At 44.7% G+C, this 58890-nt stretch overlaps 4 protein-coding genes, 1 long non-coding RNA gene and 1 other non-coding gene across 8 annotated transcripts; 2 read left to right on the top strand and 4 right to left on the bottom strand.

The window, feature by feature from the left end:
* Positions 1 to 1322: 1322 nt before the first annotated feature.
* Positions 1323 to 3419, bottom strand: LOC4336406 (uncharacterized). The gene is made up of 2 exons (XM_015778728.3): positions 3146 to 3419; positions 1323 to 1955 (listed from the first exon to the last, which is right to left on the bottom strand). Exons 1-2 carry the CDS (start codon positions 3352 to 3354, stop codon positions 1625 to 1627), a joined length of 540 nt encoding a protein of 179 aa, XP_015634214.1. The 5' UTR covers positions 3355 to 3419; the 3' UTR covers positions 1323 to 1624.
* A 638-nt stretch (positions 3420 to 4057) lies between these two features.
* LOC4336405 (uncharacterized) lies at positions 4058 to 6227 on the bottom strand. The gene has a single exon (XM_015779611.3). The coding sequence runs from the start codon at positions 5911 to 5913 to the stop codon at positions 4432 to 4434; it is 1482 nt and encodes a 493-aa protein (XP_015635097.1). The 5' UTR covers positions 5914 to 6227; the 3' UTR covers positions 4058 to 4431.
* TRNAR-CCG (transfer RNA arginine (anticodon CCG)) lies at positions 6211 to 6283 on the bottom strand. The gene has a single exon. It is a non-coding gene; the product is annotated as a tRNA-Arg (tRNA).
* A 2091-nt stretch (positions 6284 to 8374) lies between these two features.
* Positions 8375 to 12251, top strand: LOC4336402 (low-specificity L-threonine aldolase 1). 2 transcript variants are annotated; one of them, XM_015778358.3, is made up of 10 exons: positions 8375 to 8478; positions 9813 to 10281; positions 10401 to 10512; positions 10834 to 10884; positions 10980 to 11051; positions 11133 to 11265; positions 11360 to 11418; positions 11512 to 11609; positions 11883 to 11949; positions 12058 to 12251. In XM_015778358.3, the coding sequence occupies exons 2-10, from the start codon at positions 9839 to 9841 to the stop codon at positions 12139 to 12141; spliced, it is 1119 nt and encodes a 372-aa protein (XP_015633844.1). In that variant the 5' UTR covers positions 8375 to 8478; positions 9813 to 9838; the 3' UTR covers positions 12142 to 12251. The 2 variants fall into 2 exon arrangements, with proteins under 2 accessions (XP_015633844.1, XP_015633843.1); XM_015778357.3 differs by having other exon boundaries at positions 9808 to 10281.
* Positions 12252 to 30368: 18117 nt separating this feature from the next.
* On the bottom strand, positions 30369 to 33680 carry LOC112938619 (uncharacterized). Its single transcript, XR_003241789.2, has 2 exons — positions 32767 to 33680; positions 30369 to 32603 (listed from the first exon to the last, which is right to left on the bottom strand). It is a non-coding gene; the product is annotated as an uncharacterized lncRNA (long non-coding RNA).
* Positions 33681 to 47438: 13758 nt separating this feature from the next.
* Positions 47439 to 49445, top strand: LOC4336401 (protein G1-like4). 2 transcript variants are annotated; one of them, NM_001419667.1, is made up of 3 exons: positions 47439 to 47700; positions 47846 to 47921; positions 48278 to 49341. In NM_001419667.1, exon 3 carries the CDS (start codon positions 48299 to 48301, stop codon positions 48905 to 48907), a length of 609 nt encoding a protein of 202 aa, NP_001406596.1. In that variant the 5' UTR covers positions 47439 to 47700; positions 47846 to 47921; positions 48278 to 48298; the 3' UTR covers positions 48908 to 49341. The 2 variants fall into 2 exon arrangements, with proteins under 2 accessions (NP_001406596.1, XP_066165265.1); XM_066309168.1 differs by having other exon boundaries at positions 47477 to 47700; positions 47846 to 47945; positions 48278 to 49445.
* The last annotated feature ends 9445 nt before the right edge of the window (positions 49446 to 58890 follow it).

The raw sequence follows: 58890 nt of genomic DNA, 5'->3' as shown, positions 1-58890 counted from the left end.
CGAGCATATCTGGCAATTATTGTTACACAGTGAAAGAGCATGTAGCCTAGTGGTTATAGTGACCTGAGTAGCATTCTAAGGTTTTAAACTAAGTTCCTAATTAAAAAAAAAAGATGCATATATCCGATTGAATATAGAGGCCGGGTAAAAAATATTGTTCTCTAAAAAAATAAAAAAAAATTGTTACACGGTGTCATCTTTTTATATTCTATATATTTACATCTAATATTTTTTTTAAAAGAAAAATTGTTGACAAATATATAGCTAATCTCACGATCTTCGTTTCGTGAAAATAACGTATTACCACGGGCTTCTTGAAAAATACATAAAAATTGTATTTTAGTTACATGTAAGCTATAATGTAATTATAATATGATTGTATAAATTGTATTTAAGTTACATGCAAGTCATAATGTAATTATAATATGATTGTACTTTATTTATATCTGATAAATTTTCTTCTAAAAATTTATTATGGATAAATGTATATAACTTGTCTTTGAGGGGTTTGTGATGGAGTAGCTGAGGGAGACGGAGAGAGATTGTGTTACATGGGCCGTGATGTTGGCACGTAGTACTACTTCCCGTCCTACTATTGCGGTGCACGTGAGCCCAACAAAACACCAGCTTGGTGGGAAGCCCAACACCACCAATGCCGCCCTGCGGCCAGGGCGCTAGGGCTTGGCCCAACCAACAAGGTTCAACGCTTCCCACACCCTGCAGGCCGCAGCCCAGTCTCCGGGCGCGCAACGAGGCGTGATCTGTTGCAGCCGCTTCCGTGGCCTAGGCCGTCGGCCGTAGCGCGCATCGCCTGGTCGACCGGGATGGCGGAAGCGGCGATTTGGTAAATCTGTGCATGTATGGATGGCGGAAGTGACGGTGGCACGCTTTGCTCTCGGACGGGATCGCCTTGGACTTTTTGTGTGCAATGCAATGTACTTCTACTGTAGTACAGTTCCCTATTTCATAATATAAGATTTTCTAGCGTTGCCCATATTTCATTTAGATGTTAATGAATATAGACATATGTATATGTTTAGATTCATTAATATTTATATGTATGTGGATAATGCTAGAAAGTTTTACATGGTAAAACAGAGGAAGTAATTACCAGTAGAGTACATTGCACTGCACGGTGTAATGTAATGCAGATGCTCTTGTTGCCGGTACAGACAGACAGAAAGTAGGTACCGTTAAAAAGGCAGTAATGCGAAGCAGAATCGGCACGTCGCTCAGGTCCACTGGTAATTAGTGCTCCAGAACTAGGATCGCTGCCACCGTCGACCTTAAGCAAAGATTTGTGCTCAGGCAGTACGTTATCGTACCAAAAGAAATGTCAGCGTAAGCGTAATATCCCAACTTGCCTTACACCGACAGGATTGAGAAGGCCCAGCAGGCCTGGCTGGACATCACTCTAACAAGCAACATACACGACGCGTTGCCTACACGGCACCAGAACACATCGAAGGAACAATCGCGTACAAGGACACGGATACAATCTACTACTACTACACACATTGCACCTTAAACACCGGTGCGGCGGTGCCAACATTTTTCTTCAGGATCGCTGGAGGTAGTCACAGAAGAGGTGACCTACTACAAACACGCTATTAGGATCCAGGATTCAGATGCAGGATTCGTTGGCCTGCTCGAACCGGTCGGCCTGCGCGGCCGCGGCGTCCTCGGACACGAGCGCCTCCAGCAGCAGCGCCTTCACCTCCCACGAGTCCAAGGGGAAGCCCTTGCGCGCGTAGGCGTTGAGCAGAGCCGCGCTGCCTTGCTTGACGAGCTTGGCGAAGGCGCTGCTGCTGCCATTGTCGTCGGTCCTCGTGGTGGCCTCCAGCACGGTGAGCCGTGGCCCGTACCTGTCGATGGACCTTGAGCCGAACACCTTCGACACCGCCGCTTCCTGAGGGATGATGTTGGGCCATTGCTCAGCTCCACTGCTCCAGAATCTGCACATCATTCAACGGAAGAGAACACCAGTTCAAGTCCCAGATATTGATATATACTCCTATCCTATATTGGTTATGAAACTACAGTTCATGAAACTGGTAAAGATAGCATTGCACATGAGCAGCAGCTGGTTTGTATAAACCATTGCTGTGATTAACTTCCCCAAAATACTGGACATGGGTTGCTGATCTGATCTGAATGCATAAGCTAGAGTGGATCGCGCTGGGTTATTATGATAACAACCCCCACAAGGCCATAACACCATTCTTCAAAACAGAACGCCCCACAAGACCACAAAATACAACAACCAGTGCTTGAGAAGGACGAAATGGCCTTAGAGGCTTAGATGCGTGCAATTAACGAAACTCATGTGGCTAGCCCTGCCCAGTGCCCGCGGGACACAGAGTACACGCCTCACAACACAGAGTTGTTATGATGGTTGCGCTGTATTTATTGTAGGAAAATACTCCTACAGCACAAGCGAACTTGTAATACAGAGATACTGCTATTCTACTGCTGGAAATACAGCAATATACGCTTCTTGAGACAAAATTTATTGTGTGCATTACAAGTGAATACGGAAAGCAGCTACACAAAGTGTACTGTGTGTACCCCAGCAGGAAATGAGGGACAAGATGACATTGATATAGATGATAAACCTCCCAAAGTAGTACTAGTAGAAGATTACGCTTGGCATACACGAAAAGGGATTTCAAATGTTTGTGGGCTCCGAAAAATACCATCTTGCAACCTTGTGGAAACAGGATACCTGACATTCGTGCTGGACTTTCTTGGCTAAAATCTGCAAGGACATTTTCAGATCTGCCCCACCACAAAAGGAGGTCGCTTTGCACATACTACAAGCCTAAAAAAATTGTACTTCTGTATTTTCTAAACTCAGGTATCCATTGCTCATTTCCTGAATATTGGACGTGTAGAAACCAGCAGTAGAGTATCAGTTTGCAAAGCCCGCCGGTTGCCATGCCGCATGCATTGGCAAATGTAAGTAGAAATCAATAACACAAAAAGGGTTTCTTCACATGGGACTACCCAAGATTCGATCTCTAAACTAAAGAACAACGCATAGCCTCTAGATGCCATAAGAATAAGCAGAAAAAAGATGACTTTTCTATCTGCTTATGCAGAGGGAAGCCAAGAAACTGATGGAGGAAAGAATGGGGATGCTTACTGGGGCGTGCATCTCCCGACGGCCCTGGTGTAGAGGTACCCGGGCCACCCACCCGCGCCGCCGCGAGCGCCGTCGGCGACCGTACTGCTATCGTCTTCCTCCTCCTCCACCACGTCGCCTCCCCCGTACATCCTCCCATTTACGGCCTCGAAGGTGAAGGACGAGCAGAGGAGGAAGAGGAAGCAAGCCAGGGAGCGGAGGAGCGCCATGGCCGATGGAGCCTCTGCTGTCTCTCTCTCTCTCCCACACACACACACTGACACACGCTCTGGCTGCTTCCGCCAAGAAAGGCTCTGGACTTAAATGGAGCCCAATTTGAAACGACGACACGCACTGTGTGCAGTGGCTGGACCGGAGTAGGAGTAGTAGTGTGCTCTCTGATCCCGTCCTTGGGATGCACGTGCACGGGGGCCCAAGCATGACTGCTTTTATCTTTAACGTGCCATCCCCTTTGGTGTGAGATTTTCATTATTTTGAGGAGGCTGTTGGGAGCACTCCAATTTCTTTTCTGCGAAGGGAGCACACCGAGGAGTAACTGCAAAGAGAGCTTGGAAATTTCTGAAATCCAACTATTCTATTCTGCCGTCTCCAACCAATTTTTCGCTGGTCGTTAATGAGCCTCAAATTGTTGATTTAACACAGTGCTTTCACTACTAGTCGTACGAGTTCTTTTTTCTACAGCAATGCAAAGGTGTGACCACTGAATGCAAGGGTGAGGACGAAATACTACTACTAGTAGTAGTGCGCAGAAAAGGTATCCAATGAGCAACGTGCGAATTTTAGCAGCCTTCTGTAACGGGAGAGTGACACAGATTCCCTCCTTGACGTACTTCCGATTTTCTTTGAAACAGCGTGTCCACAAGAATCCAACGAGGCAGCGATAGAGAGACGTGACACTGGAGGAATGGAGGGGTTTTTTTTTTTCTTTGTGTTCTCAATTTTGCGTGTTCTCAATGACACGTGAACATGCAACAAGTTCAGAAAAAAATGGAAGGAGAATAGGAGCCTGTTTGGGAGAGTTTAAAATTCTAAGAAGCAGTTGGTTGGAATCTGCAAAAGCTGGTTGGAAGAGCTTTTGAGAATCTGCAAAAACTGGTTTCCCAGCTTCTGATTTCTAGTTTATTTTTTGATTCTATAACTACAGCTTCTTAAAATCTGGATTAAAAGCTGGACTGTTTGGAGAAACTTATGATTCTGGGAGAAGATGCAGCACCTAAAAACTCCCAAAACAGGATCTAGATCAAGTGCAGAATTGTGAATCACACAACCCTGCGCAAGTACTTCCGTCACCAACGCTTGGCGCCACCATTAACGTTGATCGGCATCACCGGATCGATCTCAACGAGGTTCCATTCGTCCATGCCGCCGCCGTAGTCCTCTTCTTCTTCTTCTTGACGCTGCTCCTCCGAATCTGATCCATCAAAATACTCCTTGGTAGTCGTGTCGTCCTCTCCACCGTCAATGGTAGCGGAGTTGCTTGAATCATGTTCGTTTTCACGGTCGCCGGCAGCAGGGGAACTCGAATCTTCTTCCACCTTATGGTTAAAGGTAGCATGGTTGCTCAATTCCTCAGAATTACTAACGTATTCAGGCAGCAGTTCAACGTCTCCGGCGACGTCAGCATCCCCTGCACTGGCGTCCACCGGGGTGGACACGTCCGGCAAGCTGCCGGCCGCCTTGTTCAACAGGAAGGCAATCACGCTGCAGAGAAACGCGAATCTCAACGCGCCCAGGCGGAAGTCGAGCACGAAGCACACGACAAACACCTTGGCGATGCCCATCGCGCACACCGCCACGGCGTGGCCTCGGCGCCTGATCACGCCCGCGGAGCCGATGGCCTCGACCTGACTGGCCACTTTGAGCGTCGCGAGGTTGCAGGCGGCCAGGAACGCGAGCGCCACAGGCCGCGAGGCCCGGGAGTCCAGCGTGATGCACAGCAAGCAGGCGTCGACGAGGTAGGTGACGAGGGTGATCTCAGACCAGAGTAACCCCCAAGCGTGCGGTACCTCGGCCATGACAGCGTTCCTGCCGGCAGCGTCGCGGGAACTCCACAGGTGAACCTTGTTGGCTTGCATTAGAGCGAAGCAGCACATCGTGGCGAAGCATGCGAAGCACGCAGCGAGCGACGCCATGCCGCTGGTGACGGCGCATTGGAAGAACACTGGCGTGCTGTACGTGAAGGTCGCGGTGATCCAGACGACGAACAATGTGGCGTCAAGCTTGGAGCTCGAGGTTGTCATTGCTTCCGAGTTCGGCGTCGTCCTGATCCCGTGCGCGCCGCTGCGCCTGAGGCCCGAGGCTGCCCGGCGTTCGGACATGGTGATCAGAACGGCCACTGCCAGATTGATCGCGCCGGCGATCAGGCGGAGCCAGCGCAATGCCGCGGCTGATGCGTCCGTCATGTCGCGCCACTTCGATTCTGCGGCCCTCGTTTCCAATCTATCGACCGCGTCCGTGACGAGCGCGCGGGCGCGGCGGGCGCCCCCTTCGGCCCTGGCGTAGAGAAACGCAAGCGCCGGATGGCATCGCGCCGGGTCCCTCAGGCGCCGCGTCTCGGCCTCGACGGCGGCCCTGGCGTAGCAAGCCCCTTTCTGCAGGCAGGCGTCCACGGCGGCGAAGACGCCGTCGATGTGCTCCGGCGACAGCTCGCGCGCCACGAAGGGGAGGGAGACGGCGAACGTGGCGCAGAACGCGAGGCCCGACGACACGCACGCGGAGGCGCCGACGCAGAGGCACGACGCGACGACGACGGAGGCAGGGACGGCCATGGCGCGGTCAGGACAAAAGTGGTTGATCGCGCGCGATGCCGGCGGAAGGAAAAAAAAAAGTTGGGGTTTTGCATGGATAAAGCAGTTCGTTCGTCGAAACCAGACTCCTCTCCCCCATACAGATTAGGCTACCTACACGCATGTTTCAAATTCCAATTCGGTTTGGTTTGCATTGCAAACATGTAAAAGAACAATCAAATTCCAATTCGGTTTGGTTTGCATTGCAAACATGTAAAAGAACAATCAAATTCCAATTCGTTTTGGTTTGCAACTCGATGTATAAAAAGGTAAAAAAATCGATCACGGTGGGACTCGAACCCACAATCTCCCGCTCCGGAGGCGAGCGCCTTATCCATTAGGCCACGCGACCATACGTTCAAGTTTTTCGTACATAGCTTTAACTATAAAACCACTGTAGTCTCTGCTAATCTCCCATGGAGAACAATTGAAAGCTAGTATGGCTGCTAACGACAGCTGAGTCCATTCGATCTGTACATGACGCGAGAGAATATGGCTGGTTCGATAACACACATCACCTGTATATCCTGAGTTCCTGATTAAAGATCAGACAAATGATTTGCTTCAGCGATTTCGTCACGGAACGGATGTTGCATCCGTGCTGCACATGAATTAATTCCATGTCATGTCGCACGTTTCCACGCCATCCATCTATTGGATGCTCGATCGTATCCAACTGGAACAAAGCTACTAGTACGAGCCAGCAGCCAACAGGATCGATCGATAGTTACAGATCACCAAAGAGTAGTATATCCCAGTGTTTACGATTCCGACAGGCCCTTCCGTTTCGGGCACTGGCGGAATTCGGAATTTCGTGAAATCCGGTGGAAAATCGGTAAATTTCAAACAAATTTCATAAACCAAAATTTAAATACAAATTCCCTGAGTTTGTCGACAAGTTCTCGAAAACCGGTCGGTTTTTGGCGAAATTTCGATCGAAATCATTGAAATTTCGATCAGTAATTCAGTCCATGTAAGTGTTTTCCTTTTTTTAATTATTTATTCTTTTCTTTCCTGATGTAAGTTTCAGTAAATACACACACTACATCATTTTTTTCGAAAATTTATATCCCAATAGGTTCTATGAATATCATAGTATTTATAAGATTTTATTTTATTTTTTCTTTTTTTATCAATTCAAATTTGAATTTGGATGAAACTCCTCGAAATCTCAGACGATTTCTACTTTCGAGCCTCATCGAAACGTCGAAATTTCACGAAATCCGACCGGATTTCGTCGGAATTGTAAACCTAACTGCGAGTCCACAATTTCAGGATGCTTGCACGACCTCGCTCACCTAACCGATTTGTCCAGTCTCATCTACCGTGAGCGCCTAGCATACTGAGTTGGAATTTCGATTAACGGAGATGTGCTGATCTGCTGATCGATCCACAGCAATAGACTGACAAACCATCTGGCAGTCGTCGTGACGCATGCATGCACGTAGTGTCAATATATTGAGCTAGCTGCGAGCCCTGTGCACGTGGTACTGGAACTAACGCGAGTCCACGGCACTTATATATCCGGCGGCTATGTCCCGGCCTCACGGCCTGCTTCGTTCGATAATTCGACTGGGAAACAGCCAGCAAGCACCCGGCCGTCGAGCTTATCTCGCTGAGTCAAAAGTGCAGGCATGCTCGCACATAGGTCCGGCTCTATCCGCCAGCCGTGAAACGAGTCAGCGCAGCGACAACGCAGAACACATCGTAATCAAGCTCTAACAAAGTCACAGCTCACTGGAGAGAACAGGAGGAAATTAAATCACGTTGGCAAAAATGAAAAAGGCTTGCTGGGAATTCAATTAGTCCAGCTATAGCCGCCTTATTGCCCTTCCAAGTTCCAACTAGAAGAGCTGCACAGGCGAAATCGGACACGAACGTTGTTACTGGGAGGTCTCGTGGTGAATATTCCGCCGCTCGGTATCTTTGATGTGAACTTAACTTGTCTTACGTGGATGATTCCGTGTCGGGTTCCAAGTCCCGGCGCGGGTCTCACCTCGTCACCGGAGGTTTTTCCAGTGTACCATGACAGATTGAGAGATCCAGTCCGATGGCGATCGGGGGGCGATTCACAGTCCGATCGCTCGGTACTTGCGTTTGCATGATTGAGCAGCTGAAACCAACAGCTCGGCGAGTTCCGACGTGGAGGCGGAGGAGCGCACGCGGCACGTGACGAAACGGGTGGTCAAGAAACGGGTGTGGTGTGAGGCGGGCAGTTTGGGTGGATGTCCCGCGGCCTCGCCTCCGGAGTCCCGGACTCGGTTGATATTACAGGCGCCGGGCCCGGCCGACCCCCGCGCGCGACGGCCGCAGCACCTACTCCGTTTGCGCTTGTGACGCGCGCGTTTGGTGCTGTGGACTGTATGTCCACCGGTTCACGAATCGCTCGGCGCAGCGCGCGTCCCACCTCTATAAAGGGCAGGTCTCATGGGCCGAAGAGGCCACCACCCCACCCCCACTTTTGCTGCTGCGGACCGCGCCTCATCGCGTCCCGTCTCCACCCGCGCCTCTCCTCTCGTCCCGCGCCTCGGCCGCCGTCTGATTCCGGTGCGTAATCCCGCAAATCATCCCCCTTTCCTCTGTCGAATCGAACGAATGGGTTGTCCACCTCGTCTGCCTGCCGGGTTTTGGCCGTCTGGGAACCTCGTGAGGTGGGGTTGGTTTGTTCGGTTTTTACTCGCCGTCTCTCCCGTTCATGTCGTTGGCTGACGGACTGAGTCATCCAAATGAGGATTGATGATGAGTCGATTCATTCCCCTGCCTTGCGAAATTGCTCCGTTTTCAGTTGCACGGTTACACTACACCCCCTCCGCTGTTCTTGGAGCGGGGAGCCCTGATTACTTTCGGACGATACGCGTGACGCCAACTTTTGTGGTTGTTGGATGGATAGGGATAGAAGTTAGATGCAGTAGTACCATGCGTCCTTCTCTGTGCTCTCCCGCTGCACTCTGTATAGACATGGTCCGTGTGCGATTGTGGACGACGGCTCATGGAGTCATGGTCACGGCTCGCCCCTGCTGTCTGTGTGATTTGGCAGCGTCTGCAGCAGCGCGAAAGTATTTTTGTTGTTTTCCCTCTTCTCATCCCTTTTCCGTGAGGGTTGTGCTTGTGCGCTGCTCCCGAATGGGCGACTTGGTGGCCCTATTTTTTCCAGGTCATCTGCAGTACCGAAGAGGATATAGCTACAGTAATTTAAGTTTGCTAACGTGCTTTATAAGTACTTTAGTGAGCAACGTGCTGCTTTTTACTGCCTATGATAAATTTTAGGGAGTGATAGTAGGTGACTGAGAAATAACTAAACTCACAATCGCTTTTTTTTTACTGTTAGATCCAAAATCATGGATGATGACAATAAAAATCTTAAAGAAATCCAAGGGGCTCATGCCTCATAGCATCGATTGAGAGTTAACGAAAAAAAATCAATTGCCGTAGGAATAACTTTCCTAAAAAAAATTATTGTAACTGAAGTGCCGTAGCAATGAATTTTATCCGTTGAACTATGAACGATGAACGAGTGGTGGAGGGAATGTTATCATAAAGGATCTTGTTCCCTTTTTTGTTGGATCTAGAATCTAAGATAGACTGACAGTGAAATCTATCAACTCTGTGCCGATAGCATGATAGGTCCATTTTTGATATACAGTAAAAAGATGAAAACTTTGGAACAAAAAAACAGTAAGTTTTTTTTATGCGATAGAACATTGTTTAAGACGAAACAAAAGTTACTACTATCAGTTTGAAGCCACGTACGGCCACGAGTAAAATACCAATATCAGTGTCCATTCATGCCTTTTCGCAAACTTTGCACCTTAAATTGATAAGAAATTCATGCCATGTCGTTTTATAAATTCGTGTTGCTTCCACTGACTACTGCAGTGCAGTTGGAGGCTAGGAGGAGCTCCTCAAAATGGTGACCAACGTGGTGGACCTACGGTCGGACACGGTGACGAAGCCCTCCGACGCGATGCGCGCCGCCATGGCCGCCGCGGACGTGGACGACGACGTCCTTGGCGCCGACCCGACCGCGCACCGCTTCGAGATGGAGATGGCGAGGATCACGGGCAAGGAGGCCGCGCTGTTCGTGCCGTCCGGCACCATGGCCAACCTCATCTCCGTCCTCGTCCACTGCGACACCAGGGGCAGCGAGGTCATCCTCGGCGACAACTCCCACATCCATATCTACGAGAACGGCGGGATCTCCACCATCGGCGGCGTCCACCCCAAGACCGTCAGGAACAACCCCGATGGAACCATGGACATCGACAAGATTGTCGTCGCCATCAGGCATCCGGATGGGGCGCTGTATTATCCGACCACAAGGCTGATCTGCCTGGAGAATACCCATGCAAAGTGAGTTGCTCGAGCACCTGTTTCTGTTTTATAAAAATCAAGTTAATTGCTGGTCCTTGTGATGGGGAGGAGAGTATCATAAATTCCTGTACCTGATTGGTTTCTTGTTGTTTCTGTAGCTGTGGTGGAAAGTGTCTGTCTGCTGAATATACTGACGAGGTTGGTGAAGTTGCCAAGAGTCATGGTCTGAAGCTTCACATAGATGGAGCTCGCATTTTTAATGCTTCTGTGGTAAGTACTTGTAGTATGAGGCCAATGAGTATGGTGTGATTCTATCTATTACTACTAGTGATGAACTGGGTCCTTCAGAACTCTGAAACAAGTGTCTTTACAATCTGACAGCGACTGCTATTAGAATGAATCTGCCTTAAATTTTATTATGTGCTTAGTGTTCCATTATCAGAGGATTGCCGTCTTATAATTTAAAAGAACACATCACATGTTAAGTACTACTCCTACGTGGTATCCATGCATTTTTCCACTAAAATATTCGACGCATAAGGATGTGCATTCTGTACCAGCTTCTGAATTCATTGCGTTCTGTTGTGCCAGGCCCTTGGAGTTCCTGTTCATCGACTTGTGAAAGCTGCGGATTCAGTCTCGGTACATTCAATTTGCTTGCTACCATGCTTATTTTCAGCTCACTTTGAATGGGTCACAGCATAACAGCAATTTCCTCTCTGAATTTTGCACTGCAGGTGTGCATATCTAAAGGGTTAGGCGCTCCTGTTGGATCAGTTATTGTTGGTTCGACGGCCTTCATAGAAAAGGTCTGTTCAATTCTGTTTGTTAACTTGTTACCTTAAACTGCAGATGGGATGTAACGATGGAAATATGAACAATGCTTTCAGGCTAAAATTCTTAGGAAGACACTAGGTGGTGGAATGAGGCAAGTGGGAATTCTTTGTGCGGCTGCCTATGTTGCCGTTCGCGACACTGTAGGAAAACTTGCTGATGACCATAGAAGGGCTAAAGTTTTAGCAGGTTTCATGTGTTTTCCTCTTGAATCAAAATTCCCCTTCTGAATTCTTGTGAATCACACTTAAAGTCCTGACCTTTTTTTCTTTCATTTGCTTAGATGGTCTGAAGAAAATCAAGCATTTTAGAGTTGATACAACTTCAGTGGAGACCAATATGGTTAGTCTGCAAGATTATCTATCGAGTATTCTTGTTTTCCACTATATTACCTTTAAACATCTCACATGGAAAAATGTGCTGTGCGTTTCTAAGGTATTCTTTGATATTGTGGATTCACGCATATCACCTGACAAACTGTGTCAAGTCCTTGAACAACGCAATGTGCTTGCCATGCCAGCAGGCTCGAAGAGGTGAGGTTAAATTCTGTCTCAGTTTTTATTACAAATTACAGATGCCCAGTTCAGCCTGTTACACAGATCAATACCAGTTTCCAGTTGATTATTTCGTCTAAAAAAGTTAATCTTAGAGAGTCACTGACTTAATTTTATCCAGTTCTTCACTGTCCAGTAATTCCTAGTACAGGCATAGTGATTCTTATGTTGGCCTCTCACTGAAGATCTGGATTGTACTTCATACATCAACTATACTCTTAACAATCCATTTTGCACTCCCTTGATTTGCAGCATGAGGCTTGTCATCCACTACCAAATTTCTGATAGTGATGTTCAGTATGCACTGACATGCGTGGAGGTATACAGAGATAAATTCCTTTGCTCTTTTGACCTCTTGTAATATTGTTCATGGTTCACTTATTGTGTGCGTAAACTGCATATGACTGATATGGTCTTCTGTATGCAGAAAGCTGCTGAAGAAATACTGACAGGCAGTAAGAAGTTTGAACATCTGACAAACGGTACTACCAGGAATTCATACGGGCACTAGTAGATCACTCCTTTCGTGCCCACTGATGCATCAGTCCAGCGTCCAGCTTGCTTGTCATCTCATGACTGATGTACTCACAACTTGGCTTAATAATAACTGATGTTCACTCTGTTGGAATGAGCTGTTACTATGTGCGCGGTGGTTCACCTTCAAATAACTGCCTTTTTCTGTTCTTTTTCTGAAAGAGTGCTATATTTGAAAATGAAACAAAGGCTAACAGAAGAAAATTTAACAAAATGAAACAAAGGCTAACAGAAGAAAATTTTCCCGGCTAACAGAAGAGTGCTATATTCTTTTTCTTTTTCTGTTCCTTTTCCGGCTGCACTTGAAAATGAAACAAAGGCTAGCAGAAGAAAATTTAACAAAAAGTCAAAACCCCATTTGCAAAGACGAAAATAACTGAAAAGGGCAGCAAAAATAATACTAGCTCGTAGCATTGCAAATTCAGTCGACTGGGATTCCCAGTTTAAGGCAAACAGGGCCTTGAGTTTCGGAAAACAGTGCTGGACCTATAATGAATTAAGGGCATGTTTGATTCAGCTTAAGATTATTATAATCTGGATTATTAGGAGTAAGTTGAAACAAACAGATAGCTTATTATGATAGATTATTATAATCTATAAGCCAGATTACTATAATCTGGTAATCCACTCTAAAGATTCTTTTTTTAGATTATTGGGTGGCTAACAGCTAACAAGCAGCTAATAATCCAGAGAAACAAACAACTATATCAGCTTATTATAATCCAGCTTATAATAATATAGCTCAACAATGTAGATTACAGTAATCTTAAGCTGAAACAAATAACGCCTAAGTCATTGGACCGGCCAAGCTGAACTATTCGTTGCTGTTCTGCGTAATCTCTGTTTGTGCCCCTACCAGAGAAGTGGACTCCAATATGAACCAGAGAGGAATAAGTCTATTATCTCCCTCAACTCTTGCTCCTGTTTTAATCGCAACCCTCAAACGCAAAACCGAATATAACACCCCACCCCACCCCTATTTTTAAAAACTTGTGCAAATCACCTCCTTCAGCAGTTTTGAGAAGCGGTTTTTGCTGACGTGGCTGGTTGACCGTTGTTGACTCGCCGAGTCAGCATGTGGGACCCACATGTCATAATCAAACCGGTGCAAGTCACCTTTTTTTTGTGTTTTGTAACCACCTCCCCTTTCCAAATTAGACATCACGCACTCATTCATCGAGTGGTTCCCCTAGAGACAAAGAATATTAAGCTAGTGATTACCTGCGAAGCATAGGTGCCAGCGAGGCTTATGCACGGCGTCGACCGATGGCCAACCTCGTCCTACTTCCAAGTCTTCGGCAACCCAACTTCGCCGCGGTCTTCTCCGAAAGCAGCGGCGGCACCTCGCAAGCCATCCGGCCAGGCACCAGCAGCGGCTTTGCCGCTTTGTTGTCCATCGTCCTACTTCGTCCTACCTCGTCCTACGGTGAATGTTAGCAGGAGCGTGGCGACGACAGCGAGGCAAGGTCACCCCGTTCGTGTTTTGCATCTAGAACGCGAAGGTGGAGGCGCACCACTTCCTCAACAAGTGTATCACAAGTCGCAAGGGCCTCACCGGTGATATCTTCATGTACAACAGTACATGTCCGTCAACTATACAGCCACGCAGGGACACAGGCACGCGGCGGCGCAATAGCACAGCTCGCCAGCCCGGTGTCTCGGTGACGGTGGCATGTCGGCACAACCACGGTGCTTTCTGGCCTTCAGCCTTCTTCTTCCCCATTTCCGGCCTCTACGGAGATAGCGCCATGAGCCCCAAGCAGGCGGCACCCGCTGCCTCATCTCGATTCTCGCCTCTCGCCGACTCCCTCACCTCCCTCTTTGTTGGCCACCACCACCGCTGTAGCCTTGCCCGACCGGTGGTTTTCCTTGTAAGGATTGCGCGGCGAGAAAATGGGGCCTTATTTTTTCGCTTATGCTTATGCTTATCAACCAAAATTTGAATTTTCAACCTTAATTTTGGAGCAGATTTTGAGGTTTTTTCATCGAAGTTTATTTTTCAGCCTTTTCTTTTAGATCGTTAAGAACACGCATATAAAATTTTTATTCACAAACTACTTTTCGTTTGTAAATATGCCATTTCTTATTCCGCGAATAAGCAAAGCGATTGCTCCGCAAGCTCGCCATCCTCCCCCCGCGCGCCACCTATGCCTCTCCTCGACTACCTTCCCACACGTAATTGCCCGTCGCCTCTCTTCCTTTGCAGCTTTACCACCGCGGACCTCGCCGATGTCCCTTCTCTTGCCGGGAACTTCGCCAGCACGGAGGAGGAGAACTGCCGCCACATCGTCGAGATCCTCTCCTGCGGCTGCAACCCATGCTTGTCGTCGGGCAGTGAGAGTGAGAGAGAGAGAAAGAGAAATAGGAGGGAGAAGAAGAGAAGGAGAAGGGAGTCCGACAAATGGGCTCCACCTCTTTTTTTTTTTTTTGCCCTTGTCACTTACATGTGGGACACACTATTTTTAACTCCTCTGATGATTGGGATGCCACGTCAGCACACTTAGACCAAGTCAACCTAACCTGCTACATCAGTAAAAACCGTTTTTCAAACCACCCAAAGAGTTAATTTGCACCTTTTTTTCAAGTTAGAGGAGGTGTTATACCTGGTTTTGCTATTTAGGGATACAATTTAACTAGGAGCAAGAGTTGAGGGAGGTTCAAATAAACTTATTCCATCCAGAGATGACGAAAGCTCTGGCCTCTGGGCCTCATTTGGAACACGGGAAAAACAACCGTTCTCTCTCTGACGAAATTTCGTTCATGACATGGCCTTACATTTTTCCATTATTGGTGCGTTAGGTCTCTATAAAACGGGAAATGCTGTCCTGGACATCCTGTGATCAACAAGAAAGGTCGTACTACGACAACTACGTAGCTCGCTCCATTTCTGTAGCGTTTCTCCGTAGTCCCCACACATTACCTGTTTTTTCCTTTTCCCCTCCTCTGCGGCCCTGCCCTTCACTGGTGCAATCATCAACAAGCCCACAGATATATCCTTGTCGTTTTTGGCACAGTACGTGTTGCTGTACCCTGCATCGCGCCAGTGCAGGGCTCTATACTGTGCCAAAAGATGACACTGTCCACCACACATGTTTGCGCCACCGGCCCATTGATTGGGACACGGTGAACAGCACCCGTTAGGCCGGTAAGGACAGGGAACACGCATGGCTCGTCAGCTCGGCGCTGTGCGTGCAATGCAAGCCACAGCCAGCGTACGTGCAGCGCTACAGCTCCCAAGCCTGATCCCGCGTCTGGATACGCCGGCCGGTGGTCGTCGGTTGATCAGTGATCCGCTCCGCTCCGCGGCTCGCGATCAGGCGCGAGTGACGAGATGAGACAGGCAGTCGTGCACGGGCGGATGAGGAGGAGGAAGAAGACGCGAGCGCGCGGGAGGGAACCCCCGGTCATCAGGTGTGCTGCGCGCCTAGTCGCTAGGTTGGGTTGGGTTGGGTTGGGGGCGGGGCGGGGGCCATGGGAAAAGCGTACAGATCCCGTGACAAGAGATGCCGACGATCTCGCTGCCGCCGGCGCGGGGCGCACCCCGTACGCGCGCGTGGCCCACGGCGCGCCACCCGCCGCCGCGGGACAAGTCACCGAGATGGGCCATGTATAGTCAGGGGCCCTGACTTACCGGCCGCGTCCCGCCTCCCCTGTCCGTCTGTTTCTGTGAGCGGGGGTGAAAGGTAACTGAGGCCGGCGGTTGGGACATTTAGGCCCTGTTTAGTTCCCACGCAAAATCTTTTTACCCTGTTATATTAAATATTTGGATACATGTATGGAGTATTAAATATAAAAAAAATTAATTATACAGATTACGTGTAAATTGCGTGACAAATCTTTTAAGCCTAATTGCTCCATGATTTGACAATGTGGTGCTACAGTAAACATTTGCTAATGACCGATTAATTAGGCTTAATAAATTCATCTAGCAGTTTATAGGCGGATTTGTAATTTATTTTGTTATTAGCCTACATTTAATACTTCAAATGTGTGTCCGTATATCTGATGTGATACATCAAAACTTTTCACCCCTGAAACTAAACAGGACCTCAGACAGCTTGATCATTTCTTAAAAAAAAAGCGAAGCCAAGAGATGGCGATGGCCCCCCGCTCCCTATTTCCCTGTGGTGAATTCACCTGTTAGGAGGCGAGATTGTTAGAACTAGTTCTTTAAAAGGAATTAAATAAGAGGAGTCATCTCCCCGTCGGGTTTTATGGAGGTGGGGATTGTCCTCCATTTCTTGTTTCCATCCGCTACGGAGACCCGTAGAAGGGTCCAAGTTTAATTTTTTTTACTTATCTTATGTGATTTTTTTAATTACATGGCAAACACACACAACACCACACTCACACATCCGCGAATGCGTCACCTACACATGCTCTAAGGGACGGAAACTAGCAGCACATCCCTGATCTCACTAAAGTGTTGAAAGCCCACCTACATGTGCGTAATATTCGTGGGCACTAGGATTTGAACCATGATGGGTAAATTTATGCACCCACAACTCTAGCAGACTACCACTACACCATTATGCTTCCCTTATCTTATGTGATTATATTCCTTATAATCTTTGATAAATGATAATCTTATATTTTTATCATGTAAATTAGTACATATATGTCAATACATTAATATAAAGTGTAAATATATGTGTTGCATTGCATATATATTTGGCATGTATATACTATTTTAAGTGGGACGAAGAGTCCACGAGGATAGATTCACCATGCGGGTCAAAGATAGGAACAAAGTATCCACCGTTGTACAACGCGGGGATGGGAACATGGAAAGTTTTGTCTCGCGGGGGCGAGGATGGAGATGCATTCCCCGGCGGTGAATTTCCCGTTGCCATCTCTGGTCCTGTTTCGAGGGGCTTTTAGCAACTGCAGTTTATTTCAGGATTTTTGTCTTTCTTAAACCGTCTAAATTTTCGCATGGATTCTTTAAAAGTTGTACTTATAAAATCTAGAAAATAAACAGTATTTATGGTTCTGATTAATTGGGTACTCAAAAATTGTTTGTTAGAATCTCAAACTACTCAAAACAGAGCCTTAGACTTTCTCCGTCTGGTCCCCCACTAGTGCTAACTGCTAAGCACCTTGTCCCTCTCCTTTCAGTAGACCCATAACTGATGACTCATGACGGCCTGTTCTTTTCAGTACTTCACTTAATTATTGTTATGGTTTGTTTGTTTCACGCCTCTAATAAATACGTTTTGTAAAAAAAAAAAGAGAAACATCCATGCACCACATCGCTTGAATTCCTTGTTTAAGCTATTTGTTAAGTTTATTTTTTAATATTATTTATATCTATAATAGAATAGATAAACGAATGTGATAATTCGGTCAATAATCGAAATGAAATAAAATAATACAGTCTTCTCTCCCGTTCACCTGTACAAAATTCCTCTCGTGAATCCTTTTTTTTAATAGAAGACGGCAAGAGAACTGTCGGTTATATTAGATAGGGAATGAAACTTTTACATATCAATACAAGAGGTAGAGGCAATTAACGCTTCTTATAATGCACGCAAAGAAAAGAAACATAAATTAAGGGGGTTTGAAAACGAATTCTCTGTCTCTTATGTCTTCAGGAATGCCCGCTACTGCCCGACTCACGATTAGGGGTTGGTGGTTAAATATCTTTTCATTTCTCATTAACCAGATATGCCACCAGATTGTAATTAGCGCCCATCATAGTTTTTGCTTGAGCTTTGGACATTGAGGATCATTCTTAAATAATTTTACAGTTTTTGAGAAATTCCTCTCGTGAATCCTATTGATCATTCTTAAATAATTTACTGTTTTTGAGAAAGTATTAGAAATACTATTCTATCTCTTAGCACCACTCTCATACATCAAAATGTATTAAAATTTATGCTTTTTTTTTTGATATTTCTGATGTGAAATCCAATTAATACCTCTTAATACCTCAGATATCAAGACGCATCGAAATTTGCTCTCATCAAGTACGTTGCAATTTTTCCTCCACTCTCTCTAGTCTCTTCCTTAATCAATACCACGTGTCGAGTCACAATTCGATCTACCAAATCCAACAGTTTCTTGGCCCAACATATGTACCCCAAGACGCTCCTCTTAACCCCGCTCCATTGGTTCCTTAAGACGGTAGTGTTCTCCCTCATCCATAAGTGGTGAAGCGTACTCAATCAAGCGACGATGCACTTGCTGTAGCGACGATGATGGCGGGGAAGCGATGATGGCGGGGATAAGTAATGACAGCAACGCTCGATCGATAGCACAGTGGCAAGCTAGTGGACCAGTATTCTGAGTTTTTTATGCTCTTGATGCCGATGTAGTTAGCTATTTGCATCGGCTTGAGCATCTTCTTCTTCTTCTCTTTTTTTTTTTTTAACTTGGCATGAGGTCTCTGATGTGACGGCATATGTGTAGTTCTCCCTTCTCTTCAAACAATGAAATGAAGCAACTGACATACCTTTCTCCTTGACCAGGCGAACCATGTTGTAGAATTTATATGCTCATTCTCAAAAGGGTGCAAGCGTATAAAAATAGGTGAAATTAATCAATTTACAAGATTGTTGCATGAGCACGGAGCACCAATTTTGCATATTGTACCCTCTGTGAAGCCCAAAGACACAAGGAATCATTAACTACAAGCTGATTGAGACATATGCTCCATAGTGAATCCCCGTAGAACCGGAATGTTGTCGGGTTGGCCCTTTGCATTGTTAAGAGCAAGTATAATAGTAAGCTATAAGCCGGCTAAATGCTGAGGTGGAGAAGAAAGAGAGGAGAGAGAGAAGAAGCGGGCTGTAAATTTATAGCCGGCTTGGACAAAAAACCAAGAAACTCTGTGAGAGAGACAAGTGGGCCATATATTAATTGTAAAGAGCTAACTATTATATGTGCGGGCTGAGAGAAGGCTACAAAGAATTTTATAGCCAACAGATCGGCTGTATTATTAACCTTGCTCTAAGCACACTTTCTCTGGTCTCGAATCACAAGATCAATAACTAATGATTTGGATCAGATTTGAAGGACGCATCAAGCAGAGTAACTCTGCCGGCTCTCTGTTTAACTGGGTTCGGACTCCAACCTGAAAACCCAAGGAATTGAAATGGCTGGCTGCAGGTTGGAGTCAAGACGTACGTAGTACATACGTGTCGGATTCGTTTGGTTTTCATCCGAAGGGAACGCGAGGAGTTCATGGTCATTCTTTTTACTGATAGGAAGAGAGAAATAGCAAGAAAACAAGAAAGAGGAGATGTCAGAGTAGGCAATCCTGCCGGAGATGTCAAGGGTAGGCAATTCTGCTACCTCGTTCTTGCCAATAGGAGACTCTCCCGGCCTCCGGGCTCCGGTCCACTAGTTCACTGTGATGAAAATATGTGCACACATAAATTTAATTTATTTCATAAATAAATCATGACAGTAAGATATAAACTAGCTGAACCACATCGTCCAATCTAGATATATATAGGCAACTACATAAGGTCAAAGATTCTGAATATATTAGAGACATAATGAGGGATCTGGTTCTGCTATGGATCGGATTGATAAGGTGCGCTGGTTCTGTTGTGGATCGGATTAACGAGGAGCAACGCGCATCGCAAGAACAATCCGTGGTGCCGGGTGTTATCAACGAGAAGCAACGCGCATCGTAAGAACAACGCGCGGTGCAAGGTATTGTCTTCTGCGCGTAGCCCGATCCTCTAATGTAGAGTATGAGCCGTTGTCGACGAAGAGCAACGCGCACCGTAGGAACAACGTGTGGTGTCAGGTATTGTCATTTGTGCGCAAGGTAATAAATAGCGTATAGCGGGTTGGTAGCGGATTAGTGTCTGGGTAGCGGATTACGGATAGCGGGCGCTATTGCGGACGCTAAGTTCCAATAGCTGAATTAAGAAAAATAAAGATTATATATCAATATTTACATCAAGTTTTACTTAAAATCTAAAATTTATACTGTATGCTTAGTTACTTATACATTTCATAACATAAAAATTATAAAATAGCATATAAATATATAAGATAAAGAAGGTACACAATATTAAGTTATTCTTTCCATACGTGAAGAACATTGTTTAATTATTATAGCGATTCAACAAAGTCAATAGTGGGCTGCTATAGTGGTCGCGAAGCGCTATAGCGGCCGATAAGTTCCAATACGCTATTTGCAGTCCGCTACCTTGTAGCGGTAACGGTAGAGGTCCGCTACTGCTATAGTGGCCACTATTGTGGGCGCTACAAACGCTATTTATTATCTTCTTTGTGCGTAGCTCTCTAACATAGAGGAAATACGAGCCGTTGTGGAAGATTAGCGAGCAGTCGCACGAAGTGCTTTCCATAAATCGTATTTTTTTGTGCAAGGTGTCAAGGGCAAAGGTACCGAGACCTGCTCTCTTGATCGCTGGTGCACGTTGACGAGCGGGACGGAGTAGAGTACTCTCTCTTTTAAGAACTCCCTCTCTTAGAACAGACAAGATGATAAAAGTTCTCATACGTGCATTCTTATCAAATACTCCCTCCATTTCTGGTTGTAAAATGTTTTGACTTTGGTCAAAGTCAAACTGCTTTAAGTTTGACCAAATTTATAAAAAAAATAATAACATTTTCAACCAAAGATAAAATTATTATGAAAATATATTCAATTATTGATTTGATTACACTAATTTAGTATTATAAATATTACTATATTTGTCTATAAACTTAGTCAAATTTAAAACAATTTGACTTTGATTAAAGTCAAAACGTCTTATTATCTGAAACAGAGGGAGTAGGTTTTTGTGATTTTTTAAAGTAAATAATCATTACATAGGACTCAACATATCTATTATAATTCCTACACATTGCACCGTAGCCGGGGCCCCAGCCGGCTGGCTTCCAAAAGCTCGCAGACAGATGGTGATCAGCAGCGAGTGATTGGCGCCGTCTCTCCCGACGTCAAAGGGATCGATCTCTCTCCTAGAAAGACTTCCAGATTTCCTATCGTGTTCTAGAATCTGTGTACTCCCGAGAGCTTTTCGCTTCTGGAGACATGAGGAGCTACCTAGCTACTAGGCCGCGAACGGCGAACCGCGATCCACATGCATGCAGATGCAGGGGAGCTTAGCATGCACGCGAGCACGAACCCGCGGCGTAGGTGATGGCGGCACGCGCTTGTTTGGGAATTGCCTAGCTACGCGGCGCAGAGGGGCCTGTGACTGTTGACTGTGAGGAATGCTTTGTCAATGATGAACTGTTCATCTCGTGAAGTGACTTCATGTATGTTGAGTGAAAACTGCACAAGCATCAATGGTTGTTCCTATACATGAACGTGGTCACAGTTGTTGTACAACTGAACCTAAAACCTAGCTGGCCACTCAAGGATTGTCTAATCATACTGATTTTTGTAAAACTATATTATTGTTCTGTATATAGGCCGTGTTTAGTTCGAGTGCCAAAATATTTTTGAAGTATACGAACACACATTTGAAGTATTAAACGTAGGCTAATAACAAAACAAATTACATATTCCGCCTGTAAACTGCGAGACAAATTTATTAAGCCTAATTAATCTATCATTAGTAAATATTTACTGTAGTATCACATTGTCAAATCATGGCATAATTAGGCTCAAAAGATTCGTCTCGCAATTTACATGCAAATTGTGCAATTGGTTTTTTTCGTCCACATTTAATGCTCCATGCATGTGTCCAAACATTTGATGTGACGGAATTTTTGGAAGTTTGAAGGGAACTATAGACAAGAAGAGGTCTGCCGACCAAAGGAGCTAGGCGACCTAGCCGCGGGTCCTGGACCTTTACCACTTCGCTAGAGTTCTACACATTCGGTGGCTCTGATTTGAGTGTGCGATGCCAGTAAACCCTGGGTGGGAACCCCAGTGCTGTGCGAAAAACCCTGGGTGGGAACCTCAATGCTGTGTGACAAGCAGGATAGAGATCTCTTCATGGCGGCCGCCACCATACGGCTGGGGGACGACACAATTGCAAAGTTCTGGCACTCACACTGGCTTGAAGGTCAGACCCCCAAGAGTCTCGCCTCGGCAATCTACACTATCTCAAAAAGAAAGAACCGCTCGGTAGTGCTGTGCGAAAAACCCTGGGTGGGAACCTCAATGCTGTGTGACAAGCAGGATAGAGATCTCTTCATGGCGGCCGCCACCATACGGCTGGGGGACGACACAATTGCAAAGTTCTGGCACTCACACTGGCTTGAAGGTCAGACCCCCAAGAGTCTCGCCTCGGCAATCTACACTATCTCAAAAAGAAAGAACCGCTCGGTCCAGCAAGCTCTAGAAGGCAACACGTGGATCACTGAGATTCAGCTTGGCCATATCTCCGCCCTGACCACCTGCAACAATTCATCGACCTGTGGGAGCGCCTACAACGGATGTAGTTGCTCAGACCTCAAAGGGACACCATATCTTGAAAGCTAACGACAAATGCATAATATACTACAAAGTCAGCCTACCTCTTACAATTCTTAGGATCTACCGCTTCGGTCTGAAGCAATATGAAAATGTTGGGCCTCACCAAAGTGCAAATTCTTCTCCAGCTACTGGTCATTCAAAACCGAGTCTGGACAGCGGACAGGCTACAGGCCTCACCAAAGTGCAAATTCTTCTCTAGCTGTTAGTCATTCAAAACCAAGTTTGGACGGCGGACAAACTACAAAAGCGAGGCTGGTCAAAACAACAAATATATCCTCCATGCAGAATAACTCAGGAGACGACACTTCATTTGTTGGCCACCTATAGACTATCCCAATGGATCTGGTCAACGATCCAGACTTGGATCGGGATTGACTTGCAAATGCAGTATCGGGACGCATGCGCCTCTCTTGAGGAATGGTGGACGCGTATCCTCTTCAATCCGCAACCTGAAGAAGCAGTTGAAATCTCTCTTGATTCTAGTAGTCTGGGAACTTTGGTACGAGCAGAATGCACGAATTTTCCGAAACATAGTAGTAACCCCAACAACCTTGATCGCAAAAATCAAAGAAACGGCCGCGACGTGCACAAAGGCGTGAGTGCACGACCTCCTAGAGTTACCCGGTTTGGGAAGGATATCTCCTAGCCATCTAGTTTTGCGGGTTGTGCTTTTTCTCCACCCCCCGTAAATTTTTCCCTTGTTTTGTTTGAACCGTCTCTATCAATACATACTGAGACAAAGCTTTTGCCCTTTTAAAAATATGTGTTTAATTGTATTGGATAATTTTCCTTGTTTTTATTTTGATTTGTTGGAACAGGATTTGCATCGATCACCTTTTATACAAATGAGCCTCTTTTGAAATTCGGGAAATCATCAGGACATGCATGTGAAATTATAAATAATAATACAAACGCATAAATTTGAAAAATGTAAATAGAAAGAAGAGTGATAGAGAAATGACGTCTAATGATCAAGAGATGGGTAGAAAATAAAAAGGCAAACACGTGGTCCAAACGTACCACGCAACAATTGGGTAGAAAACGCATAACGGAAAAATAGCTCAAAAAGGTACCAGCATATTTCTTATAGAGACAGAAAAAATGTCATATTAATTAGAGAGAAAAATAAATATTTGTAGAATTAAATCTAGGTGGGTCTAAGAGCAAGTATAATAGGAGAATTAAGCCGGCTATAATATGTCCATCATGGCAAAAAAGCTGAGCTGGCGGAGGGAAACAAGAACAGAGAACTTAAGCAGGCGACTATATTAGCGCCGGCTGCACGCAGTCTTCAAGACTAGGTGAATTTACTGCAATTGGCCATACCCTTGCTTGCGCATAGTGATTGGGTAGTAGCTGTTCAGGATAAATGGCGATTGGACAACAAACGGTCTGTGCATGCAGCTTTTGGCCTGCCCAAGGAAGAAAAAGCAAGCTACATCTATATGCTATATAGCCTACTAAATGACATGGCAAATTTTATAGCCAGCAACGGGCGGTATTATTGATCCTGCTCTAAGACGGTTATCCACTCACTTAGCCTATAGCCTATAGGTGAGTTCACATGTCGACCCAGCTTAGACCGTCTAGAATATAGTTAGTGGTGTAGACTGATTGACATAATTGTGCATAAAAATATACAATTGTATTTATGAAAAAAATTTACATATGAAATTCAATCCAACCTCTAAATCTAGTTTACCATAAAAAATAAGGGAAGAATCCACTAGCTGTTCAGATCGCATTTAGTGGATACATATTTTGTATATATCCAGCAAATCATATCTTACTACAAAGTTATCCCCCACTAACTCCTTAAGCTTAACATGCAAAGATGCCACATCATCATCCACTAACAATCATCACATTTAAACATCATGCAAACATGCTATATCTTTATAGTTTTTATAATTTAAGAGCTTTTCAAATACAAACATGTTAAATTATCATCCAACATAATTCACATAATGTTTCAATGTATATCTTTATTATGTTTTATGATATCCTATATACTTGTATAGTTCATCCCCACTTAGTTAGTGCTTAAATGATTAATCTATGGTCCAAATTATCTTTCTCCTTTTTTCCTCTAATTAAGTCATATCACATCAATTATTTTTAGCCTTTAGATGATTAATCTACGGTCCAAACTATCTCCCTACTTTTCTTCTACCATAAAGTCATACCACCTTACTTTTTACGTTTAAATCACCATTCTACATACTATTAAAATTTAAATTATCATAAACCACATTAATTTACTTAATATGATGTTATCTAGCTATTTTACATGTTATTTTTTATTATTATCATGCTAAATTTCCGTAGCAATGTGTGGGGTTTCACCTAGTTAATTATAACTTCTGCATACACATTGTCCATGGGTATTTAATTACCACGTTCAAGGTCACACCTAAGCATTTGACGTTACGTGCGAAACATAAAACGAGTGAAAGTATCAATAAACAAAAGAGTTGATTGAATTAATCGTGGTGATACTCTTAATGTGGTGATTCAATTTCCTTTACTAATAAGTAGGAAAAATGAAATATCTAATATATAGAACACACATTGACAGTGTTATAAACTATAGTTCTACGAGATTGGTATGATTATCATCAAACACTCTATGAAGCCAATTAAAGGAAACAAATCCATTCTAAGCCAAATCAATAAAGCAAGAAGGATACCTTTAAGAAATAGAACAAGAGATCCCCAAAAACATATTGAAATGCATATTGGTTTGGATTAAAATAAATAAAATTTTGCGGCTGATCACTCACCTCTCTCATCCACCCAAATGTTTTTACAAACGGCCGGTAGTGACACACACACACATATATTCATTCATGGGCATTCCTTTTATGAATTAAAATAAGCCTTCGTTGTACTACGTTTATGTCTTTAATATTGGTGATGATGATTCATTCATTGGAAAAGCATGCCTATGATATTCCACAAAGAACCTATTTGATTACTCCCTCCTTCCCAAATTGATAATCATGTACTAGAATCCAAATTTTCTCAAATTGATCATCATATAACTGCATGGACATGGATTTCATCGGAATACAATTAATACAGTATGGAAAAATGTGTGCATGCTAAGGTGTAATTGCTATGGGGTTTTAATCGATGCATGCGTTGTGGGAGAATGTGTGCATGGCGTTTTGATTGATATGATTTAAAATGTTCTTGGTCTTGGCGCATAAACTTATATGATGATTAATTTGGGAATGAGGGAGTACGAAGGAGGAGTAGTACGTAGCTAGTGCCTACTCCCTCCGTACTCATAAAGAAAGTCGTTTGGGACAATGTTTAAGTCAAATTTTGGGAATATAAATCATGGATAACTCTTAAGTTGTTGAGTTTAAAAAAGTAAAAATTATATGAATAGATTTGTCTTAAAAAATACTTTCGTAAAAGTATACATATATCATTTTTCAACAGATATTTTTATAGAAACAAGAAGTCAAAGTTGTATTTTAGAGACCGTGTCGCTGTCCAAAACGACTTCCTTTACGAGTACGGAGGGAGTATATGGCTATCTACACACCGTACATTAAAAGTGAAAACTAGCTTTAGCTCAAAAGTGAGTAGAGGGTTTGTTCATTTCTGAACTTAAAAGATTGAGTGGTCCCATCAAAAGTCGAGTCGAAGATCAAGCTAGAGAGTAAACTCATACGTATGCAAAGTATGAATTTATATATAGAATCCAACTCTAATACTCTTTTACACTTTCTAGTAATTTCTTAATATAATAATTCTGACATATACAATCAATGAATAAAACATCTTGAAGTGGAGTTTTTTTATACTAATGAATCTAAGAGAAAACATTTTTTTTTAAAAAAACAAAGTTATATGCCCTGATCGGCTGCCTTAGGTAACATCGCGGCTGTGTCAAGACATGTAGTACAGCCGATCAAGTCCAGACCCAGTTTGGATTCACAATTATATATAAATATTTTAGGATCTACTAATAATTATGAAATTCTAAACTAATAACAAGCGAGTTATAACTGATGCGAACTCATAATCACCAAATATAAAGTTATACCTAGTATAGATTCTCTTATTTTATTCAACACAAATCTAAAAACAATCTACGGACATGATAATACAATCCACAAATTCAACGATCAGACCTTATAGTTAACATGGAAATAGAACTCCTCGGAGTATTATACTATATAGGTATGAAGTGATATATTTGCATATCAAAATTATAATACACATAGTTAAACATCAAGGGTGATTATCTATGCTTCAAACCATGCAAAAACTCGAGCTATTCATGGTTTTAAGTTGATCTTAAATTAAGCCAACTCATAATCTAATATTTTCATTCCACCTTGCGAATATATAAATAGTATTAGTATTATTCACGTTACGAATTTGTCTTTTTTTTTCTTTCTAAACCTGTACATCAAATTCGAATATGATTTTTTATGGGGTGATAGAAGTTACATACTTTATAATGTTAGTTTTTGTAAAAAGTACGAATTACCCCCCTCAACTATCGCGGTCGATCGAGAATTACCCACTGAACTTGAATACCAGACATTTTACCCCCTCAACTATGAAAACCGAACAAATTACCCCCCTGGCTCAATCCGGAGTGGATTCAATCCTACGTGGCAGTCCAATAAACAATTTTTTTTCAAAAATTAGTTGGCCTCACATGTCATACACTTCCCCTCACCGCTCTCTCTCCCCTTTATCCCTCTCCTCCTCAATCCCCATCCTCTCTCTCTCTTCTCCCTCCATTCACCTCCATCTCTCTCTCTAGAATCGAGCTAAGCAGGGAGGAGGCGGAAAATTCCCATAAGCTGGTGACGGTGGTGGCCTCCAAGGGACGGAGCTGCACAGTGGCGGGGCTGCATCAGCGACGAAGCTCGACGATGGCTCGCCTCAGAGAGGGTACTAGAGGCATCGGTAGCGATGGTGGACTCGAAGCTCGTGCAAAGACGGCGGCTGTGGTGGTGGAGCTGGAGCTCGCATGAAGGCGGAGACGAGCCCGCCGTCGTCACCTAGCTCGCCATCGCCTCCTCTCGCATTTCTATTCCCCTTTTCTTCCCAAATCCCGGTGTCCGCTTCCCCGTCGAACACCGTAGCCACTCCGTTGTGTCACCGCCATCGCCCCCTCCTCATTCGAATGCTGGAGTTGCCGTCCCTTCTTTTTTTTAGATCAGATCTATATTACTATTGGCCTGGCTTTGAAAGAAAGCCAAAGGAGCAGAACAGAGTCTTGTACAAAAAGAAAGGAAAACAACACACAAGCATGGAAAAACAAAAGGGCTGGGGACACCAGCTGGACAAGCTTGTAACTCATGGTGCACAAGATCACCACCAGCAGCACAAACTCACACCCTAAACCCGTACAATGTCAGATACGCTACAGGGAATTTGGTAGACAATGTTGCTTTACTTGGGCTAACTTATCCAGCAGCGCTTCACACCATTGCTCCAGAACTGCAGCCTCTTCCTCTTTTAGCAAAACGCTCCACTTCTGGGCAAAAGCGAGAGCTCGGTAAACGATATGCAAAGGAGACTTAATCAAGATATCATTAAAAACCCAGTCATTTCGAGTAAGCCACACAGCCCAACAAAGACTAGCAACCAACAGCACCCAAACCTTGCGAGTCCCCTTATCTCTCCTAAGCCCCATACATTCCCAGAAGGAAACTGGGAGTTTTTGTAAGTTTAAAGCCTCTTTCATTACACACCAAGAAAAAATAGCAACTGGACACCTAAACATAACATGATTAGGGGTTTCAATTTTAGCACAAAGTTTACAGAATTCATCACCACCCTTCCAATTCCTCTTAACTAAGTTTGCTGCACAAGGAATTCTCTCTCTCCCAACCAAAAATAAGAAATGCTTAATTTTCAGTGGGATTTTCCCCTTCCAGATCTCCCGCCTATCCACATCCCTCCTCCCCCCTCCAAAGTAAGAATGTGGTACATCGATTTAGTGCTGAAAATATTTTTCTCGGTATAAGGCCAAATCACTTCATCATTCCCATCATCCAACTTCACCTCAGCTAACATATTCCTCACTTCTACTAACTCCCCATATCTGTGGTCATCAAGCATTCTTCTAAACTCAAGTTTCCAGCCCCCATCCCAATACAGGTCACGAAGCCTTCTGATCATAGCTGATTTCAAACAGCTCAAGAAACCTTACTCTCAAAGGGACATCTCCTAACCACACATCATTCCAAATTTTGACACCCCTACCATTATGGACTCTTTGAGCAACCAACTTAGAGAGCCAAATCTTGCATTTCTGCAGGCCTTTCCAAAATTGGGAGCCACCAACCTCATAACAATAAAAAAAAACCTCTATTACTAAGATATTTCTTCCTCAAAACTTCAAAACACATATTAGTTACTCCATTTTCTAGTTTCAGAACCCATTTATTGAGAAGACAAAGGTTCATAATTCTGGTATCTAAGAAACCCAATCCTCTAAATTCCTTAGATTTGCACAAAGCCTCCCATCTAATCATGTGGTATTTTTTTCTTTTCTCCCACCCCGTTGCTGAGCCTTCTGACGCTGGCCCTTCTCCATTAGTGCTCCAGCCGTGGTGACTGTGCTCATGGCGCCATGGCTGGCGGCGACGCTGTCCAAGCCGGTTAGAGAAAAGCGATGGCGCCGCCCTCCAAGGCAGGCAGAAAAGGAGGTGGCGGCGGCCTCCACGAGCAGGCGGAGGAAGATTGCGGCGGCCTCCACGGCTCCATGTCGTCACTGCTGTTCCCTATACCAGATCTGCGTTGCGACATGTGAGGGGAGGGAGGAGAGAGAGGATGGGATTGAGGAAGAGAGGGATAAAGTAGAGTGAGAAAGGTGAGAGGGGAAAGAGAGGAGGAAGAGTATGACCTATGGGGCCCACCGATTTTTGGGAAAAAAATTTGCTGACTGGACTGCTACGTAGGATCGAAACCACTCCGGATTGAGCTAGGGGGTAATTTGTCCGGTTTGCATAGTTGAGGGTGTAAAATGTCTGATTTTCTAGTTCAGGGGGGGTAATTCGGTCAACCGCGATAGTTTAGGGGGTAATTCGTATTTTTCCCTTAATTTTTTAATAATTTTTTTAACCATTTATATTAAGAATATGAGAGAAAAAAGTTACACGAGGAATGTCCCGAGATTAGAATCCTGTCTGTTGGGATGTGCAGTTAACAGTTGGATACATGCGTCCCGATAAACTAATCTTCCTTTATTTCTTGTCACGAACATGACGAGAGATAGCAGATCGTTGATCGTTCAACGTACTCCTCGTCATCAATTTCTTCGAAAAAAAGGGTCTAGTTTTGCACATGGCTGGCCCTATAAGCTTGGCCAGGTTCTTGGCAGTTGTCACCAATAATAAAGTTTTGCATCTTGCTCATTGCTCAAATAGAGCTAGCAAACTCTTTTTCCAAGGGATTATTCCAAAAAAAAAAAACTCTTTTTCCAAGGGTAACTATTGATTGCCTGCTTGCTCGCTTGCTCAGTAGAAGTACTGGCACTTGACCGGGCCCTAGCCAAAAGATTCCCAGAACATTGTTACAGTATAATGCCTCTTCTGCGCGGGTCACTTCAGAAAACTATGCTCCGTTGAAATATGAAATGTTGCTTTCTTCGTTCCTTAAAGGATCTTATTTTTAGGCTGAATCATTTATCCCATCAAAATCTTATTTTTGGACATAGAGATCATTTGATTTATAGTTATTATTCCTCGATTAGTGGTATTGGACCCGAAATCCCTAACTTATCATGCACATGCAGCCAAAGAGAATACACATGTAGCCAAGAACAAACCGCCAGGGATATTTTCATCTTGGCTAGTTTGAAAACCGGTAGTGATGTGCCCCATCACCACCACGTGCAGACTACCGATTCAAAAACTAGCAAGGATTAGTATTTTCTAGGGTTAATTGAATCCATGCCATTGTAAATTTACCCATTCTAAAAAATGTCAACAATTCATCTATTCGTAGTTATGTCATTAAAATTTTACAAAATTAGAACCGTGCCACCGCCGTCATATTTTCCATCCATCTGATTCCTTTTTCCGTCTTCTTCCTTCTTCTCGTGTCTTCTTCCTTGCGATGAACATCAGTCGGTGGCGGCGGCGACGGCGCTGGTGGAGGCAGGACTCTGGCTCCCGGTGTTGTGGTGGGCGTAGGCGGCCACGAGACCTGTGGGGGGGGGGGGGGCTAGGCGGAGGATGAGCCGGCAGAGATGGGTCCCTCCGTATCCTGTGGCGCTGCGCCGACAACGGGAAGGAGAAATCGCGGATCCGACGCTTCATCGAGGAGGGGAAGCAGGGCGGCGTAGATCTGGAGGTAATAGAGAAAAATCTGAAAAAAAAAATCGATTTGATCCTGATCGATCAGAAAGGAAACTTAAATTGTATTCTATAAAATTAAAACAGTACTAGAAATTAAAGCATGTAGCCAAAGTGAAAAGATTAACAGGAACGCACGCGGCATGCAGCGGGAGATGACAGACTTGATATTTCTTAGCCAATCTCACAATGTAATAATCACCCCCCATAAAGCTAGCCTAACTAGTAGGTTCGCTGTTTATCTTGTGCGGCTAGCTACCTTTTCACCATATAATGTGTGGCATATAATTGTTGCTTTCAAAACCTATGGGAAGAGAGAGCTAATTTGGTGCACGCACCCTAAGCGTCTAAATATATGTATGCATTCCTTTCTAAGCTAAGGTTTTAATTTGATCCACGTTCACTTACCGAAATAGAAAACCCTAGATATAACAATGTATAGGAATAAAGATAAGCAGTTTTAACCGATTCCATCGATCAATTAGTTTGATACGACAAAGACATGACGGTCAAATGATTAACAACTTTATTTAATGAATTGACAACATATAGTTAAAGCTATATTATATTAATCAACACATTAAATTCTTAATTAGCTATTTGCAAGAGTATCGAGCTGGCAGTTAATTGAATACAAGTATATGTGAAAAATGGTTTTATTAGACCGAGTAGTCCAATAAAAAATGTTATAATGTTAGCACAATATAAGAAAGGAAAAAGTACGAATTACTCCCCCCAAAATTATCATGGTCGTCCGAATTACCCCTGAACCACAAAACCGGATATTCTTCACCCTCAACTATGCAAACCGGACGAATTACCCCCCTCGATCCAATCCGCGGTGGTTTTGATCTACGTGGCGTACGCGTGGCAGTGTAGTCAGCATTTTATTTTTTAAATGGTGGGACCCACATGTCATACCCCCTGTTTCTCTCTTCCTAATCTCTCTCTCGTCGGCGGAGGATGCACGGCGGCGCGCGGCGTGAGAAGAGGAGGGGGAACCGGACGGCAGTGTGAGGCCGCTGTGGCGGTGGTCCAGGCGGACCTCGCCCGTGGCGGCGGCTGGCGCCACGACGGCGAGCACCGCCGCCCGCCTCTCTGCCATGGCCGCGGCTTCTGCCGCGCCGACTTCCTCCGCCCCGAAGCGGCCGCGTCGGTCGCCGCCGTGCTCCACGGGCGCACCTTCGACGGGCGCCACTGCGCCGCCTTGCTCTCCTGCCCGCCCACGCTGCTCCCCGTCGGCGGCGATGACCCCCATGTCCACGCCCCGCGCGCGGATGGCGGCTACTCCTGCTGCTCGGCTTCCTGCTAGCGGCCGCTGTGGCGCCGACTTGCCGCGCTCGGGAGGCGCAGCCGCTGCCGGCGTGGCTGGATGTCGTCACTCATCCGCCGCTCCGCGCTCCGTCGAGCCATGGGAGCGAGGGGATGCCCTCGCGAAGCACGCCAAAATCGCGCCCGCGTTTCATCGCCGCCTCGACCAGGCCGTTGCTGATCTCGCAGAGGCCATGGCAAGTGGTACGAGGAGAGGATTAGAGGAAGAACCTGGCCGTGGATGCAGGACCCCGACGCATTGATCAAGACAGTCGCATCCATTGTCCCCAAACTTGCCACCACGTTAAAAGTGACTGATATAAGCGAGCCTCCGATCTCAATTCCTTTCCTGAACTTGTGATGTTTGCAAGAAACTACCTAGACAAAGATCATAGCTTGTGCTTAGAGCATATCGTGCTAACACACTTCTGATTTGGGATTTGGGGATTTTGGGTCGCTGCTACCCACAAACGACGAGCTGGCGTGGGACAGACAAGGTTCCAGACCAAAAGATCGAACTTAGAGAAGAGGAAGAGATTACCAGAGATAGCTCAAGATCCGACAAGTATCAAACTGAATCGACGGCAAATTCGACCCCCTGTAAGCCCCGTTAACCTGGCACCATCCTGAATTATCCTGGCCTAGCTAGTCCGTCGGACTGCCACCGTCGGCGAGGACGACTAGAATCCATGGAATCATCCATGATTCTCAAGAGCTCTGGGAGGAGAGACCGCGAGAGCATCGATCAGCTCTCCTTCTGAGGAAGAGGAGGTGGTGGCAGCGGCGGAAGGAGGGCGGGGTGGCGCGGGCGTGGGCGCTGCTGCCGGCAGATGAAATAGGCGCCCGCCGGTGTGGCACGAGCTGTCGCTGGACTTCTACGCCTCGCCTCCTCCGCCCCCACCACTCGCCTCGCCGCCGCGTTCGCCTCTCCGCCCCCTCGCCTCCTCCGCCGCTGTCTCGCCTCGCCGCCGCCGCCACCTCGCCACGCTCGCTACCTCTGCCGTCGCCGTCTGAAGGAAAAGAGAGATAGAAGAGAGAGAGAAACTGACAGGTGGGGCCCACCTATTTTTTAATAAATAAATTGCTGACTGGACTGCCACGTAGACCAAAACCATCGCGGATTGGGTCGAGGGGGGTAATTCGTCCGGTTTGTATAGTTGGGGTGAAGAATGTCCGGTTTTGTGGTTCAGGAGATAATTCAGACGACCGCGATAGTTCAGGAGGTAATTCGTACTTTTCCCTATAAGAAAATCTTTATGTACATATAACCGTGTTAACCGTTTGTGCAACCTAGGTCTTTATAAACCAGCTGTGCTAGGCACATGCATGAGCAATTGAGCACCGTAGCAAATGTATTAGAATGCTATATATAGCTGGACTCTAGAGGATCATTTGCCAAGCATTTAGCCATGTTTAGTTCGTGAAAAGTAAAAAATGACTCTTGCTTTGTCATAATCAGTTACTGGCACATTCTGCCTCCTGTTTTTTTATCAATCAGGATGTACTCCATTTCGGCTAATTAACGTCCATAATAAAATTTAATTTGATTTATGCATGAGTTTAATCGACGTTGCTTGGTTGCTAATCACTATATGTGCAACCGTGCAATATGCAGATCGAGTCTAGCTATCATTAATTTTGGACACTACGATTTATAAGGAATTAATGTATATATATGACAACGTACATCAGATTAATTGGTTATTTCTCTACATCAAATAACATTCAAATTAAGTAAAGTCTAATTAAGATCAATAAACACCGGTGGAGAAACCATCTTTCGTCGGTCGGCCGAATTCCACAATAATCCCGGATGCAATAAAAACCAGGGCTAAAGATGATCTTTAGTCCCGGTTAAAAAGGGTAACGGGCATATTTGATCTTTAGTCCCGGTTGGTAACACCAACCGGGACTAAAGACATCTTTAGTCCCGGTTCAAATGCTGTCAGGGCCTGTCAGGCCCCCTGGGATAACACCAACCGGGACTAAAGTCCCACCCCTATATATATGTCTTCTTTCTCCTCCAGCTGCCCGAGCAAGGTTCAAAATTTCTTCAAAAAAGAGGGGAGGTCATGCCAAAATTTCTAGTGAATTTATTTTGGTGATTACATATAAATCGGAGGTGCCTAAAAGGTTTGCAACTTCATCCTCCAATGTTTTTTTTTGTCATATTACATTTGCAGCTATGTTTTGCACACTTTTTTGTCTCCAAAATTTAGTTGTAAGTTGATGAGGGAGAAAATTTGTGTGGGGAAGAAAGAATATATAGAAATTTAGTTGAGAAGGTTTTATAAAATAGTTGAGAAGGAAAACTATAGTGAAAGTTAATCTTGAATACTAGAAAACAAACTAAAATGAAAATTAAAAGAAGTAAAACACATTAAAATTAGTTTAAAACTTTAGAAATAGTAAATAAGAATTATTTGGTGTAATATTTTATGATTTTTATATGAATAAAGATATATCATTATTGTATGACTGTTGAAACAGTTTGTAATTATCTTATAATTATTGTATGACTGTCATTATTGTAAGAATAATTATTTTTGTACGATTTTTTTTCGACTCATGTAGATGGATCGGCAATGGATGTACGCTGACCGGCGGTCCAAAGAGTTTATTGATGGCGTGCACTATTTTTCGAGAGTGGCCGAAGCTAACAGGCAAAGGGGTTTTATTTGTTGTCCATGCAATAAGTGTAAGAATCAGAAGGAGTATTCTGCATCCAGGACTATTCATTTCCACTTGTTTGAGTCGGGGTTCATGCCAAGCTATAATTGTTGGACATCCCACAGAGAGCAAGATGTTGAAATGGAAGAAGATGAAGTGGAAGATGACAATATTCCGGACTTTGCTCAGTACGTTGGATTTGAAGGAAATCAAACGGGCGAGGAGGAAAGGGATGCTGATGGTAACGACGTTGCGGATGATCTTGGTCAGATGTTGCAGGACACCAAGGAGGACTGCGAAAGTGAAAAGGGAGCCCATAAATTGGACAAGATGTTAGAGGACCACAGAACTTCGTTGTACCCAGGTTGCGAGCAGGGGCACAAAAAGTTGGATACCACTCTAGAGTTCTTGCAATGGAAGGTAAAAAATGGGGTTAGTGACAAGGCATTTGGCGATTTATTGAAACTCGTCAAGAACATTCTTCCGGAGGGAAACAAATTACCCGAGACAACGTACGAGGCTAAGAACATAGTCTGCCCGCTAGGACTGGAAGTTCAGAAGATTCACGCATATCCGAATGATTGTATCCTATATCGCGGTGAGGAGTATGAGAACCTAGAAGCATGCCCTGTTTGCAAAGCACTACGATACAAGATTAGACGAGACGATCCAGGAGAAGTTGACGGACAGCTAACAAAGAAGAGAATTCCTGCTAAGGTGATGTGGTATTTCCCTATAATACCATGGATAAGGCGTTTGTTCAGGAACAAGGGGAATGCTAGAATGATGCTGTCGGTGACATGGGATCAGGAGTATCATGACTAGAGGTTTGAGGCAGACACAATCGCACACGTGGCCTGGTACCCCCGAGGGACGTCGGGCCCGAGGGTGATATGTTCGCCCTCCTCTTAGTCCCCCCGAGGGGGTCGGGCCGCACCCCCCTCGGCCCCGAGGGCCGAGGCGCCCCGACCCCTCGTGGGTTTTTGCTCCGCGTGTATGGGTTAGGTGAGCACAGTGGGGCTCACCTAACCACATTTATTGCGGTTGGGCTGAGCGTGTCACGCCGTATGTAACGCAGTGCAGTGCACTCGTTTATCCGGTCTGTGACCAGTCACAGACCGGTCAGATCGCGGGTTAGGTGGCGACAGGCGATCTGACGCACGCCTCGCCCCATCCCGTCAGGACGAGGGCTTCTAGGCGCTCGCCCCCAGCTGGAGCTAGCGTGTTACCTCCCAGAGATGGCACGTTAGTCCTGGTCAGATATATGCCAGGCTTCATCCTAACCATTACAGGCAAGATGTTGTGTGAAGAAGGGTGAGCATGTAGGTTGCTAAGCTGACACGTGGTGGACAAGAATGACCGACGTGACTGGTCTGATACCGGTCATGTCGTCAGCAGACAGCCACGATTCCACGTCGCGCCTGCTTCCGGCGGAAGTGGAGGTAGGTATGGGCCGTCCCATCAGAAGGTCATTCGGACGGCAACCATACAAGTCTCCGTCTGTTTATGAAAAGGTGGGGTAAGTCCCCACAAAAAAGAGAGAAATGGTGCATGTGGTATCCCCTTAAGATATAAAAGGAGGACCTTGTCCACTGAGAGAGGAGACTGGACTTTTCCAGATTAGAAACCCAGAACAAGGGAGAGGCTGGCTGATACTTTGTAGCTCCTTCATACACAGATCTCCCAAAACACAGGAGTAGGGTATTACGCTTCTCAGCGGCCCGAACCTGTATACATCGCCCGTGTCTTGTGTGTTTCCTGTCTCGCGAGCCTTCCACATACAGAGAGCTTAGAATCTCTCCCTGAGTCCCCGGCCGAACCGGCAAAGGGGGGCCTGCGCGGTCTCCCGGTGAGGAGCCCCACGCTCCGTCAGATGCGATGGCATGCTGAAGAGCGTCAACAGGACGGGATGCTGAGACACCCCGCCGATGGTTCGCAGTGGCGAAACATAGACAGAAAATTTAAAGAATTTGGAAAGGACGCACGAAACATACGGTTTGGTTTGAGTACGGATGGCATGAATCCTTTTGGAGAGATGAGCAGCGGCCATAGCACTTGGCCCGTTACGATGTGTATCTACAACCTCCCCCCTAGCTATGCATGAAGAGGAAGTACATAATGATGCCGATTATTATTCAAGGCCCCAAGCAACCTGGTAACGACATCGATGTGTACCTAAGACCACTGGTCGAAGATCTTAAGCTGTTGTGGAAGAAGGAAGGTGTCCCCGTGTGGGACGAGGACAAACAGGAGGAGTTTAACATACGAGCGTTGCTGTTCGTAACCATCAACGATTGGCCTACACTTAGCAACCTATCCGGACAGTCCAACAAGGGGTACAAGGCTTGCACTCACTGTATGGATGAAACAGAAAGTACGTATCTTAAGCACTGTAGTAAGGTTGTATACATGGGTCATTGTCGATTCCTTGCAGCAAACCACCCGGTACGGAAGAAAGGCAAGCACTTCGAACATAAGGCTGACCACCGTACGAAGCCTAAACATCGCAACGGGAAAACAGTGTTTGCTATGGTTAAAGATCTTAAAGTAGTGTTCGGAAAGGGGCCTGGAAGCCAGCCTATAGAGAGCGAAGATGGTCACGCGGCGATGTGGAAAAAGAACTCTATATTTTGGGAGTTACCCTATTGGGAATTCTTGGATGTACGCCACGCAATCGACGTGATGTACCTCACTAAGAACCTTTGTGTAAACCTTCTTGGCTTCCTAGGTGTATATGGAAAGTCGAAAGATACACTGGAAGCACGTAATGATCTGAAGCATATGGAACAACGCGGCGACCTTCACCTGGAACCAAAGGAGAAAGGAAGCCATTACTTGAGTCCAGCCAGCTACACTCTTAGCAAGGCAGAGAAGGAAAGTATGTTTGAATGCTTGGAGAGCATAAAGGTACCGTCTGGATACTCCACGAATGTCAAGCGAATAATAAGCACGAAGGAGAAGAAGTTCACAAACCTAAAATCTCATGACTGTCACGTGTTGATGACACAACTGCTACCAGTTGTAATAAGGGGTATCCTTCCAGATAATGTCCGGGCAACAATAACAAAGCTATGTGTATTCATGAACGCAATTTCACAGAAGGTCATCGATCCGGATAGATTAGAAGCCCTTTAGAATGATGTGGTGCAATGTCTCGTCAGTTTTGAGTTGATATTTCTACCTACATTTTTCAATATAATGACGCATTTGCTTTGTCACCTTGTGAAAGAGAACAGTATTCTCGGGCCTGTGTACCTACACAACATGTTTCCTTTCGAGAGGTACATGGGCGTTCTGAAGAAGTATGTTCGTAACCGTGCTCGTCCAGAGGCAAGCATCGTCAAGGGTTATGGAACAGAGGAGGTCATCGAATTTTGCGTAGAATTTATCGAAGATCTTCGCCCAATCGGGGTACCTGAATCACGCCATGAAGGGAGACTACGGGGAAAGGGAACTCTCGGAAGGAAAGCAATAATGACGGTAGACAACAATTTATTCCGTAAAGCCCATTCCACGGTTCTGCAACAATCTTCATTGGTAGCTCCTTACATCGAGGAGCACTTGGCTCTAGTTCGCGCCAGGAACATCGGTAAGTCCGATGCATGGATTACACGGCATCACATTGATACTTTCCCCGCGTGGATACAACAACATCTCATGGGTAACGAGTCGATCAACCAACAACTTGCCTTCCTGGCGAGGGGACCGTCTGGGTCGATCGCGACATTCCAGGGATATGAGATCAATGGGTACACATTCTATACGAGAGCCCAAGACATGAAGAGCACGAACCAAAACAGCGCTGTTCGTGTCGATGCCATGGGACACGATGGAACAACTGGCACGTATTACGGTGCCATCGAGGACATATGGGAACTTGACTATGGTCCTCTCAAGGTCCCTCTGTTCCGGTGCCAATGGGTTAGATTGACTGGTGGAGGCGTAATGATTGATGACAGTGGGATGACAACGGTTGACCTTAACAGGTTTGGATACTCGGACGAACCTTTTGTCCTTGCCAATGATATAACACAAGTCTTTTTCGTGAAAGACATGTCTAGCAAAGGAAAGAAGGGCAGAGGGCCTGACGAGCCTAAGCGTCACGTGGTTCTCCCAGGCAAAAGAAAAATCGTCGGAGTTGAGGACAAGACTGACGAGGATTACGATCAGTTGGATGGGCAACCCCCTTTCACGGTGACGATTGACCCTAGCATCCTCCTATCAAATGAAGACACCCCTTACTCACGTAGCGATCACAAGGAGGAAACAATAGTGAGGAGAAAGTACGTGCGGTCAACCGTCACCGCCGATGTATTGCCGTAATTATTGTGTACACGATGTAAACTATTTTGGATGTATTGATTATCCATATAAATCAATTGATGTATGGCATATGTTAATTACGCACGATCATTAGAGGTTTTAACAAGTTTAAATCATGTATATGCTAGTTATATGCGATACTTACAATTTTTAAAAGTTTTAAATCACGCAGGTGGCAATTTCATATGTTAATTAGAGTTTTTAACATTTAATTTACTATCATTCATATGCTAATTATAATTGACTAGAGAATTTTTAAAAGTTTCAAATCATGCATGTGGCATTTAGATATGTTAATTAGAGTTTTTCACAATTTAATTTACTATCATTCATATGCTAATTATATATGACTATTCGAATTTTTAAAATTTTTCAATCATGCATGTGGCATTTACATATGTTAATTAGAGTTTTTCACAATTTAATTTAATATAATTCCTATGCTAAGTATATATGATGATTACAATTTTTATTAATTTTAAATCATGCCGTATGTATATACATATGTTAATTAGAGTTTTTACCAATTTAATAATATCATTCATATGCTAAGTATATATGATTATTAGAATTTTTATTAATTTTAAATCATATATTTGCTTATTACATTTTATCCACTTAATTTATTACATACAACAATAATTTTTCGAAGTAATTGTCATTAATCTTTGTACTTTAAATAATTGTAATGCATTATCTTCTATTTTAGAAACACATATGTAATGGAAAATAATATTCAGTGCGCTTATCAGTAGTCCCGGTTCTTAACCCTAACCGGGTTTAAAAAGAATTTGGAAATAGCGGGAAAATATCTTTAGTCCCGGTTGTTGAGAACAACCGGGAGTAAAGATCATTTCTTTAGTCCCGGTTGTTCTCAACAACCGGGAGTAAAGATAAAGATATCTTTACTCCCGGTTGTTCTCATCAACCGGGACTAAAGATCTAGGGCTATATATATTCCCGATGCGCGCCCTCGTCTTCTCCACCAACACTTAGAAGTTTTTGCCCGATCGATCTCTCTCGGCTTCTCCTTCGCCGCCACTGCCTAGGGCATCCCTGCGCCGACGCCGCAGCCGTATCTCGCCGTCGTCTCGCGCTCGTCGTCGTCGCCGCCGCCTCCGCCTCCTCCGCCGCCGCCGCATCTCTGGGGTAAGAGCCGCCGCGCGCCGCCTCCCTCTCGATCTCTCTCTCTGATCTCAATCTCTCTCTCTCCCTCTCGGTTGCCGCCGGCCGCCGAGTTTCAGACGCCGACGCCGACCTCGTCACGACACGACGCCGCGCCACGACGACGCCGCGCCACGAGACGCCACGACGCCGCACGCCGTCGCCGTGCCGCCCCGCCGCCGCTCCGCTGCCGCCACACCGCCGTCCCGCTGCCGCCACACCGAGAACGTGAACGAGCGAACGAACGTGAACGAGAACAAGGTGAATGAACGTGAACGAGAACAAACGAACGAACGTGAACGAGCCAACGAACGTGAATGAGAACGAGCGAACGAACGTGAACGAGAACAAGGTTAATGAACGTGAACGAGAACATTGTCGGACGAACGTGAACGAGTCAACGAACGTGAACATGAAATGCAATTATAGGCAGGTTAATGAACGTGAACGAACAAACGTAGGTGAATGAAACGTGACCTTAACGAGAATGCGAACGTGAACGATATCGTGAACGAAACGTGAACGTCAAATGCAATATATGTTACTTTGCGTTTATCCTAATACATCTTTTTGTATCTTGTAGAAAAGACGTTGTCGGAGTCGTCCCTCAAGCCTGAGTGGTAGAGCTAGCCCTCGAAGGAATTCGCCCAGGCAAGTGACGTAATTATATATATATGATTGTTATATTTGTAATGCAATTAAGATTATTAGATTTGTAATTAGACTTAATTAGCATATAAGATTGTGTAGTGTTCTAATATACGACAGTTACACTTAGAATACATGACTATTTGAGTTTTAGTATAAGATTATTGGAGTTTTAATATAAGATTATTATATTTCTAATTAGACTTAGTATATAATTATTGACTAGCTAGGGTCCTATAATATACGTCACCTAGACTTAGCATATATATCACTATTTGAGTTTTAGTATAAGATTATTAGATTTGTAATTAGACTTAGCATGTAAGATTGTGTAGGGTTCTAATATACGACAGTTACATTTAGCATACATGGCTATTTTTGTCTTAGCATATAAGATTATTTGAATTTTAATATAAGATTATTATATTTGTAATTAGACTTAGTATATAATTATTGACTAGCTAGGGTCCTATAATATACGTCACCTAGACTTAGCATATATCACTATTTGAGTTTTAGTATAAGATTATTAGATTTGTAATTAGACTTAGCATGTAAGATTGTGTAGGGTTCTAATATACGACAGTTACACTTAGCATACATGGCTATTTTTGTCTTAGCATATAAGATTATTTGAGTTTTAATATAAGATTATTATATTTGTAATTAGACTTAGTATATAATAATTGACTAGCTAGGGTCCTATAATATACGTCACCTAGACTTAGCTTATATCATCACTATTTGAGTTTTAGTATAAGATTATTAGATTTGTAATTAGACTTAGCATGTAAGATTGTGTAGGGTTCTAATATATGACAGTTACACTTAGCATACATGACTATTTTAGTCTTAGCATATAAGATTATTTGAGTTTTAATATAAGATTATTATATTTGTAATTAGACTTAGTATATAATTATTAACTAGCTAGGGTCCTATAATATACGTCACCTAGTCTTAGCATATATCATCACTATTTGAGTTTTAGTATAAGATTATTAGATTTGTAATTAGACTTAGCTTCTAAGATTGTGTAGGGTTCTAATATACGACAGTTACACTTAGCATACATGACTATTCGTTTAGTCTTAGCATATAAGATTATTTGAGTTTTAATATAAGATTGTTAAAACATAAATGTCTCATGACTTAGCAGATGTTTCCTGTATGAACAGATGGCTGATTGCGATGAGGAACAGATATTGTACGATTCAATCGCGGAGGGAAGCAGCCAGTACTGGAACGAAGAAGAGGGGAACGAGGATCCAAACCAGTATTTGAATGAGGAAGGGAACGTGGAGAGTGATGCGGAGGGGAACCAGGAGGGGCACGTGGAAAGGGATGTGGAGGGGAACCAGGAGGAGGAGGCTAGTGGAAGTCAACCCTCCGTTGGACAGAAGAGGGCACGCGGGCAACGAGGTGCCGCGAAGAAGCTTGAGGGTCGGCACATCATAACGGAAGTGGAAGAAGATGGACGACCTAGTGCCCCGGCAGAAGCCGCCAAGAACTATATACGTCACAGCGGTTGGGTTGTGCGGGATAACGTGCCTGTCAGTACGGTGTACTGGCGAAGAACAAAGGCACACGGAGATCATGAGAGCTTTGTCCCAGATTCAGAGAAAGAGATGCTGTGGACCACAATGCTCGAGACATTCACCCTTCCCGCGGGTACAGAGGACAAAGTGAAAAGGTGGACTCTGAAGAAAATGGCAGAACAGTTTTAGAGCTTCAAGGGAAAGCTGTACAAGAAATATATTCTGAAGGGGCAGACACCGAACTTCGACACATTCCCAAAGCTAAGGGATCACTGGGACGAGTTCGTTGCATATAAGACAGGTGAACAAGGGCAGGCGATGATGGAAAGAAACAAAGAAAATGCCGCCAAGAAGAAGTACCATCACCACTTGGGGTCAGGCGGCTATAGCGTCGCGATGCCGAAGTGGGAGGAGATGGAGGCTAGCTTGCTTGAGAGGGGTATCGAACCGGCCACCGCTAATTGGCCGGAACGATCGAAGTTCTGGTACTATGCTCACGGTGGAACACTCAACCCAGCTGATGGCTCACTAGTCCTCGGCGATCAGATACGAGAGGCCGCGCGTCGACTAACAGACGCAGTGGAAGCTTCTTCTCAGGGCACGTTCCGACCGGATAGAGAGAGGGACGAGCTGTCACTCGCCCTGCAGACTCCAGAGCATCCAGGACGAACACGAGGGAAAGGGGTGATTCCTTGGAAGATTGGGTTCAAGGAGGACATCCACACGTACAGGAGTCGGATGAGGAGCAAGAGAGATACCGAGGCGAAGATTGCAGATCTTGAGTTCAGGGTATCGAGCTACGAGCTCAGCATGCAAGAGGAGGTGGCAAGGAAGGTTGATGAACGCAAGGCCACACATCTGTCCAATGATCTCCAGCCGACCATTCCTCCTGCAATGGTGAGCCCGTCAGGAAACCGTAGCAGCTGCGCCTCAACGGGGTAGGTAGGATCACAGAGCATGGACGCCATGCAAACCTAGGACGAATCCACCTGCCCCGTTGATGACATCACTCAGCGGACACCATGTGTGCTGCATATTCCTTTCAAGAACATATCAATAAAGGTAAGCTCGTAGTTTATATATTTTATATTTGCCCATTCCGCTAGTTGCTGCTTATATATGTTGATTACTAATAAATAACCTCTCACCACATGAAGGTGGCGTCGGGCATGGCCATCCCAACGGACCCTTCAGGTACTTACCACTGCAGGCCGATTCCAGCAGGATACTCCACGGTCGAAGTTGAGTTGGTCGAAGGCGTGTACGAGGACCTCGAGCTGGATTACCCTGGAGGAGACGGTGAGACGCATCTACGAGACACAAGCCATGCCATTATTCTATGGCGCAGGCGGTACATCATCCTCCCTGGGCGACAAGCGGCGTCTCGTGCACCATCTCCTCCGGCTCCGCCATCTCCTCCTTAGGATCCTGCACCGTCTCCTCCTCATGCTCCAGCACCGTCTCCACCTCATGCTCCTGCACCGACTCCTCCTCAGGCTCCTGCACCGACTCCTCCTCGGGCTCCTACACTGACTCCTCCGCAAGCTCCTCTTCCGGCACCTTCAAAGTCAAGGGCCCCCCAAGCTCCACCGCCTGCACACACAAGGGCAACGAAGAAGGCGAAAGTTGACGCCGCCAAGAACAAGGACCCGGGGTACGATTGCACGCAAGAGGAGCTTGACGCTTACGTGGCATCAGAAGTCAAGAGACAATTCAAGCCTCGAAGTCCAGAAAAGAAGATTCCTATAGACCCGAGTGTCATGAACTTCTTCAGGGGTATGTCTGCACCTGCTAAGGAGGCCATTAAGCTATCGGACTATGAGCGAACGCTGAAGAAAGCATCTTTTGGAAAGTCCAAACCAGTCCCTCAGCTTGGAGAGCAACCAAACCAGGAGATCGAGCCGTTGGTGACCGGTAAAGAAATGACGATAGAAGAATTTATTACTGACACCGGTCTAACTACGGATCAATTGCTAGGAGTCGCACCAATCGAAAAGGCGGAAGTGAAATACATGTACGAACTCGGTAAACCGCTTGTCAAGCCTGAGCTGCTGCAGTCCCTACCCACACAAATGTACAAGTTCCATCAGCTGTACATGGAGATGAGCGCCACCGGTAGAGAGATGATCGGAGCGAGGATCAGGGACACGGACTTCTTGCAAGGAGATGACATTCTCTGGATCAATTTCAAGGGAATCTACGAACTATACCAGCTGGATGCTCTCGACGTCTCTATTATGAGTTGCTGGATTTTGTAAGTATATCGTTCAGTTAGATTTCTTACTACGTCTCCTTTAATTAATTAGGTCCTTGTATATAAGTAGACTATAGAAAATAATATACTCTCTTTTATCGTTGTAGAATGGAGATTCAAAGGGCCCGACGGTGGGGGGTTTTCGATACTGGATTCATCGACCCTCGGAAAGTAAACGTCGCAATGCTCGACCAATATCCGCAAGCCACAGAGGACAATCTCGTCCATCTCCTGAAGGCGCAGCATTACAAGACGATCATACTGTTGCCGTACAACACAGAGTTAGTTTAATTTTACTGTCTTCCTATACCAAATTTCATTCCCGTACGAACTTGCTAAGTGTTTCATATGTAATGCATCCCATGCACATTGCAGATTCCACTGGGTGCTTTTACTCTTCGACCTGTCAGCCTACACCATCAACGTATATGACTCAATGGATAAAAAAGAGTCTACGTTTGACAAGGTTTTCGAACTTATAGATAGGTACCGTCATAAGTTCCTCTGTTAATTAAGAAAATCTTGTTATGTTAATTGCTACTACGAATCATAGCTTTAAACTTCATGTAGGGCTTGGTATCGGTTCCGTCATTTGGTCCGCGGTAAATGGAGAGAAAGACTTAGGCGGAAGTTCAAATTTCTTGTGAGTACACATGCTCTACATTTATATTTCTCCGATTCAAATACATACAAGTGTATATTAATTAGATCTCTCGTTGTTTGTCATTTATTTGTAGTGCGCAAAGCAAAAGAAGGGAACTAATTTGTGCGGCTATTACGTGTGCGAGTATTGCCACTGCCTTGCAGACCAAATCATCACCACAAGAGAGCTCAATGTACGTACAAATAAATTCAAAATTTCATTACGTATCGATTTCTTGTTTAATTACTAATCAATTTCATACATTCATATAGTTTATTCGCATGAGGGATAACCTGACCACGCACAAGGAATTTATCGCGGCGGTTCAAGAACAACTCATGGGATTCATAAACGAACAAATCCTTGATCTCAAGGGTGAATTCTACTACGACGGAAACACAATTCATAGGTCCTTAGCATCTGAGCTAGCGACTACTACTACGTCGAAATCGTAGCTAGCTAGGACATATAATGGATTATAATTAATATATGACTACATATGTTTCTATATGCATGTGTACACATTTTCTATAATGTAAATATATTTTGGTCATATATATATATACACACACACACACACACACACACACACATATATATACATATGCATTTGCATAACATATATATGTATAAATACATATATATTATGCATCTACATATGTATTGAAACATATATAAATATAATATAATATATATATATATATATATGCATATATGTACTGAAACATATATATGCATGGTGGCCATGCAAAAAAAAAAAGGTCAGCTCGATCTTTAGTCCCGGTTGGTAACACCAACCGGGACGGCTGAGCCATCTTTAGTCCCGGTTGGTGTTACCAACCGGGACTAAAGATCGATCTTTAGTCCCGGTTATTTCACCCGGGACTAAAGATAGCGATTTTTAGTCCCGGATTGGTAGTCCCGGTTTCAACCGGGACTAAAGGGGGGTTACGAATCGGGACTACAAAGGGTTTCTCCACCAGTGAAACAGATCGAAATACAAAACTAAACAAAGACAAAAAAAAAACTTTCCGATATTTTAACGTTCATATGCAACCCGGTCATGCATAAATATTTAATGATTTATTAAGATCTGTTCAAACTTTGATAACCAATATTGCTCATAACAACGAGCATTCCCGTGTTTCAAATTAATTAAATCTCCCTAATTCTCTACACATACATATTTTCTCTGCATCTCACTATTTCCTTGTTTTGTTATGCATGTTGTGCTTGGAGGATATTTTGTCATATTTTATGTAGAGCAGTTTTGGATAATCGATAAAATCTAATCTTTGCTTTCTCCGAAGCTACAACCACTTATTACAACGTTGTTTGCCGAAAGCCAAGTATAAAATCAACTAACAAAAGATGGAGAGAAGATAAATTTAAGACAAAAACAATAAAGACAAGATAAAACTTATTCAGACACTAATTAAATTCTATTCGTAAATCTCAATAAAAAGTTGGTGAATATTTGCATAACGTTGTTTCCAAGTTTTGGCATAAAAGATGAACGAATCCCTTGTCCCTCAACAGCGTTCAAAACCGAAGCCAATATTTTATGTAGAGCATAGTACATACACGTACATGTGTTTGCAATATTTTTGAGAATGAATGATGGCATTGTTGTAGTGATAGATCAGTCATTGGATGTTCACATGTGTGTCCTGATCGATTCATCGATCAAAGTGGCTACAATCGATTGAGACAGCTTTGGACCTGTGAAGCCGAGTTAACCCAGCTTACCCCACCCGATCAACGCTTGTATTGAAGCAACGATGCCCTAAATTACGCCGTACACTGACCCATCACTTAGGAAAAAATTACTTTTGTCATGTCACACCTCTCACCCACTGTCCTCCCCTCCCCTCCCCTGCCCCACCCACACACACACACACACACACACTTCCATCACCTAAAGCCCTAGCAGTACTGGATCAGTGCATCTCTCCCCTCTCCCTCACTGCTCATACCACTGTGCACTCCATGTCTCAGTCACTTCGCTTCTCCCCTTTTTAGGCCAAACAACACCTCCTCCGCCACCCTGCTCTCCCCCTAAAAATAGAAGCATCAGCATGCGATTCCCCACACCATCGAACAGACGATGAAGCTGCAGCTGCTCTCCCAGCAACTTCCCAGACACCAGATGGGCCTATGAGATCGGAGAGCCTACTGCTGCTGCGCTGCAGCTGTTGCTACCAGTCTACTACCACCGCCACCACTGCTGATCGAGTAAGGAACATACAGATCGATGAGATCTAGCTGCTAACACTTCCATGCAGATTATTATTATCCTTCCGAACAATTCCGCCTTAAATACATTTTTCTTTCTGTGTGATCACTGCAGCTTCTTTGATGCTCCGTTTTGTATGTGCAGGTTTTTCATCTTCAAGTAGCCAACTAATTTCTGATTATTTCACTTAAGAGTTCTGCAACCACCGACCAAAGATCAGGTGCCCACCGACGAGAGAAGGCCGGTAATTTCAAGTTTTCAGTTATAAAAAATACCAACTCATGTACTATGAGAAGTATGAATGCATCTTGGCATCGACTTCACACTTATATGTTCAAGGAGAGAAGCACCAACTCCGAAACAGATCTCTGCAATATATCCTAACTGTAAACTCATACTTGTAATCATTGACCTCATCATGCATTCCCAATATAGTAGTAAGCAAACAGTAGCTTGTTTCATTTGTTTAAGCGAGGAGAACTGTAAGTGAGAGCCCTACTTGCGAAGTAAATTAAAACCAGAATTGTTTCAGCTCACAGTCACGCTCTTCCCCCTTGTTTTTTTTTTACAACTTAGGAAGGAAGAACGAGCTGATCCATGGACCTGTCGCCGAACCCCGACAGCCCTCCGTCGGGAGGGGGCAACGGCGGCGGCGGTGGGTCGAGCAGCAGCAACTCGTCGCCGTCCATGGGCGCGGGGGCGCCGCAGTCGCCGAGCCGGTACGAGGCGCAGAAGCGGCGCGACTGGAACACGTTCGGGCAGTACCTGCGGAACCACCGGCCGCCGCTGAGCCTCGCGCAGTGCAGCGGCGCGCACGTCCTGGAGTTCCTCCGCTACCTGGACCAGTTCGGCAAGACCAAGGTGCACACCGCGGCGTGCCCCTTCTTCGGCCACCCGAGCCCGCCGGCGCCGTGCCCCTGCCCGCTCCGCCAGGCCTGGGGCAGCCTCGACGCCCTCGTCGGCCGCCTCCGCGCCGCCTTCGAGGAGAACGGCGGCCGCCCGGAGTCCAACCCCTTCGCCGCGCGCGCCGTCCGCCTCTACCTCCGCGAGGTCCGCGAGCACCAGGCGCGCGCCCGCGGCGTCAGCTACGAGAAGAAGAAGCGCAAGAAGCCGCAGCAGCAGCAGCTGCAGGGCGGCGACAGCAGTGGCCTTCACGGCCACCAGCATCACCCGCCGCCTCCACCGCCTGCCGGCGCCGCCTGCTGAGAGCGGGCGACCGAGCCGGCCGGCCGATCTACCTACGCTACGCTCTCCTATTTGGTCGGTATGCCAGATCGAGCACATATATTTTATGTGCACTATAAGTTCGCGTATGCATGCATGTGCATGGTAATGGGTTTTAATTATTTGTGCTGCTAATTGTTCACGAACTCTGTCGTCGGAAGTACCAGTAGAAGGTGCTTCGTTCGTACTGCATTATATCGATCGCCTGTGTTTCTATGAGCTTTCCAGCTTCAATTCGGTTTGTTGACGGTTAATTTGCTTGTGGGAGTAGTAGTGAGTGAATGATTGTTGTACTTTGAACTGAGGAGTATGTCCTTTGAGGTCTAGCTAGATCTAGAGGGACAGAGAGATTCACATATGCAGAGATCTCTCTTGCCTGTCCATCCAATCTGGCCGGCACATCTCACATCTGCATATCATGCATGCATGTGCCAATTCTAGCATCTTCTTGTTTCTTGTTTTGCTTCCTGTTTCCTTTCCTTTTTATCGTAGTACTGAAATGAAGGGTTTGGGTGAGCAAGAGTAGCAGTGAGATCGATGTGAATGGTGCATGACCAGTTCCATCCACCAGGGTGGTGGTACAGGCCAACAGTGCCACGCACCAACTGGTGTGTAGAAGTGTTGATGCCGGATGTGCATTTCTTACTACTAGCTTGTGTGTGTGCATGCTGCATGGATATGTCTGGGATCTGGATGTGCCAACTGGACCTATCCTTCTCCCCTTCGTGCAATGCGCTGTGTCCTGGTTTTATGATCTATCTTTTCGCTTGGATTTCTTAATAGTTGTGTCCCATCATGGATTATTTGGATGCTAGTACGTAGTACCTGGTAGCTGCATACTGCAGGTACCTGAGCAAACATGATATATATAAATGTACATATATAGTATGATGCGGAAAGTTTTATATACTCCTAATTAAGTACCCCACGTGTCTGCAAATTAAGTTTTTCTTCAGGATCAATTTCCTTTAATTTGTGAAATCATTGCGAGTATACATGCAATATATATGGGGACAAATGCCCACTATGGATATTTCATATTGATTCTAGAAATGTTTAAGAGATGTCGATGCATGAATAATCCAAATTCTACGTATCCGATAACAGATACTTCATTCGTTTCATAATGTAAGTCTTTCTAACATTGTCCATATTCATATAGATGTTAATGTCATTAACATCTATATGAATATGGACAATGTTAGAAAGACTTACATTATAAAACAGAGGAAGTAACAAACATGCATCCATTTTTACATATTATTATAGTAACATATGGGACTAGCTAGGTAGCAGCACGCATCTGCTAAATTAGCTTCATATGATAGAGCATCAGAGCATGGATGTTTAGTCACTATGTTCATTCCAGGATTAATTCTAGCTACCAGATCATATAGCTGTAGGCGTGTTATTTTTTAAGGAAGAGCTTAATACTATAGTTAACACTTGTTTTTTAAAATGTTTTATTCCGAGCACTTGCTATATATATATAGATATATATATATATATATATATATATATATATATATATATATATATATATATATATATATATATATATATATATATATATATATATATATATATATATATATATATATATATATATATATATATATATATATATATATCTCACCTTGTTTTCCATATTATTTGTTCAGATTAATTTCATATATAAATTGATAGAAATTGCAAGATATATATTTTGCATATCATATGTATTGCCCATGATGTTAAAGCATTGCAGCTAGAGACAAGAGAAATTTTAATCCAAACAGTACGTTATTCTAGACATTTCCACTGCTGAATAAAAGAAAAGGTGAATGGTGGTCCAAAATAATAGAAACACAACACCAATGATATATATACCATTTAATTTCTGAAGCAAACTGGTATGCAATTAAATCTTAAGGAACTATATTTTGTGCAATAGCTGAGCACATATGCAAATTAAATTAATGGATATATATTAATTAATTGCTACTCCCTATATTTCATATTATAAGTCACTTTGACTTTTCTCTTAGGCAAACTTATTTAGGTTTGATAAAGTTTATAGATAAAATTAACATCTATAACACTAAATTAGTTTTTATTAAATATAATATTGAATATATTTTGATAATATGTTTGTTTTGTGCTAAAAATATTCCTATATTTTTCTATAAACTTTGTTAAACTTTAAAAATTTTGATTAGAAAAAAAATCAAAATAATTTGTAATACGAAATGAATGGAGTATATTGCCCTATAGCAAAGATGGTAATCTTTGGGAATTATATTTTCTCATTTAAAATGGCTTAACATTGGAGTATTTTCATAGGGTGCAGGTGAGCACTGAGCACCTACATAATCAGATCAGCACATTTTAATAATCGTTAGTACACCTCAGATGGACCAGATAGAAGCATGAAATGTTCCACTTTACCTCTCCAAAAAATGATTGACAGCCTCCCTCCCACCCCCCCCCCCCCCCAAAAAAAAAAACACAGTACACACACGCTTCGATCATCATATTGATATATATAAAAAAAAGCTTAACATGAGTGTTTTTTTTAAAACGAACTGGCACTTAGAGTGGCCCAATTTAATTGAATATAGCAGAAGTAAAACGAGTAATACAAATAAGGAAAGAAAAAAAAGGCTAAATGATAAGCTCTGAGAGTCATTGGCTGCACTGTTGCCGAAAGTTTCAGTGTTGGAACGTACTCTCTGGTTTTTCTCGTTCAAATTTCCCATTCCATTAGTAGGATGAGGGCAATAACTCCTTTTCTTGGTTGCCCCTTCTTGGTGGCTAGCGCCATCCACCGCTCATGAACCGTCACAGTTGTGCTCTACGTATTCATGTTTGATCTCCTCGAGAGGTCCATGTTGATAGCGATCATATATATTCTCTTTGTATATTGCCATTTTGCTATGAGGTGGAAAGACGTTACCATGGTGTGCCGGCAGAGTGGGCATTAAGTGTTGTTTGGCCAGCTGCGAGTTGCTAGTATATATGTATGTCGTCCGCACTCTGTTTTGCACGATTAGCCATGCAAAGATCTTGCATTATTGAAGCGGAGTGTGAGTTGGCTGCTGTGGGAAGATAAAAATCTATGCATTTCTGTGGTGTTTTGCCTATTTTCAGTAGAATGAAATGCACTCATACGGCGAAGGCTAACAATTAATTAATAAGCATGTGCAGTGCTGTAACAGAAAAATGTTTTGGATTGACTTATGTCTAAAAACAATACTTTATATGCCATGTGAACTCAAACGGAACAACATGCATGAATAAAGTTCCTCGAAGAAGCAAGATTGGGGAAAAAATATTACACATCATTTTAATGACTTTCAAAATCCACTTATATATTACTGTTGGATTGCAAGGAATATACTACACATCTGTGAAAATACTAATTATGTGCCCCTGTGATTCATGTTAATTTATAATTTTCAAAACATCACTTCCATATATCCAAAATCATTTTTTTGACGAATATCTTTGGACAACAATACTATGGAACTGTAATGTCGTTGGTGCTCTCTTAGTCTTAGACTTGTTTGCAAATGCAATTAGGGGCATCTGGTAGAGGTAGGTAGCTAGCATGGCATGCTTGTATATATGTGCCTACATATGCAGTGCAGCATAATGTCGACCATACTTAACCGCGCGCAAAGAGAAGAACAAGGTAGGGCCAAGCTTTTCTCTATAATGGTGTGTAGGAATGAGTTAGCTTGCTAGGGCATTAATATATATATATATATATATATATATATATATATATATATATATATATATATATATATATATATATATATATATATATATATATATATATATATATATATATATATATATATATATATATATATCGCCAGGTAAATTATGTCGCATCTCGAGAGCTAGCGCGTTAACCCAAGTATGTAGTGGCGCCCACGCGAGCGGGCTAATAGATAGACACACACTGGTAATTAAGTTAATTTGGTAGAGAAAATAGTTAAACACCGCAGCGAGTACATAAAAAGTTGAGTCCTATCACGAGGGACGACCCTTCACGTCATATGTACTGTACGTATATAAATGTATATTTACACTGCACAAGCATCCTGCTGACGAAGAATCGCATCCATGCATGCACGATCAACCCTTACGCTGCATCCTACACCGATGCAGGTCTACAAGACAGCCCACGAGCGTACGATCGAACATCCACGAGCCCACGAGGGAAAAATCCCCGCGAAATATAATTAGTGAAAACCCTTTCAGATCCACGTCGTCCAAACTGATCGAGAACTGTATATGCTCGCAAAACATGCAGAGGTTGCAGCAGCGCGATCCCTCCCGCTATACCCCATGTATAAACGTCTCTACGAGACTACGCATTCATGCGCATGCGTCCGTCCTGGCACGCGCGCGGCGCGGGGGGTCGCCGGCCGCTGTGCCTGCGCGCCCGTGCAGGTTAATTTGCCGGGTGGTGGTTGTTGCAGCAGGTGCATCGCTATAGCTATAGGCCTAGAGCTTAGCTCTAGTCGCACGCACTTGTCTCTCTCCGCGGCGTCGCGCGCGCGCGGGCGCCACTCTCTCTGAACCCGATGCCGGGTATGCTAAGCATGCATGCATGGCCTGGCGCGCGCGCGGGCGGGTTCTCTGCCTCTGCCTTGACGGGGTGCCCCGTGTTTGACCGACCCGGCGATCGACCGATCGATCCGCCGGCCGGCCCGGGCGCGAGCGGAGAGTACGTTACGGGGCCCCGCGCGCGGCGCGGGGGCGGAAGAGGGGTCACCATCGCGCGTGGGTCGCGGTACTTGGTGTCGGCGCTCGGGGGAAGCTAGGCGACGACGGATCGGCAAGGGCCAGGGGTGGAGCGGGCGCTGTATACATTGCCCCCACGCGCGCGCAGCTAGCCCTGCACCTGGATGCCCATCGGGTGGGCTCCCGTGGAGTACGAACCAACCAGCCGCGCCGAGCTACTCGCCCCGGCTAGGTGTACTGGGCGTGTACTGCGTGCCTGCGCCACGCGACGATCCCGCCAGCTAAGCGTGAGGGGCGCGGGGCCGAACTTGACGCGCGCGCGCCTCCCGCGACACGTGCCGAGGCCCACGCGAGGAAAAATGGCCCAGATTCATCCGCAGGCCGTCGAGTTTATTTGGGCCCTCTCGCACAAAAAACTATTTCGGCCGAAATGGTGCATGAAGGGATGTGGAAGCCCAATGTGCGGTTGTAGTATCTGAATCTTTGCGTTTTTTTAGCATGTGGGCCTTGGGGTAGTACTATCAATTTTCAGTAGGAATAAGCTCACTTTGACTCCCTTAACTAGCAACCAAATTTGATTCGTATCCTTGAACTGCAATACCAGATATCTCGATCCCTCAACTGTTAAAAAGGTGCGGTGCAATTTAACTCACTTAGCGGTTTTGAAGGGCAGTTTCGCTGATGTGGCATCTACGTGTCAATGTTGACCTGATCTATGGTGTTGACGTGGCACTTAGGCGACATTAGAATGAAAAACATATATGTGGACCCCATTCATCATTCACACCAAAAAGTTTTGTGTGGTCCACTAACATGTGGGGCCCAGATGTCATACCATGTCTATCCTTCTTCCTCCTCCCTCTCTCTCCCTTCTCTCTCTCTTTCTCTTCCTCTCCGCTTCGGCGCGGGATCTGGAGCAGTGGTGGCGGCGGAGCAAGGGCCAAAGCGACGGCATTGGCAACGGCGGGAGCTGGGGGTGGAGCGGGTGGGAAATGGGCCAAGGAACCATGAGCACCAGGATACGGATGAGGAGCAGCCCGCCGCCTCCGAGGCCGCACGCCATCAAGGTCTCGATCTCTGAGTTGTCGTGCCTCGCCTCTGTCCTCGAGTCTGACCTCACCTGCCCGAGAGCCGCTGCCCTCCTCTTCCCCATTTGGATGGCTTTGGCTCTTTGTTCCCGGCCGACTTCACCACAATAGGACAACGACGGGAGTAGCGGCGCCGGCGTGGCTGGTGAGGGTTAGAGCGGTGACGGCAATCAGAGGGTGGGAGCTGGAGTAGTGGTGGCGGTGGTTGGGAGGGTGGGAGCTGGAGGGGCGACAATGGTAGGCGCTCGGGCAGTGCACATATGACCGGAGGTACAATGAGCTTCCGCCGGTGGTGGTCGCCACCCTGAGGACCACCGGGCTCATCAAGCAGTGCCATAGTAGTGCACCGTAGTAGTCAGGGTTAGGGATGAAGGTGGTCACCACCGCCGCCGCCGCTCTGGATCCCACGCCGAAGCGGAGAGGACGAGAAGCAGAGAGAGAAGGGAGAGAAAGGGAGGAGGAAAAAGGATAGTGAAAGGGATGATATGTAGGTGGCCCCATATTGTTTTATGTGAACGATGAATGGGGCCCAATATACGTTTTTAATTTTAATACCACCTAAGCGCCACATCAACACCACATATCAGGTCAACACTACCACGTTAGTGAAAACCGTCCTCCAAAACCATCAAGAAAATCAAATTGCATTGATTTTAATAGTTAGAGTGTCGAGATATCTGGCATTACAGTTCAAGGATATTAATCAGATTCGGTCGCTAGTTAAGGAAGTCAAAGTGTACATATTCCTTTTCAGGAACTTCCAAATATCTCCGGTAAGTTACGACTTTACGACATCCTTTTGTGTGTTGGAGACAATTTAAAGTATGTTGGTGTTCTTTACTTAACTAATCACACGAGAGTATTCATCTCGTGTATAGTACGTATATAGCACGTACTTCCGTACAACAATCTAATTAAAGTAGACTTGACCATTAATTCTAACTGCAACGACATACGATCAAAATTGACGTACTAAAATACAGGACGGTTTGTTAAGTTGGCCAGGAAGCCGTCGTTCTTGTACTCAAGCACATGCAAAGATCTCATAAAGCGTATATATGGACGTTAGACTGTTAAGAACACTGTATCATGCAGAGCCATATACGCTACGTCGTTACGTTTACTGCTTACTACAATTCTTCCTTTTTTCGTTAAAAAGAAGAACTGCAATTCATCATTTTCTATGGCCGCAGAAAGCCAGAAATATTATATCCACATATCCAGTGCATGCCAACTTGGACTATACGTACGCAGATCTAAGCTATATATATCTGTAGAGATCTGTGTATATACTTTTAATTTCTTTTTGGAAGATATCTGTTATACTTGGAGCTGAAGTGACAACTTGGCTAGAATTGTATGCGATTTTCGTTTACACATTATGTCCAGAAGACCAGATGAACACATGAAAGAAGACATATTGTCTCTATATATACATCAAGAGTTATAGATTCCATTGCATGATAGCCTGGCAGTTTGGCCTGATCAACAAGAGGCAGAGAGCCAGAGATCGATGGCAGTAGCTAGCTAGCTACTACTTGCTAGCCAGCTGATTGATTCTCATTTGACAGCCATGTTTGTCTTTGGAAAAATTCAAGTCTTGCTTTGGAACTTAATTAACTAACTGGAAACAACACTCCAGTAGTAGGCTAGTAGCTAGTTTTTTATTTTTTGAAACTCATTATCATTTTATTAATATAACACAAAGTTCAGGGGAATAAATTCCAACAAAACTACAATTAAGTTTTGAAGGAAGGTTATATGAAGAAAGGAAACAAAGTCCCTAATATAGTCATACAGCAGCAAAGAATGCAGTCGACAGGGAGCTGCGCATTGTCCATCGGATTGGCTAGACAAACCAGTGATCCCTTTTGGATACTACTACGTGATCAGCTTAAATCTGAGATCTATTGCTGAGCCGTGGATTTGAGAGTGAGATTCACCGGACCCGAGTTCGCTGTTAAATTTGAAGAGCACAGATAATCTGTACTCAACCCGAACAGTAAACCCAACACTTTACTGCTGCAAGACAACATCAAGGAAGATATCTCCCAAAGGTTATTATCTAGTTAACTAGCTGGGTGGCCCACGCAATTGCGTGGCTAGCACCCAAACAAAAGAGAAAATCTATCCTACGGTTTTCCATGGAGACGGAATAGTACTACTCCCTTATCTCCTCTTCCCCTCTTTCTGTGTCTATTCCCCTCCACTCACACACACTCTCTCTCTTCCCCTCCACTCGATCCCTCTCTCCGTGACTACCACCCATGAGCACGGCGGCGGCAACAACGACAACGACGGCGGTGCCGTCACCACCAGCCCCTGCGAACGACCTGGACGACAGTCGGCGGAGCTCCCGACCACCACGGGCGACGGCCGCCGTCGAGAAGACTCCCCATCAAGCTCCTCAAGGCGCTCCTCCTCTTCATCATTCTTGTCGGTAGCTTCCTCGCCGCTGCCACCCTCCTCCTCCTCGGCGGCGCTGGCGCCTCCTACGGTCGGGGAGCGGTGGACGCGGCCACCGGGGGCGAGCGCTTGGCACAACATGAGCGACGAGGAGCTGCTCTAGGCGGCGTCGATGGAGCCACGGGTTCGGCGGTTTGGAGCGAGGCACGACGACGAGCGACGGAATGGCACAAAGTAGGCACTAGATCTATCGCCTCCTCTTCCTCTTCCTCCGCCGCCGCCCCGCTGCTCGACTTCCCTCACCCACGACTCCTCCTCCTCCTCCTCTCTCTTGGGATATCACACTGATACCCAGGTACCAAGGCCTGATATCTAGGTATCAGCTCGATACCCAGGGTACCAGGTGTCAGTCGATACCCAGGTACCAAGGCCTGATACCTAGGTACCAAGGCCTGATACCTAGGTATCAGCTCGATACCCAGGGTACCAGGTATCAGTCGATACCCAGGTACCAAGACCTGATACCTAGGTACCAAGGCCTGATACCTAGGTATCAGCTCGATACCCAGGGTACCAGGTATCAGTCGATAGTCAATACCAGGGTACCAGCTGATACCAATGTACAAGGTACCACCTCGGTACCTTACCCAAGATACCAGGGAGTATTGGATATGGTGGAATCGTAGGATAGCGTGGTCCTCCCCACGAAATTGATGAAGCTTATTAAATCTCTTGGGATTTTAGTTATCCCGTGACTGCTAGGAGCAACGGAATACCGTGGGGTAGCAACCCTCAAACAAAATCATATATTTTTTAGTATAATTTTACTTAAATTTATTAAATAGCTATCTCATTGTCTTAAGACTTTGAAATACCAAACCTTATCATCCTCGTGTTTCTAATTATACAGTTTTTAAAAGTCACACCAGTTGCTACCTCTTATGTCATCTCCTTTATTTGCTTGCTCGATCTACCACTATTTCTATTTATTCTCTTTGAAACCTTTAAAAATTGGATTTTATAGTTTTTAGAGTTTATTGTCACGTTGGGTTTCATTTTTATAATTTCTAGATGTCCCGTCAAACGTTGCCATTATACTCCTCTATGGCCCGTCCACTGTCTCTTCTCTTTATTGTCATTGAGATTTAAAAAATCGAACATAACTATCGTTTGGGTTCATTTTTACTTTCTAGAAGTCCCGCCAAACCCTCAGCGGCTTTGCCATTGTACTCCTCTATGGCTCGCCCACTGCCCCCCACCTTTCTTTACTACCATTGAGATTTTAAAATCGAACATAAATATCATTGGTTTTTTTTACTTTTTAGAAGTTCCGAACCTTTAAAAATTAGACTTGTAGTTTCATTTTTTATAATTTTTAGTAGTCCCATCAAACGATGTCACTATGCCCCTCTACAACCCGTACGCCGCCTACTCTTTGTTGTCATTGTGATTCTAACAATTGAACATAATTATCGTTGGAATTCATTTTTTATTTTCTAGAAGTTCCGTCAACCGTCGGTGGCTCGGCAACTATACTCTTATACACTCCGCTCGCTGTTTCTCCTTTTTATTGTCATTGAGATTTTAAAAATCGAATATGATTATCAATGGGGTTTTTTTTTTACTTTCTAGAAGTCCCGGCAACCGCCTTACTCGTTTGCTTCATGGCCTGCCTAATGTCCCTCCTTTTAATCGTCATTAGGATTCTATTTGGTGTTTTACTAATAATTTTTA

Source organism: Oryza sativa, chromosome 4 (assembly GCF_034140825.1).
Source record: "Oryza sativa Japonica Group chromosome 4, ASM3414082v1".
Taxonomy (NCBI): domain Eukaryota; kingdom Viridiplantae; phylum Streptophyta; class Magnoliopsida; order Poales; family Poaceae; genus Oryza; species Oryza sativa.
Note: the sequence above shows the minus strand (reverse complement) of the source record. Positions and strands in the feature narration are given on the sequence as shown.

Excerpts from the sequence above, each read along its gene's own strand:
- LOC4336406 (XM_015778728.3), bottom strand. The coding sequence starts at position 3,354 with ATGGCGCTCCTCCGCTCCCTGGCTTGCTTCCTCTTCCTCCTCTGCTCG. Across the intron at positions 1,956-3,145 it reads GTCGGGAGATGCACGCCCCA|ATTCTGGAGCAGTGGAGCTG; the intron begins GTAAGCATCCCC and ends AATGATGTGCAG.
- LOC4336405 (XM_015779611.3), bottom strand. The coding sequence starts at position 5,913 with ATGGCCGTCCCTGCCTCCGTCGTCGTCGCGTCGTGCCTCTGCGTCGGC.
- LOC4336402 (XM_015778358.3), top strand. The coding sequence starts at position 9,839 with ATGGTGACCAACGTGGTGGACCTACGGTCGGACACGGTGACGAAGCCC. Across the intron at positions 10,885-10,979 it reads AAGCTGCGGATTCAGTCTCG|GTGTGCATATCTAAAGGGTT; the intron begins GTACATTCAATT and ends TTTGCACTGCAG. Across the intron at positions 11,610-11,882 it reads ATGCCAGCAGGCTCGAAGAG|CATGAGGCTTGTCATCCACT; the intron begins GTGAGGTTAAAT and ends CTTGATTTGCAG.
- LOC4336401 (XM_066309168.1), top strand. The coding sequence starts at position 48,299 with ATGGACCTGTCGCCGAACCCCGACAGCCCTCCGTCGGGAGGGGGCAAC.